At 42.3% G+C, this 72089-nt stretch overlaps 2 protein-coding genes across 2 annotated transcripts; both read left to right on the forward strand.

Moving 5' to 3' along the window:
• The first annotated feature begins 23092 nt into the window (after window positions 1-23092).
• LOC135491591 (piggyBac transposable element-derived protein 4-like) lies at window positions 23093-24085 on the forward strand. The gene has a single exon (XM_064777564.1). It carries the CDS (start codon window positions 23093-23095, stop codon window positions 24083-24085), a length of 993 nt encoding a protein of 330 aa, XP_064633634.1.
• A 46227-nt stretch (window positions 24086-70312) lies between these two features.
• LOC135491592 (uncharacterized) lies at window positions 70313-71212 on the forward strand. The gene has a single exon (XM_064777565.1). It carries the CDS (start codon window positions 70313-70315, stop codon window positions 71210-71212), a length of 900 nt encoding a protein of 299 aa, XP_064633635.1.
• The last annotated feature ends 877 nt before the right edge of the window (window positions 71213-72089 follow it).

Genomic DNA, 72089 nt, shown 5'->3' on the forward strand with positions numbered 1-72089 from the left:
TGAATTAAGGAACATAGACCCTACACAAAACTAGAGCTGGCTACTGCCAGCGAACTCTCTGCCGAATTAATATCTGGGGGTACCTGCTATGTTGACAGGAAGTTTTTGGGGCATGGTTTTGAGGGAGGTACGTGCACTTATGTACATTTGGGATAGGTGATGACCACAAAATGAGTCTAAGATGAAGATGTTTATCGAAAATGTCTATCGAAAATAGTCCGGCTGGCACTCAGTGCTGCAACGATTTAGCAGGTCACAAAAATCTAGTTTTCTGGGCGGGCGAAAGTACAATATCCGAACAAAACACAACATATAAAGGCTATTTTATTAAAAGCACAGTCTAGGCATAAAGAATATTTTGTACAGACTATTTTCATGCGAAATGTTTCGAGTATCGCGGACATTAGAGAGGTTGCGAACCGTCCCCACTCCCACTCCCACTCCGAGTTCAACTCGAGTCGTTCTCGGAACTCGTGACGTCGAAAAGTAGGTTGCGCGCACCAACGGGAACCGAGTTGGCGAGGTATGACTGCAGAATAGCCGGGACACCTGTGTATAAAAGATAGGGCAGTGTACATTTTGTACTGCGGGACAACAACACTGACTGAAAGTGACGCGTAGGAATCTTTTAACTCGTAAAAGTAGTTCGCCAGAAGTGCGCATGTCATGGGCATGCCTCTTGCAAAAAATGTGTTGTCGTCGGTCGGGCAGAGTAGGCCGAGAGTCTTATAGTAGGTTGCTGGTCACGGGTTGCGGGTAGATGGTGGATAAGCTTATGCAAGTCTGAAGTGTTGTTCGGTTGATGGTTGATGGTCGACAGTCGGTTTTAACTTGTATGCCGACTGAAAGGTAAGGTAGATGGTCTATCGTCGATACTACACTACAGTTTACTTGGAAGCATCTACTCACGGACAGCACGGTCGATGGTCGACTGGTCTACCCTATAGTCCAACGTTCGATTGTGAGGTTATTGGCGGTTGATGGTCGATCGTCAATACTTGGCTGGCTGTGCTGATTATCAGTATGCCGTAGCCTTAGTCTTAACTTTCCATTTTGATGGGGGTGCACCTACACGATAGGACCATGCATGCAGTAGACATTCCCGTTGGCGTTTCGTTGCCATGGCCGAATCCGACTTGGTGATTACGCATACTCGGGTGCATACTTAGCGTGAATTCACTGAATACCTCCATGTGTTCACCGATGGAGGTACCTCCATGGTTCACCTAATACTTGTGGATGACGTCCAAGATGTATGAATCAGTGAAATGCAGACCGCCGCCAGGAAAGTGTCAAACAGGAGAGAAGATACTTGAGAGTACCGGTGAAACATCTGTGGTTGGTTGTTCCCAATATTTCAGTGCCGTGTTTCCATACATTAGGCCTACAAAGCTAGAGAGACCACAACTTTTCAATAGGGGGAAAGACAGAAAAACGTCTTAATCTTTATTTGTCTGTTCCTAAATAAAGAGCGGAACACTCAAAACTGGAAACATTCCAAGACATTTCACCGGTACGCTGTTTAAATCTGTTAATATATATACTAGTAGATCTATACCAAAAAAGATAAACAGTCAAGACGTGATGCGACTGCTTGGGTCCGATGATAATACCGTTGTGAATGACGATCTGTCAAACTTGCGAATCTTCCGTTTGATTGTCCTATACGTCATGACGTCTGCGTGGTGTTGTGCGACGACATATTTCCCCTGCGACGACACCGTATGTTGTGATGTCGTGGCCAAGATGACGTGTGGTTGTCAGGGGTTCTTTTGCGCTTATTAATTAATTCATGATGATCTGGTTATAATTTATAATGATCAGGCTATAATGATGCGTATAGCGTACAGAATGATCCACCCAAAGATTGCTGTGTTGCCCACTAACTATGTTGTAGCCTATATTTAAAAATGGGTGACTCATTTTCATACTACTTCAATTTTCGTCACAGGATGTCCTTTTACAAGGTTAAGCTAACAGAATGAAAATCAGGTGAATTAGCGTGCCATAGTTAGGAATGAGTATATTTACCATCGCTATCAGACCTGTACATTTCATTTATAAGGGCACTTGCTTCATCATTGAGTTCGTCGAAGATCTGTTGACCTTGTCTATCAAGAGTGTACGTCACACCTTCTTTGTTGACGTGATATATCTCCTTGAATGTCGCGATGAAGTTTGAGACCCCCGAGTCCTTGAGTTTTCTCTGGTTACGTTTTATGTCGCATGATTTGTATCTCTTTGGTTTGCACACCATAAATAAAAACCTATCGAGGAAGCCATCGTTGCATGACGACATCTGCAATAGGTCGTTGAGGAATGGGACAGGTTGGATAGGAATAAAAACACACATGCTTGTGTTAGAAAACCCCCTCTCTCCTGACACGAGGTTAGTGCAATCTCCTTTGCCTCCCCACATTTTGCAGAAGAGTCCCCGTTCACCTTCACCTTTTGATTCTTTAAACCGAATTGCACTCATGATGTTTGTGCCTTCATCGGCAGTGATGATCCCGTACCCTTTGGCAAGCTTTTGGTGTGCTTGTAACCCGGCACTGGTGTATGTTTCCAGTTTTACGTTCAATGGTTCCTCGTCATCTTCTTTAAACGAGTCCAGTACAGATTCCAGGACCTTCCCAAAAACCATTGATTTACCACCGGAGGGGTCGCACACGTTGAAGATGTACGTGTTCAGCGTTGACGTCAGCCCATCTTCCATTAGGCGCACTCGTGACCTTGGTCCTGCAAAGGTTCCTGTCAGGGTTAACAATGCAGGCATGACCATATTGATGTTACAGCACTCGTCTATATCAAAGACTTCCAGCCAGTCTAGCACCTCCTTCATGGGCATCTCATTCCATGGTATCTTCTTCGCCCATGTTTGATTATACACTCTTTTGACTTCTTCTCGTCGAATCGTTTTTTTGGAGGCCATCTGGAATAACATGAAATAAAAGTTGGTAAAAACCAGAAAACACTTAAACGTTGAGTAAAACAGAAAATGGATGTACCGCATTTGCGAATAATATATGTGAACCATTAAAATAAAATTGAAAGAAAACCGAAAAATCGAAGTCATATTTTTCTTAAATTCAAATCAATCAAGGCATGTAGGTACACAGGTGGAGTACAGTTCGACTTACCTTGATTGTTGCTCATTAAATGAATGAAACGTCCAGCTTTCCCGTCTCTTTATATACCCTGTGGTATGTTGGGCTTAAATGCGCGTTGAGTTGACGCCCCAGATTTAAATTCATAAATCCCGCTTATAGTCCACTCCAATTTCCATTTATTTTGGCGCTGTGAAAATACTTCTGTCTCTGTGATAACATTACTGTAAGAACATGTGCTGTGTGAAAAAGAGATGAGCGCATAAAAAATATTGTGTATATATATGTTCTTGGAAGAGGCATTAACTTTTGGGCATGGCCATAAATGTCAAGTATATACTGGGTAACCTTTAAAAAAGTTTCGGGAAGTAAATAAGCGAACAAGTGGAACCGAAATCAGATCAGAGTGTTTCCGTATTTAGGGTAGATTAAAGTTTGGTTTGGAGTTTGGGCCGATTCGAGTTAAGCAGCGATTGTCCAATGAATAAATTATGAGGACTATAAATTAAATAATGACTTGCATGCTTTGGGAACAATTTTGTGGTGTATTGAATCGAAATTATTGGGAGAGCACCCTCCCATTTGTTGTGTGTGCAGCAACGCAATGTCTCTCGTAAAGGCAAAATGTTCCGACGGGTGGGAATGGTCATGCCAAAGGCGAATCAATAAGAAAAAACATCATAGAACTCAGTCTATCACAAAAGGAAGCTGGTTTGAAAAGTCCAACCTAACAATTGCCGAAATTTTACGTTTAACGTATGCCTTCGCCCACAATTGGCCACAAAGTAACATGGCTCACGAATTCGGCTTTGCTGATCACACAACTACGGATTGGAGTAACTTTTTCCGGGAATTACTGACTGAGGTAACCATGAAGAACTGTTCTAAGATAGGGGGTGTAGGAGTAACCGTGGAGATAGATGAAAGTTTGTTTGGCCAAAGGAAATACCACCGAGGTCGCGTTGTAGAAGGACAGTGGGTGTTTGGGGGCGTAGAAAGGGGTAATAGAGGAAATATGTTCATGGTAAAAGTCGACAGACGAGATGCTGCAACTCTGATCCCTATTATCCAGCACTGGATTCAACCTGGGACAACGATCATGAGTGACTGTTGGAGGGCATACATGTCACTCAATCAAAAGGACTTTCATCATTTGACTGTAAATCACTCGGTCAACTTTGTGGACCCTGACAGTGGCGTTTGTACAAACACAATAGAAGGGTCATGGTTTCATGCTAAGAGAAGCTTACCGACATACGGCACCAGAAAGCATTTTTTGGAGTCTTATCTTGGTGCACACATGTGGCGGGTAAAAGTAAAAACCAGGAACTGTGATCCGTTCATCGAATTGTGTAAAGCTATTGGGCGGGAATACAGCTTTAGCACATGGGCTCTTCCGGCATTATAGAGTAATTACAGATAAATGGTATCTAATTGGGGATGTTTGAGCTATCAATCTCCGCGTTAAAGTAATAGCTAGTATACCCCCCCCCCCCCCCAATTTCGTGCTCTTAGTATAGGCCTAGTGGATGAGGTCAAGTCCCAGTGTTAGCTTGGTGTTACACAAAGAAAGTGTTGAAAATTTGAGACTCTTCTGCTGGTTATATACCGTACCATCTAACACCAGGACTAAATGTGAATTCATAGTGTTAGGATGCTGCTCTATCACGCTTTTGTGATACTAGTACTGGCCCCGTACCTCAACCCTAGCACCGAGTACATGATACAAGTTTCACACTAACACCAAGCTTAACACTGAGACTTGACCTCAGCCAATGTAGCCAAGTCGTTTTCATGGGACCACGTTCTATGGTACCAGGTGTGGTGGACAATGGTCCGTGTAGCCGAAATATTTAATTATGAAACATCATTTTGAAAATGCTATTGACTAAAGAAGTGAAAAATGTTAGAGATTTATCCTGTGTACTATAATATAATACATTATGTATAACCAAATGACTACATCTTTGAATAAATAAACATGATATATAGATTTAAATGTTAAAAAAATAATGAGTGGCAATGATCATGAGTCATCCTGAGGTTCAGCACTGACGACCGAACGTGTGCGAGGGAAGGAGGATACGACTGACTCTTGGTGGATTTTGGAGGATGGCCCTGAGTGTACTATCGACGATCGACCATCAACGCATACATGTACTATCAATGAAACGTTTGTTAACGATGACTCTCGATATTTGAGGGTGTACAATCGACGATCGACCATCAACCCATACTATCAATCAACCGTTTGTTAACGATCGACCCTCGACCCCGTTTCCTAGAAATGGAAACCTCGTCCCCAGGCTTGTCAAACGAGGTTTGAACCGAATTACTTCTGGAATTGGGCTTATCCTTCCACCCCGCACTATGTTTGTATAATCGACGATCGACCATCAACTATTTAGTTGATGATCAGCTAATGCTGTCCCGGCTATAATGCAGTTAAGCCCTGAGTTGGGAGACGTCATTCAGCCAGCCTGCGAGTCACACGGCCAAACTAGAAATCAAACAAATCAACGACGTATGAGAAAAAAAGTAAATAAAGCAGACGAAATATTCTACAATTTTGGTGATTTACAGCTAGTAAAAAGCCGTTTCCTCTGTAGCATGTGCGTATTTCTATTGTAAAACTACAAATTACTTCAGTCCTAAGATAACTAGATCCAAAAAGTACAGAGGGGAACAGAGTTTCAAACAAACCAACACGTAATGTACATGTGTACAATACACGCACAGTCAGTACACGGCCGTTCTACACAATTTTGAACACTTCAAAAACAACAAGTTTTCTACGTCTTTTACACAAAAAATCTTGTTACAACTTAGGTGACGTGCTAGAACAGTGTGTAAGTAGCATTACCACATCGCGCCCGCATTCAGTCTTATCGCGACGTCACCAATCTAACACTGTATCATTGGATAGTGACGGATCTTTTCATCTATGTCTATCACTAAAATCGCCTGCACTATCTTGAACTCCACGGGAAAAAATAGGAAGTTTCATGTTTATTAAGCTGAGAAAGAGACCTTTCCAGTGATGCAAGACATGTCATAGAAAATTGTACAATAATCCATAGTAAAACCATTATTAAAACACGATACTCCTCAAAGAGCCGCGCAAATGACGCAATTTTCAAAAAGCGCCGTCAACGTTGCGTTTGCGGCTTTCTTCATTGTCGCACAAAAAATCCGACGTCTTCGGGGCTCCCCTGCTCCACTGGAACTTAAATAACCACGGAATTCCATGAGATACGTCATAGGCTCTTCTTAACCGATTAGAGGGGGGAAAATCCGCAAGATGCCGCAATAAGCGCGATGAAAATAGCTTCAGGGAATGCCGAGCTACGATTGTCCGGACCTAAATAATGTTTCAAATTTTGCAAAATGCGTCCTGCGGTTGAAAAATAAACACAGTAAGTACATTTTTGAAATCATAAAGAACATGCACATTTAATTCGTTTTGAGGTGAAATAAACATTTTGAAGCGTATTTTGATCGTGAAGTTGGGATACCACCTTGAATTTTCATCGCATCCTGGATGACGCCGTTGTGCGGGCGAGTCTATTTTTGTATGAGCCGTGTCTCCCGTGACGTCATTTTAGTCCATGACGTGGCATCGTTTCTTTCTTCTCATTGGACAGCATGTGGCAGGATCGTAGGGAATCTCCAGTAGGGAGGGGTGATGGCTGTTTATTCGAATCAATCAGCTGGAGGGGATTTCCCAGGATTTCTTTGTTGATAGTGATGGATTTCTGGGTTTTCCCCAGTACTTACTCTATTTATGCACAGGATACTTCGTTTTCATGCGGTTCTGTGCCTTTTGGCACACTAGCTAGGGTTTATCAAGGTGTTTCTTTGCAATGAAGACAGACTAGGCCTACTTTTTATGCTATTCCTTACTGCCTTCACTATGTTTGTTTACACTTTGTCTTTTTTGGGTATTTTCCAGCACTTACTTCCTCGTGATCCATTATTCAATAGCAGCATGACCTGTCCTGGCCTTGGCAATGATACCGACACAGGCTACTGCATAGCTAGCAAAGGTAAGCCTCTCTTATCCTATGCCTACTAGGCCTAGTGATGTAATGTTGTCTACAAGGTGAATATCACTTTCTGATTTTCTGCTGTGTTACTATCAGTTATAACATAGCCAACGCATGAGATCTAAACTCTCAATTGAGTTAAAGTGTTTTCTACATTTCTTCTAGGATGATCAATGAGATGAATGGTCCAACCCCAACAGTCACACTCCACGATGAGCAAAAAACGACCTGGTAAACGAGGGGCCTCCTATCTTGGTGAATATGCAAGGGCCGCTGGGATCACATTGGACAACCTGGAAAACGATGTAGTTCCCTTTGTCAAGGCTGCCACTAACGGGCTTATTCTAGACATTCACAGGAAAGTTCTTGAGCGACAGAGATATGATAGGCCCTTTCCACATAGTTGTTCGAAGTGGTATCGTAGTGTTGCAGGCATTCATCCTGACGTTAGTGATGATGACATTTCTCGAGCCATTAATACGTTGCACTCTACTAGGGATGAACTCCGGAGGAAACGTTTGGATAATGACAAGCACATACTAGATGCTACCATGTTTAGCGTGGATGATTGTCTGACATCTTTTCGGACAAGGCCTACTCGGAAACGGGATAATGAGACTTTAGACCAGGATATTCAAGATAGATTAAGCCAGCTGAAGAAATTACGGCTGAAATACCTATCATTCAGGAAACAACTCTTGAATGAGAAAGTTTTTTACAAGCCTAGGAATGTGAGGGAGCGTGACAATAGAAAAAACAAGGCAATCAAATATCTTAAATCCAAGTCTGATCTGCTGCAAACCAGGCTAGAAGATCTTGAAATTCTTGTTCTGAAGTTAAGGTCAAAGTTGACTTATTGGAAAGGGAAAGCTAAGGATCGATCAGATGTTACTCGCAAGCAGAAAATCAAGGACTTAGAATCTGAGATTGTGTCGTTGAATCAGAAGGCAGCCATGATGGATGATTGTGCTGATGTGAAAACCATGACTGTGCCAACACTTGTGTCAAATGGTACCTTTACAGATGACACACGCCAGTGTATCATGGAACTTGTCAGTTTTGAGGTGGCAACTGACAAAGTAGGCCCAGTCATCAACAGTATTTCTACTCACATCTTTCACCATAGCTTGAAAAAGAGAGAAATTCCCCAGCGACAGACAGTTCTAAACATCACAGATGAAGGGCAGTACCTAGTGAAACAGATGTATGGTGATTTCATAAAGGAAGCATCTCATTTTGGTTTGCACAAGGATGGCACATCGAGACAGAAACGGTCTATCCTAGGCAACTCTCTTACTCTGCCAACAATGATTTGTCCGCTTGGATTCCGCCCAGTTGCTACAGAGACTGCTGCCAATATAACATCCACGGCTAAATCGGAGCTTATGCAGGTAGCAGAATGCAGCCACACTGTTGTTACTGAAATTGTCAAGAAATTGACTTATTTGATGACAGACCGTGCAGCAAACGAGAAGCTTTCAAATCAACAAATCGGTGCATGGAAAGACGAGCTGATGGCAGACTTTGACAACCCCGAGGAGCACACCACTGTCCAGGCCTTTTACTGCATGATCCATGTTCTTCTTGGATTCCACTCCTATGGTGTCAAGAAGCTTGATGCTTTACAGAAGGAATGTGAGACTGCTGGTTCAAAGTTAGGGAGGGATAGCAAGATCCCATACAGTCGTGAAGTTGCAGGAAAAAGAACAGTTCAATGGATAGCTAGTCTTCTTGGTCCTGTCCCAGATGAAAAGAGTGGTCAACGTGCCAGATGGTTGGCTTACTGTAGGACAAAACGAATAAAGTCAGTCATTGGCAGCTACAAGGATAACCGTTTTAACTGTTTATTTGAAACATCTGGCCAGGTCCTGGTACATCTTCAAGATCTGCTTGACTTCCTTACTCAACTCGAATCGAGCAACAGGAAAGTCAAATCTGCCTATTTGGATCTGCAAGACAACAGGATTATTGCAATCATCACAGCACTAGCAGCCATTTACCACAAGGTGACAGGCCCATACTGGGATGCCATGACCAGTGGACATTGCAATTACCTCGATCTTCATCAGTACGTGCAGCCAATGTACCGACGCATCAGTGCCTGGGTTGAAGCACCAGATTCAATCCTCATGCCAGATGATGACCCCATTTTCGCAGACTTTCCTGGAAAACGAGATTCCCAGATGTTCAAGATTGCAATGGCACCACCAGAAGACATGGACTACTTTTCAAAATGTGCCAAGGCGATCCTAGAGGGTATGAAAGATTGCTGTGAAAAGCAGTTGTCTGATTTCATCACTGGACCACTCAGCATGCCAGCAGATGATCATGCCAAAAGCCTGGTGGCAGCAGCACCATGTCACAACATTTCTAGCGAAAGGGACTTTGGGACACTTGATGCTAGCCAACAGAGAAGGCGTAATGCCACGCTTCATTACCACACCAGCCTGCTTCTCCTGAAGTCAAATCGTAGTCGTTTCAAGGAGTGGATTGATGGAAAGTCGCCTGCTGAACGGCAAAATCTCTTCAGAAGGGCACGCAAAGGAGGGATTGACATTCGGAAGTCAGCTCGTCAGTTTGAAGCCAATACCTGCAAAGAGATTGAAAATAACACACAGGATGAATTTGCCAAGAAACGTAAACGTGATGAAAAGAAGGGGTCAAAAAAGAAGCAGAAGATCAATAGAGCCAAAGGTGTGACGGAAATCCCAGAGGTTGATGCTGACATAACTGATAATGAGAGCGAGGAGGAAGATGATGGTCCTCCACTCCCCGATGGTCTTGTAGACAAAGATAATTGGGTTGCTGTTGCATTTGATAATGACTGGTACCCAGGTAAGACATTCCTACTATATTATAAGCCTCTAAAACTTACAATGCTAAGATGAAGTTTTAAAATAAACTTGGACTAGTCAACCAGTGTCCCTTTCTCTTGTTTGCAGAGAAGCCCTATGAAATCGATATGTAATATATTTGTATCTTCATATCTTCCAGGTCTGGTGACACAAGTTATCAGTGAGGACCTAGTCAAGGTAGATTTCCTGCACCCAACCAGTCTTCCAGGCCAATACCGTCATCCTGCTGGTTCCAAAGACGAGGAAGAAGTCCAGAAGATCTATGTTTTTGGCGGACCCCTGCTTCCTCCGGTTCCAACTAGTGGCGGGCGTCTCTATTCTCTGCCACAGGCAATGCAGTGTGAGAGTGCGTACAAGACCTTCAAGGAGCGGTTAGTAAAGTTATTCAGTTATTACTACTTGTAGGCCTTAGAGATAGTACATAGTAATAAATGTATTTAACACTGTGACATTTATTTCATCATCTATTTTCAGGTACTGGTAATGCGAAGGGTGTCAAAAAACATGAAAAAGAAGACGACAAATAGTGCCAAAGGTGCCGTCCAACTGTTCATGTCGGTCATATCCTTATTCTAAAATGATATTTTTGACAAAATTGTTTTCCTGTTAAGAATAAACCTTTATTGATGATCATGAAAGCATTGTTCTCTTCCATACCTTTATTTTGATACCTTACAACCTATACTTCTGAATACCATGGCGTGGAAGTCGCAAATTCCTTTGTCGGCCATCTTTGATTAAAAATGGCCACCAATGACCTTGTTTTGTCCTAGAACTACCTTGCTGAATTGATAATTAGGACATAACTAATGATGATACTCCTTATTTGCTCATCAAGATGTTACTTACCATAGTTGGCGTGTAGTTGTTCTCATGGTCTGAAAATCCAAGATGGCCGCTTCAAAAGCGCTCGAATGACATCGACGATGAAAAATTTGGATTTGGCAAAAAATTTTAGAATAGATAGGTAAACAGCAACATTTTTGGTGAGTCAAGGCCAAAGTTGTCTGACAGTGAAATAAATAGCTGTTTTGCCTTAAGTAGGCCAATTTGAATGACGTGTTGCACCTACACTATTTCCCTCTAGGATAATAAGAAAAGAGGGGCCGGCGGCCAACGTTGTTTCCCCTATTACTCAACAAGTTGTGGACCGATTTTCAAAATTCAAAAACTTTTTTCTCTTTTGCACCTCCCTCTTTCATGAAAAAGTTGAACAAACAACATTTAGGGTATTCTAAATTTTGATGTGGTAATGCTAGTGTAAGGGATATTGCTTCTTCATTGTCACTTGATTTAGATGTCTAAAAGCTAAGATAATGCAAGTGGGAGAACACTTACGAGTTCGCGGTCTCCAACTCGTAAATCGTCCGAGTTCATGGAGCAAGACGGGGAAATCCCTCGTGAAGTGATGACGTAATACGCCAAAACGGAATCACCTCGGAGTGGGAGTGGGAGTGGGGACGGTCCGCAACCTCTCTCCTACGAACTGGCGCTACACAAGATAACTGGGTTGTTTCACCCATGCTTTTTTGCCCTATTTTGGTAACATTCGTACACCATTGGTCGTTACATCAATTCATCTTCATTTTACCAACTTTACGGCATATTCCTTGGGCATATTCAACCAAACCTGCATTGCTAAACAATAAATCTACTGAGGGCGAAACAACCACGCTGCAACGGCATTCGAGCGAAACTAAATCGCTGAGGGCGAAACGACCACGCTACAACGGCATGAGGCCGAAACGATCGTGAAGCATGTACATGTGCGAAACTAAAAATAGCATTTTTTAATTACTATGCGGTACGAAGATTTATATTCAGATTTTTATTTTTCGAAAGTCCGTAAATTCTGGGTAACACAGATGGACGCCGATTCAGAGTTATTAATATTCAGCATGCAATACAGTTAATAAATACGCCAGTGGAACTTGTGAAGTGAACACTCTGGGGAACAACATGATGGAGGTGCGCTGTTCGGTCCGGCACAATGTTTACGACTTCACAGACTAACAGACGTCATTCTGTACCACCATATAAACTCTCTGCTATACGCAGAGAGTTAAAAATAGCCCTGGAGATTAGGAGCCCATAAATATCCCAAATTTGCATGTTCTCTGCAAATTTTGTTTTACACTCTTTTTAATAGATGATATAAGCTGTTTAAATGCAAAAGAAAACACCCTTTGTTTGTTTTTCTTCCAACGGGTAGTTTTCCATGCTGTTCATTTTCAGCTCTTTATTTGTCGGAGACCAGGCTATCCAAGAAACCAGATTAAGAAACATTGTACATGTATAGTATATAGGTCAAACCAAAGTCGATATGACATGTGATGTATCGTTGCTTGGAGTAAGTACCATAAGAATATCATCAAAAACAAGTCACTAATAAACGAGATATTGCACTTTTTACCTATTTTAGTTTTGGCCTCCTGGTGGCCGAGTTGAGTACCAGATCAGATCGAAATTCGGTGTCCGAGGTTACATGACGTAGGGAGTCATGTGTATCAAATTTCAATTTCAAAGCTTTAGTGGTTAAGAAACGTGCCATAGTTACAATCAAATGACGAATTTACGCCATTTGACCTCTGTGACCTTGAAAAGCAGGTCAGATCAAAAACTCATATGATATGTGATGTATCCTTGCTAGGAGAACCTACCATAAAAATGCTATTGAAAACGAATCACTAAAAATAAGCAAGATATTGCACTTCTTACTTTTTCCATTATGGCCCCCTGGTGGCTGAATAAAGAATCAGATCGGGCCAAAATTCAGCACCAGAGGCTATGTGATATAGGGGGTTATATGTACCAAGTTATAGTTCATAGCTTTAGTGGTTAAGAAACGTGCCATAGTTAACACTCTAACGACCAATTTATGCCATATGACCTCTGTGACCATGAAAAGTAGGTCAAATTAAAAACCCGTATGATATAAGATGTACATTTGCTATGAGTACCTACAACAAAAGTTTCATCGAAAACAAGTCACTAATAAGCGAGATATCACACTTTTTAGATATCAACATTTGGCCCCCCTGGTGGCCAAGTTGATAATCAGATCGGACCGAAATTTAGTGTCAGAGGTCACCTGACCTAGGGGGTGCTGTGTACAAAGTTTCAAGCTCATAGCCCTAGCGGTTAAGAAACGTGCCACACAGGATACGGACGACGGACGACGGACGACGACGACGACGACACAGGGCTATGGTATAGAGTCCCCTGACGGTGAGCCAAAAAGCCACAAAGAGCCATATTGAAGTAATTGTAATTGAAATTATAATTGTAATTGTAACCTTCTTTAACATCACAAAAACAGTACCTGAGTTTTCACCACTAGAGTAGGATGAAGTCAGTTAAAGATTTGTGGTACTGTTCTGCCTTCTTGTGACAAGTTTCTCATTTTACCTTCCAATCACAGTCAAAATTTTCTAAAACAACCGGCAATGAGGACAAACTTTTTTAACCTTGACCTACTTATACCTGAATAGTAGGTCACACTGACCTAAATCTGTGTCAACATGTAGAGATGCCCAATAGGTGTCTACATATCAAATTTAGAGAATCTTTGACCAATAGCAAAAAACGTGCCATGATCAAAGAAAATTTAGAGTTCGACCTCTGTGACCTTGAAATGAAGGTCAAATCAAAAACCCATGTGATATGTGATGTACATTTATTAGATACACCCACCATAAAATTTTCATCGCTCTAGCTTTAACCATAAGCTTCAAAACGACAAAAAGAGGTTTTCAAATAGCACCCCCTATATGGCAGACCAGCAGTCAAATTGCACTGATTTTCATTCTGAAGGAAGGTCTTGCCTAGGGGTACCCACACACCAAGTATGAACTTTCTGGGTCAAGCGGTTAAGAAACGTGCCACGATTTTGTCAAAAGTTAACGACGGACGACGACGACGACGGACGCCAGACGCCGCGGTATCGTATTAGCTCACCTGACAGGTGAGCTAAAAATTAACATATTACAGCCATTTCCTTTCTTATCAAATCAACCCCTAAATCAACTCGCCAGTTATCTATATCATTCACTGTGTTCTCAAGCCACAGAAAACAAGTCATATTAGTAACCTAGATATTAATGCTGTGTGTTGAGAAACATTGTGTTGTCAATCATAGTGTACACCTGGTGTTTTGTCTTCAGCATTACAAGAGCTAGAGGGTTGATTCATGTACATGTCTAATCATCATAAGAAACATTGTGTTAACAATCATAGTGTACACCTAGTGTTTCGTCTTCAGTACTGGTAGTATAGGAGCTGAATGGTTGATTCATGTCCATCTCTGATCATCACGCTGTGTGTTAAGAATCATTGTGTTGACAATCATAGTATACACCTAGTGTTTCATCTTCACTAGTATAGGAGCTGAATGGTTGATTCATGTACATGTCTGATCATCATGCTGTGTGTTAAGAATCATTGAGTTAACAATCATAGTATACACCTACTGTTTCGTCTTCAGCATTACAAGAACTAGAGGGTTGATTCTTGTACATGTCTGATCATCATGCTGTGTCTTAAGAATAATTGTGTTAACAATCATAGTATACACCTACTCTTTCGTCTTCAGTATTATAAGAGCTGAAGGGTTGATTCATGTACATGTTTGTTTGTGATCATCATGCTGTGTGTTAAGAATCATTCTGTTAACAATCAAAGTATACACCTAGTGTTTCGTCTCAGTATTATCGCGCATCGCAGAAGATAAACCAAACTATCAACAATGACCACAATCATCCTCCAGGTGTCAAAAGTGGCGAATGACATGGTGGCCTACCAATGTCATTGCAAGGCAATTATATTATCATTCTTCTAACTGCAGACTGTTTTAATTAAAATTCAATGTTTTGGTTCAAACTTCAAAGTTTATGGACAAATTAAAGCAGGTTTAAAAGAAGGGTGATCTCAGCCAGGAACCTGCAATTCCAACAAGTACAATTGCGAAGCACGAGGGATAGTTTGAAAGGTTTAAGCCCCATACATTAATCAACCCTACCATGTAGAATTTCTCAAATCCTATCCAGCTTAGCCTTCGGAATTCATTTTGCCTATTTCTAGGGAGTTCAGCATCACCACAGATTACGTCATGGACGGCAGCGAATGTCTCACACAATCAGCTGTTTTCATAAGTTTTCAAATTATTAGTATCAACAGGAAATCATTGATAATAAAGAACAAACTTTTGAGGTTGGCAAAAAACCGGACCGATTTTTCTCAATATTTCCCTATTTTCGATGTTTCTAAGGTTTAGTAGCCCATATTACATAATCATATGTTTGTCCTGCATAAAACTTTCTATAAGTGATATTTGTGACAGTATCCCTCTACAGTACCTAACCTGCTTTACAGTAATTGCAACATTGTATAGTGGTACCATCTGCGTTAAGCTAATGTAACTAGCACGAGAGATGCGGGAAGCAAGATGGCTGATGTAAACATGTATTCATAACCTTTATCAAAAATATAGAACTGTATCTATATTTGTATCCTTACGTTTATACCAACGATGCACAAGAGTTGGATGAATAAAGTAGTTATTGTTGGTATCGTAAACAGTTTTAAAAACAACAGTTTGACAGCTCCCGCGGAACAAACAATTTTAAAGTCCAAATTAGTTTCAGTTGTATTTTTCTTCAACTCCTCTCTCTTTCTTATCCTATTTTCGATACTGGTCTTGGCTACCTATGGTGAAGCGTAAAGATTTAGGAGAGTTGGAACTCCTCTGGTGACAGACAAAGTCCAAATTGTTATATAATGCTTGTGTCGCTCTTTACTGAGGTGTATCCTCAATTTAAATCGTACTGCACCGAAGACTCCAAATCAAGACTCCTCAACTAAAATACAGAAAGTAGAATATGAATATCGCACGAAAATAAACAAGAAGAACAAGGATGAGTTCTTTGCGAGATTGATTGATATCCCTGTTGCCAGAAGCATTGAACCTACGGCTTCTGTAGTGTAAGTAGGCCTGCAGGTACGGATGCAAATAGTGTTTTACGCATTCGTTACTGACAGAAAGCTATTCAGGTTAGGGGGTTTGAAACTAAATTGAAAGAAATGGAACAAGATCAATCTGTGAAAGAATTATTAGTCATCTGACTTGAAACTGCTCGTGATCAGGTGCTAGCAGATAGGGAGAACTTGTCATCGAATTTAATGCATTGACAGTTCATCACACTGAAGTGAAAGCGAAAAATTTTGAAATTCTGAACGAAAATAAAACCGTCCTATCCTTGAAATACCAGAGTGCCAAAAACAAAGAATCAAACGATAAATATTTGTCAGAAAAAGCCCTTACCTCCTAAAAAGCTGGCCTGCCGCATTCTTTCTCTTGATAATTGTTCTGTATCGTATCTACATTGAATCGTCACAACCAGAGACACTTTTCGTGGTCTGTCAGGTGGTGCCCTCTAGGCGAAATTGTAGAACCAGTTTTTCCCTAGAGGGGGGTTAATCAATAGCTCATAAAAACATTGCGCACATTTTATAGTTTTTCCCGCTGTCATCGGAGAAAACATCCGATAATTCATGTAATTCATGAATTATTCACCATCAACTTTCGTGAGTCGAAAGTGAATAGTCTCCCAGAAGAGATAAAGACAATGCCGGCCATGGTAAACTTACAGGCTTAAAGTTGAGCACCAGACTATACCACCAGACACGCCACTCGTTGCTATGCTTTGTACAATACGCACATGTACATGATGTACACACAGTAGCCTGGAAAGGCAGTAGCCTGGAAAGGCAGAAATGGCATGGACTATGGAGCATCTCATTTGAGTGACTGTGTGCATCTTACTATCAATTGATTATCACGAATTGTCGCCTGCTGATATCATATGGAACTGGTAGATTCTTCCAGGCATTGCAGAGTGTAGACATTACCTACGTTGAAATTTCTACGAATCGAATCGGAGTGTGAGACTTTTATGAGGACAGTTTTGCTAGCCAAATAAGTAGCAGCTTTACCCACTCATTGCTGACACTGTCAGGACGTAGTAGCCACTTTACTCGATTGTTGCTGACGCTGTTCGAAAGTTGGGCCATGGTATTAAAAGAACCCCACCCACCATAATTCACATGATCATCAATGTACAGCTGTAAGATCTATTGCATGCCTATAGTATACTACATTCTATATTCTATTTTGTAAATTTTGGGTTTGTCTACTTTACGAAGGTATTTTCTTGTTTTCTCTTTTCAGGACTTATAAGGTGAAATGCACTTGCGGTTTCCTCCTCACAGGTGACCGGAAAAATGACTGCCTTGTAATCACAAAAGCGGATTGGGTCCACAATCACACAACAGAAAGAAAAGATTTTCTGATGAATCCCGAAATGCGGCGGCTCAACAAGGAGCACGAAGATCTTGAAAAGTTGATGGTAAAGATGTTTGTGCCACCGAAGGTGTTTAGCGAGACACTTATGCAGGTTTCGGGGAAAATGTTAACCCTCTTAGACATCAACAATCTGAAGATACGCATCAACAAGGAAAATACGAAGGGCGCATCTCATCTTTCTTAGTTAGTGGATGTACTAGACAGGATTTTACAGGAGGAACCGGACGTGTACATTGAGCTCACTTTGGACGATGAGGGGAAAATAACGAATTTGTTTCTGCAGTACGACCATTAACCCTTTTCTTATGCATTATCTATTAGAAAATACCCCCAAACTAGACCTATTGCAGCTAATTTTTGGCACCAGTTCCCGAATTCTTTTTGAATACTATTGATGTGGAATTGAAAGATGGGGCCTTAAGCCATATTTTCCATAATTTTTATTTCCCCAAAATATTCTTATAGGAGGGTAAGGGGTGTCCCAAAAATGCTCTACACCCCATTTTTGAAAAAAGTGCCATATTTGAGACAAGATTCCTCAGCCATTGCAGGTCTTTGGCAAGTGACCTTTACATGGATAAAGCTTACTATATTGCTTTTCAATTTAAAAAAAAAAAATCCAGGGAAATCTTCTGGTTTCTTCAGCGGGCCCGACTGCGCGTTCCTCCGGGGTCCCCAACCGGAGACCATATAAAGCATATATCTCTGGATCCCATTATGAATCCCTCCCAAAATATTATTTGAGTATTAGTGAGACCTTTAGGATATGAAATTTACCATTTCCCCCGCCCACCCCTTGATTTTAATCCCTTTGGGGCCGAGTAGCCCTTTCGAGAGATAAGGGATCACGTCCAAAGTCCGCACGCAAATATTCGCTGGGCGAATCGGGGCGAAAATTCGCCTGGTCGAATATCGCCACACTCATTCGCCTCCAAATTGCTGCCTGCTTCGGCGATTCTATTTTTCCAGGCGAAAATTCAGACTGAATAAAAATCACAGGCGATATTTTATTTTCTCCTAAATCAATAAAATCGCGCCTGATTCGCTATCGCCGGCCATCGGAACAGAGTGAATATCATGCATGTCATGCGAATTTCGCCATCAATTCGCCATCAATTCTTTCCCGCTCAATCAACTAACGATTCTCGGCCGTAGTTTGTATTTCTAGTTTTAAATATTGAAAAATCATTTTCAATTTATTTAAAATCAAACAAGACTTGCTTTGCTTCGTACTCTGTACATTCCTTTGTTTTATATACATTGAGTATATAATTAAGGACGTGTACTGAACTATCAGATGCTTTTATCCCCGGGAAATCGAAGACTACGAATTACCGGCCACTGCTTGAAACGAAAATGGCGTCTAACGAGGATGAAAACAACATTGGTGAGTCATTTTTGTTAGGTTTTGAAGAACTTCAAAGTCTTTTTTGCAAGAATTTTAGACTTGATCGGATTATCAGATAATGCGGTCTTTTGTTGATCATGCCGTCATTGGCTGCATCATACTGACAAACATGCAATGTAAGCTGTTGATGAACTGCCAAAGACAAAGTCACAGCTCGTCTATCACTCAGTGATTCACTGCATGCATGCATGCTTGTGTATGCACATAGGCCAACACTCAACACCTAGACATCAATTATGACTTTCACATAAATTGTCGTCTGCTCAAGAAAATTCATAGATAATTGCTGCGCACTGGGTAAATTTTAAATGTGACCACCGTGAAAACTCGTAGGCCATGGTCACACACAGTCATCGCCAATAGGCTAGACCCTTTTTATACACCAGGCGCCCCGGCAGAAGAAGTCATTGCGGGCTCAAACAAACCTAAATGTAGGCACAAAGAACCAAATATCATTTGTTGTTCGGTCATGCAGTCTTTTGTTTGCTGCTTGTTTGTTGTTGCCTTCAGTTCAGTGACTTCTTCTTCTAAACTACTCGACAGTGTCTTCCTCCGCCTGGTTTGTTGGCTTCTTATTACTTCTGACGTGTTCTGATCGTCACATTTCACTTGTTTTGGCTCTGATTACTCTTCGTCGAAAAGGCCTATTTGATATCATTAGTATTGCTAGTTCGTCATCATTGCTGAATTGGTTTGAACTGTTTTACCGACCTGTATGATACACAAAGAAGGAATCGCAGTTGAATATTGAATCACATGAAAGTTGCTGGGCATCAAGATCAGCCTCTGGCTTTCCTGCTTTGAAGCAGGCATGCACTGATGGCAGTGATGCAATAGTATGTTCACAGAATTTATAATTGGTATTTTGTACCAAGGCCCCTTGAGAGTTGTGGTCTTTAACAATTCTGACCCGGCAGTGTTAGTATTCTTAGCTACTTTCTGTTATTATTTATCTTACAGTAAAACCCCTCTAAAAGTTACTCACTCATTGCCAAATTGTAAAATCTTTAAATGAAGTTTTATGTAAAACTTATAACAGAGGATGTCACTCCAATCGGTTCATTTTTGCCTTGCACCTTTTTTCCTCTTCCTCAATGACGGAAAGGGTATGGCAACTGTTATTATTAAAAAAATGATATTGTCCTGTCAATTTGTATCAAGTTTTACCCATGCATTATTTAACTGTGAAGTGCTTTGGTTAATTGAAACCAATCAGTTGCACCTATACAGCGCTTAGGGCTAACATTCATATTTTGCCATCTCTGGCAGCATCAACCCATTTAGAAAACCAATTATGAATTAGGGCAAAGTGCCTTTTTCAAGAAAATATGAATCAGCTAATCAAACCCAGTTCTTCCTGATTATGTGCCCGGCACTCGACCACTATGCCATTGATCTCCCTATGACAACTTTATTATCTATCTATCACTGATAGGACCTGACTCTGGTCTACACATGAACATATTGATACTAATGATAGGACAACAAACATGAAATAATAAAAACCATTATATTCAAATTTATGTTATTGTTGATGTTTGCATTTGCATATTTTTCGTTCTTATCATTTTCTTTATATCGTTATTTCACATTCACAAGTTGTCCCTGACTGATAGGCAGAGCAGCGGGTTAAATTGGCCATCTTCGAGTGACTAGTATGCACAGGAAGGGCACTGGGTCATGTAAGATTCCTAAATTCATTGTAAAAGCATGAATAATTATCTAATTAGGGCTAGTGATTCCTAATTTTGCCATATCCCTTTGTTCAATCATGTATGTATTTTTTTTTACTTCAATAAAGTCTGATATATATATTTCAGTTGGATCGAAGCAGCTAATAAAATGGCTAAGGGGGTTTGACACAGCAGCTGCAGATGATTGGAGATGCGCCCATCTTCGAAGATGCTGAATTCCCATAATGTCCACAGAATTATTTTTGTTCTTTTCAGCATTATTAAAGAAAAAACCAGCAAGTTTGAAGTCGTTTCTTTTTGACGTGAATTGGGCCTACGAAGAGGAGAGTAGGCAATATTTGACAAACATGAATTGCAGTTAGCACATTTCACATGAACTTTTCTTTAACATATTTTTTTTTCCCTAAAATTTACTGCTGTTACTTTATCGTTAAGCTCCCTGCATTCCCTTCCTTTCCCTCGCCTCCATTTAGCGACAATACTAGTCGTTACACCGACTCATCCCTCGAACGTGGCTGTCGCAGTCAGCTTCAGAGGTTGATATAAATGTAAACTAAGAATCAATTGTGGAGGCCAAGGTGAGTTCATTTGCTTTAAAAGGCTAACTATTTTCAAGTTAAGAGACATTCATTATTGGTTCATACTTATATACACTATGTTTTTGGTTTTTTTCTGTAATTTTTAGATTGCTGAAACAACTGATCAACTTCAAGAAAGTGCCATTGACTGTGAATGTAAGTACTATTTATAACTATTTTGAAATCATATAATTGAATTGATTTATACAATCCATTGAACAGGGCTCTTAACAATTACAAGCTGAATATATTAAAGTGAAGATAAAGAAGAGACTGAAGCATTACTAGTAAATTATCAATCTATTGATTTTTTTTATTTACAAATATTCCTTATTACAGTTCTCGGCGACCCTAACGAAGAAAAATCAAATGTGAGTATATCTTTTTTTTTAAAAAACATTCGTTTCACCCAATCGTCCCTCGAACGTGGCTGTCGCAGTCAGACTCAGAGGTTGATATAAATATAAACAAGGAATCAATTGTGGAGGCAAAGGTGAGTCCATTTGCTTTAAAAGGCTAACTATTTTCCAGTTAAGAGACATTCATTATTGGTTCATACTTATATACACACTATATTTTTGTTTTTTTTCTGTAATTTTTAGATTGCTGAAACAACTGATCAACTTCAAGAAAGTGCCATTGACTGTGAATGTAAGTATTATTTATGACTATTTTGAAATCATATAATTGAATTGATTACAATCCATTGAACAGGGCTCTTAACAATTACAAGCTGAATATATTAAAGTGAAGATAAAGAAAAGACTGAAGCATTACTAGTAAATTATCAATCTAATTAATTTTTTTATTTACAAATATTCCTTCTTACAGTTCTCGGCGACCCTAACGAAGAAAAATCAAATGTGAGTATATCTTTTTCTTTAAAAAACATTCGTTTCACCCAATCGTCCCTCGAACGTGGCTGTCGCAGTCAGACTCAGAGGTTGATATATATGTAAACGAGGAATCAATTGTGGAGGCCAAGGTGAGTCCATTTGCTTTAACCCTTTCGGGCCAGATCGTGCCGCACGGCACGATGAAAAAACCTCCCTCACGGCCGGATCGCGCCGCACGGCACGATATGAGCTGTCTCATAGAATGCTTCGTTTCGCTAAGTTATGAGCAGAGTCTTCCATTTATAGACACCCTAGTGTGAATCGACGGCTTCTGGGGATTCCCCTTTCTTTTCATAGTGAATTGATCGGATTGGAGGCAAAGCGGCAAACTTTGTGTAAAAAACATCGAATTTTCGCATTGTTTTTGATGGATTTTTTTCAAAATGGCGCATCTGATGACTGTAGAAGAAGTCTAAGATGAGATTATTGAAGACAATGATTCAGATGACGAGGACTTTGTGGAAGAACCAGACGGTAATTTCGTTGCAAATAATTCAGTATCGGACCATGTAGATCCAGTGTACATGCATGCACAGTCAGATGGGGACAGTGGTGATGAGGGTGATGGGTCTGATTTGACCCCTGAAAGTGATGTGGAGTTGGCCGATAGTCACTTCCCCCATCATTACTAAGCCTATGAACCTGGTAATGAATCCCCTGAACAGGATACAGATGATGATGATGTCCCTGGCCCTGCCCCTCGCCCTATCATCATGCCTGCTGTGAACCCTGCTGCCCCCCTCCCCCCAGCTCACGTTTTGTCCTCAGATTCTGATGATGATGATAATGATGTCCCTGTTGCTCCTGCTGCGCAGGTCGAGGACGTGGTGGGGCCGGCGCAAGAACTAGAGGTGCAGGTGCCAGAACTAGAGGTGGGGGTCGTGGCCAAAATCCCCTGCAGCTCCAGCTCAGCCCCAAGGTCAAGTACCAGCCCAGGGAGGACGGGGGAGGGGGCGAGGACGAGGACGAGGGAGGGGGCGAGGACGTGGAGGTCCCCAACCAGCCCAACAAGGACCCAATTGGCAAGATGACGCACATGAGGTTCCTGATTGGCTCCCAAATCTGGCCTGCCCAACACCTGGAAATCCCAGCATAGACTGTGCTAACTTCAAACCAGTGGACTTTTTTTATCAGCTTTCCCTATCGAAATGATCCGCCACATCAAAGATGAGACTAATCGGTACTTTCATCAGTGGTGGCGAGGAAAGGAGGCTGAAGCAGCAAGAACTGGTGCTGATGTTCCTGATAAAAGAACAAAAGCTGAATGGGTGGATACAACAGATGCAGAAATAAAAGCATTTATTGCTGTGATGATTGTAATTGGAAATAACAAGAGACCACGGTTCAAATATTACTGGTCATTGGAATGGCTCATAGATATGGTAGGATATGGTAGCACCGTTATGCGGCGTGATCGCTTCATGGTGATTCTCAGGTTTTTGCATGTAGCTGATAATACTAGAGCAATTCCCAGAGGGAATCCTGGGCATGACCGCTGTTTCAAGATTAGACCTATGCTCAGGATTCTAGTCCCTCAATGGCAAGCAGTGTTTTTCATCGATAAGTGTACCAGTATTGACGAGGGCATGATTGGATTCAAGGGCCGAGTTTACATGAGACAATATATGCCCAAAAAGCCCACCAAGTGGGGGTTGAAGGCCTGGATCCTAGCTGGATCAAAGACTGGGTTCGTCTATAAGTGGCAGTTGTACACTGGTAAAGAAGGAGACCAAGTTGAGGTGAATCTGGGCCAGAGAGTTGTTCTTGAACTTTCTCAGATTTTGCTCAGGGGTCATGAAGTCTACTGTGACAAATTTTTTACTTGCTATGAGCTGCTGGAGACCCTACAGGGCAGGGGCATTGCATGCTGTGGAACAGTTAGGTCAAACAGGGTATCCAACCCTCAGGAACAGAAGGACTTCACTGTCAAGAGGCAAGGAAAAGCTAACCTTCAGAGACTGTCGCCTATCTTCAAGCGCTGCGGGGATATCTTGGCAGTATCATGGTATGACAAAAGGCCGGTGACAAAGTTGTCACGCAATCATACTTCTGAAATGGTTACCAAAAGGCTAAGGGATAGGGAAGCAGAAGGAGGATACAGACGAATCGAGAAGCCTCAAGCAGTGGTGCAATACAATTAGTACAGGGGTGGAGTCGATCTCAATGATCAGCTGAACTTGTATAGCAATAGCAACATGGTGAGGAAATCCATGAAATGGTGGAAGAAAATTTTCTTCCACCTCCTTGTGACTACAATATCAAATGCCTACATAATGTACAGACTTACAGTTCCAGTGGACAGGCAGAAAGAGGGACATTTATTCAGATTAGAAGTGGCCAAGGGATTACTTGAAGGGTAGGAGCGCGTACACATCGTTGCCTGACCGTCCATCCTTAGGACCAAACCCTATGAGAATGTCAGGGCTTCACTTCATTGAAAGAACTGAGAAGGGACGACAGGACTGTGTGGTATGCACAAAAAGGGAGAATGCAAAGTATGTGAGGAGATCCCAATCCATATATAGGTGCTATATATATAGTTCAAAAGCAGAATTAGGATACTTTTGAAATAGAAATAAGCAAAGAAAGCAAGTTTAGAAGGTAGGACACATTTATTTTCCACAAAACAAGTTACTTGCAAAGAAAAAAAAATTGAAACAGGATGATGATGACAAAATCCTTTTTTTATGACAAAATCCTTTCTTTTCTTTTTTTTTGAAATTTTTACCTCGAGGGATCACACCATCTAGGGTCAAAATTTCAGGGGTCCTTCCTTTTTTCTTTGCAGGTACCTGTCCATACATGCCTTCTGACTGTATTTCTTTGGTTACATGTTATCACATTCAAAAAAGAAGCAGTTTTGCAATGAAACAAAAAAAATGCGAATTTTGCATTTTTCTGCATTTTTCTGCATTTTTCGACTTTTTTTGCGCAAATTTGGGGGGGGTCCCTTCAACCCCCCCAATTTTTTTGTGAGGGGATCAATGTGCAAACAAATTACATTTTCAGAAAGTTCAGACAAAATGCTAAAGAAAGTTCTATACATGTTTGGGGTTTCCATCACTGCTTCTGCTCTCAAATTTAATTTGAAAATTTCATGTAGCTTTTCAGTAAAATTATCAAAATTAATTCAGGCTGGGAGCGTGCATTAATTTTAATAAATTCAGGCCCGAAAGGGTTAAAAGGCTAACTATTTTCCAGTTAAGAGACATTCATTATTGGTTCATACTTATATACACTATGTTTTTGGGTTTTTTCTGTAATTTTTAGATTGTTGAAACAACTGATCAACTTAGTATTATTTATAACTATTTTGAAATCATATAATTGAATTGATTACAATCTATTGAACAGGGCTCTTAAAAATGACAAGCTGAATATATTAAAGTGAAGATAAAGAAAAGACTGAAGCATTACTAGTAAATTATCAATCTAATGATTTTTTTTAATTTACAAATATTCCTAATTACAGTTCTCGGCAACCCTAACGAAGAAAAATCAAATGTGAGTTTATCTTTTTCTTTAAAAAACATTCGTTTCACCCAATCGTCCCTCGAACGTGGCTGTCGCAGTCAGACTCAGAGGGTGATAAATATGTAAACGAGGAATCAATTGTGGAGGCCAAGGTGAGTCCATTTGCTTTAAAAGGCTAACTATTTTCCAGTTAAGAGACATTCATTATTGGTTCATACTTATATACACTATGTTTTTGGGTTTTTTCTGTAATTTTTAGATTGCTGAAACAACTGATCAACTTGAACTTCAAGAAAGTGCCATTGACTGTGAATGTAAGTATTATTTATAACTATTTTGAAATCATATAATTGAATTGAAAGAAACGTCCAATGTGAGTATATCTTTTTCTTTAAAAAACATTCCAACATCAGGTATTACAACTTTTGCAATTACAAAATTGAAGTTGTTGCCACATGAATGAAAAAATTCTGCATAATTTCCATTTACAGTTACATGTGATGCAAGAAAATCGCTTCTCGGCCTATTGGCTAAGTATCAGTAGTGTCGGAAGCCGTGCGAATATCACTGATTTGGACGACGAGGGTGTGATTAGAGCGATGGAGGAAGTAGGACCGATCGGAGATGAATACATCAGCAAAGTAATAGCAGACTGTACTGTAAGAATACAGTGTCATTTTACCGCGTACAGGAATGACATCAAAAATATACTAAAGGAAAACGGATTAGAACAACAGCATGGGATAAAATCGATTTATCAGAGAGATGCAAACAGAGATTACTTCGTGGTATTCAAACAGAAATCCGTGGCAGATCATTTTGTGTGTTTAGGACAAATAGTGTCCAAGTGTAAAGCCAAGAAAGTGGTAATATTTTCATCGGTAGGACAAGAACTAGTTAAGTTGAGAGTACACTGGCTACCGACTTATGTATCTCATAGTTACCTGGAAAAAGTATTCAGTAGAATTGGTAAAGTGGTTGAAATCAATTCAGAGGTGGTGCAAGTACAGGAGTATGCAGTGGAAACTGGGATTAGGAGTGTATCAATAAGAATACATGAAAGAAACAAGGGATCTATAACGCATCGAATAAAAACAGCAGATGGATATTCGATGCTGATTACGTGTAGGGGCCGGTTACCCTTGTTTTTGAAGTGCGACCGCTTGGGTCATAAGAGGCAAGATTGCCCTGAGAATGACAGACCGAGGTCTTACGCAAGCGCGGCAAAGACACGATCCACTCATGAGATGAGGATAGAAGAACAATTGATTCCGGCAAAAAGAGCAGCCGCGAGTACCCATGCGAATCCCATCTTTGAAGAGAATTTTAAGAAAGATCATGAGATGGAATATGAAGGATCCCTTGTTTCTGAGGACGAAGACGACGAGATGCTGTCTGTATCGGAAGAGGAAAGTGAGAAGGAAGATGACACGGTCGAGCCCTTGAAAAAAATGGATAATGATGAAACACCCCTACTGCAAACCGAGAGAGAGGAACTAACGAATTCAACCACCACGCCCTTAGAACAAAGGATTCCACCCGGCCAAGAATCACCGTCACACAAGAAAACAAAGATCGATGAAGGAAGTATTTTTGACACTGACGAGGAGGAAAAAGGAACGTAGGACTGTTTATTAGCTTGTCCGGACTTTTCAAAAAAGGACTATTCTTTTGATTACTGGACTGTTGGACTGATTACGACCACCTCGGCTTGCCCACGGACTACGATATTGTTTCTCCCTTGGGAGTTATTAGTAAGTATGTGTTACCCGTTACACTTTGACATGTGGATTGAAGTCTCCTGAGGCAAGCACCTCTCTAAATGACACCCTCTATAAAGGACACTGCAACAATGACGCTGCGCCGTAACGACGTCGCGATGGCGTCATCATTTTTTCAGCGCTGTGCTAGCCCAGGGTACAGAAATCTCGCCCCTCGCGGCTCCTTGTGTATATGTTGCCATGTAAATGCACCTGGAGACGAGCTTGATATATTTCCAATATGGATACCGTTTGTCCGGTTCAAATCTGTCAAGATTTGTAGAAGTTGGAAAAATCGGAGGATAAAGGTGAGTTTTGCCCACTAAGTACACCAAAAGCGAAGCATCAGAAATCGTTCTTAACTATCCAGTATGCAAGTATGCATATTAAACTATCATTTTATTAAGTTTTATGGCGATCCAAGCTTCCGTTCACCATTTCATGGTAGCCGCCATTGACCCTACCACAGCTGACGAACATGGAAGCGTCAGGAAAATCGCCTTCGTGACCTCATTTTCTGAGCTTCAAACTTCGTTAATTTGGGTGTTATCGCCGAAATATCGGCAAAATATTGAAATATGATTGCTATATTACATAAAAGATGATGTTTGAAAGAATAGTTTTGAATGGATGGAGAGGATTGAGAGGGATTTTGATCTGATATGTTCACCTATTTATTGATACCTGATTGGCCGCGCTCGGGTCATCCCCATATTTTCGTGACGTCATTGGGATTCCAGTCTTCTGATTGGTCAGTGATGACGTTGCGCGCTATTTTTAGTAACAAAAACAAGCCAGTGATGACGTTGCGTGCTATTTTTAGTAACAAAACAAGCCAAAGTGACTGACACGTGGGAATCCTGGTGCATGTAAACAAAAGGCTTTTGAATAAATGTTAACTCTTTTCTTTGCAGTTGGCTGTGATTTTTTAATGGACCTGTCTGCTCATGGGTAAACAGTATGGATGAAGAGAGTTATTCAGGTGAGTAGACTAATCCTAAGGGGTAAATTTGATTTTCGGTGTTAGATTTAGACTAGCCGTACCTGGTACACTGGTACTGTTCCCAAGCATTAATCGGATAATGATTTTATTTCTTGGTATTCAGTTTACAATGTCTCTTTGCAGGTTTACTGCCCATTCCGATGGATCAGCAGCTGAAGAATGCAGAGGATCTTCGTCACTACATTTCATCTTTCAAGACCCAAATGGCTGATGATGACACGTTACTTACATCAAAGATTCAAAATGGATTCGTTATTTATTTGCATTCTTTGAACAATTCCGACATGCATGGGAAGGACTTCACCAACACGGCAAAAAGGCTAGTTCAGATAGCAGGGAAAAATGTTTCAATCAATTGGCCTAGTGACATTAAAGCTGACACTGGTAAAGGTTCTGTGACATCCTTATTGAACTGACTGAAAAAAAAGAAGAACTTTACTCGTGACAGTGCTCATATCTTTGAAATATTGCATGGTGAATTCCCAATTCCGTCTACCGCTCCGGCTGCTACCGACATCAGTCCTGCATCCCCATTGCCACAAGCTACACGGTCTAATGTTGGTGAGCCATCGCCTAAGAAGTTAAAAACAGACAGTGGGAAGTGTGTTCAAAAGCGAGTTAAAATAAAACAGTTAGTGTCTCTAAACCGAAAAAGAAAGCGAGAACTTGATGATTCCTTAATTTTGAATGCAGATGTGACAAATTTACGTTACTCTTTTGCTCGGAAAAAGGAAATTGAAGCAACACTGCGTGCCGATCGTCGGAAATTGAAGAGAAGGCTAGCCAGAAGTCTGAGAGCGGTGTCGCGACTTTCAAAGGGTCTACGTTCATTAACCAGTAGGCCTACACGCAAAAAGAAGAAAAGGCATGGGTGCAAATGTTCAAAAAAACTCTTAGGTGTTGACTAAATTCAAAAAAATGTGTTGGCAACTCAAACTTGAAAATGAAATGGCCAGGGCCATTGTGCTCACCTCATGTGGAGGAAAGATGGATAAAGAGGATGGTATTGTGTCATGTAGTGTTAGGTTTGATGTAGGTCCAAGCAATTACAATTTCCCCAAAATGGCCAATTTACAGTACATTCGACCTCTGTGACCTTGAAAAGTTGGTCAAATCAAAGAAGACCCGGGTGATACATTGAATGGTTGTTAGAATTAGATGTACCTATGATATAAAATTGGTGCCAATCGGGTACTAGGAATAATGGCATTTTGATGAATTTAGGATTTGGCCCCCTCCCTGGAGGCCAAACGGCAAATCAGATCGCACCAAACTTCGGTACCTGAGATCACCTGACCAAAGGGTACATGTGTACTTAATTTGTGATCAATAGTCATTGCAGTTAAGAAACGTGCCATAGTTACGTCCTGACGGCGAATTTACGTCATTTGACCTCTGTGACCTGGACAAGAAGGTCAAATTAAAAACCTGTGTGACATATACTGTATGGTGGTTAGATGTACCCATGATATCAAATTGGTGGCAATCGGGCAAGAAGTTAAGGAATTATCACATTTTTAAGGTTTTTGGATTTTGCCCCCTGGTGGTCAAGTGGTGAATCATATTGGACCAAACTTCGGTCCCTGAGATCACCTGACTAAGGGGTAAATGTGTACCAAATTTGGTATCAATAGTCATTGCAGTTTAGAAACGTGCCATCGTTACATCCTAACGGCCAATTTACACCATTTGACCTCTGTGACCTTGAAAAGGAGGTCAAATCAAAAACCCGGAGGATATATGATGCACCTTTGCTAGAAGTACCTACCATATTTTTTTCAAAATTTCCCGACTACTATTAAGGGAGATATTGCATATTTTCACTTTTAACGTTTGGCCCCCTGGTGGCCAAACCATGAAACGAATCGGACCAAAACTTGGTCTCCAAGGTGTCATTACATAAGGGTACATGTGTACCAAGTTTCAACTCAATAGCTCTAACAGTTACGAAACGTGCCCTGCTAACGGACGACGGACGACGACGACGACGACGACGACGACGGACGACGGACGCCACGGTATGGGATAAGCTCACCTCTGCTAAGAGGTGAGCTAATGATAGACTCCAAGCTGTATTAAAGGATGAAGAAACTTCAGAATCCAAGGCAGAAATTCAAGTTAGAAAAGATGGAAAAACCTACAGTTCAGGATATCGAAAGGCTGCATATTCATGTCTATTACACCAGGTTCCGGTGCAGGAGGCATCAACTGTCATGGCTGAAGTTGTCCACGACATCACAGGTGCTGTACTGTCTGCAAAGGCAGATACCTCCACAATTGCTCAGATGGCATATGAAGTAGGAATTCTCAGTGATATTCAGGTGGGGGAAGCTATTGTATTAGCAGAAAATCTCACCATTGGTTGGGATGCCACCTCACTAAGTACGGAACATGTCAACGAGGTGCACCTCATGTTCCCAGGGGCAAATGGCAGTGATCCTTACGGTCTTGAATTGCAGGTCAGCTCATTGGCAGGTGGAACAACTGATGACTACGCAAAACATATAACAGAAGCCCTACACGATGTCGCTGATTCGTATTCAGAGTTTCATGGAAAAGACCAACTTCAAACAAGATCAAAAATTGCTAGTAAAATGAAAAATACTATCTCTGATCGGGTGTCTGTGAACCACTGCGCAAGAAAGCAAATCACAGCTGTTTCAGCTAAGCCTAAACATGACATCGAAATAAACCATTCTGCCTACTAGCCTGCTGCCCAACGATTGGTCCATGCGAAAAGCCTGTTAACCGCTATGTAAACATTGTCGCCAATACAAATCTCACACATTATCGCAATACCCATTCAGCCAAAGGGTTAATGCATTGGCATCGTTCAAACATCAGCGCGCTTCTGTACACGTGCTTGAATAAGATACGACGGTTTTCATTGGCTCATAAGTTGTGTCACATGACCATTCACCCGGCTTGAAAATTTCATGAAATTTGGACCAAAATTAACGAAACAGTGGCGATTTCCATGTTTTTTATAGATTTTTCGACAAGTTACAGATTTCGGAATTCTTCAAGACTAGATAGCCGGGTAGGCATAATATCATATATCATAAATACCCCGGCTGTTTTGCATAACTCATTTCAGTTTCGTACAGAATCGTGCGTATATTCTGAAATTTCTCAAACTTTGATCTGCTCAAATTCAAAATGGCCGACTTGCAGACGGAGATTGAGATGGGGTGCCAAGTTCATCGTACAAGATCGAATTCCCTTGATCGTTATTTAGCAAAACGAGTTACTTCCAGTATTCATTTAAATCTTTACTTTTAAAATATATATCTATTTTATGTTAGTTTGCTGTCTATTCATGCAGAAAATGCATTTGAAAAACAAATGTCTAAAAATAGTTGAGTTTTGAAGTTCGATGGTCGGGTCTATTTTGGTGAAAGGGGTACAGCATGGGTAATAGTACAATAATAAGTCATGATCGTGCTTATGAACAAGCCATGAGTTAGCATATACCATAGTTTATGTTGAAAATATCTTTACAGATGTAATTGATAAATACAGTCTTAAGAATTCGCCAAATATAGAAAAGTTCTTGGTATATTATCCACCTGTTAGCAAAATGAACTCGCCCATTGACCCACATTCCAGTTTGTTGTGGTATTTTTGTACAGGGTGATGCCAAAACAGTGCCTTTTGTTGACTGGTAAACATTCCTTCAGTTACTAAAATGCCTTTTTCTTTAATTTCAGCTGGTTGCATGGTGTGTACTGCAGATAACTTCTCGACTTAATCCGGCTGATGTGATGCTTTAGTTGATTCGAGAGGCTACATGTATATAGGCCCAGTACGTCGACATCATTGATTCGGCAGTGAACAAGATAAGTGGTAAGTTAAGGGATGTTTCCCTTCATCTATGTATTCACAAACAAATAATTGAAATCATTATACTGTATTCCCATAGGCTTTGTATGCATGTATTGATTAAAAGAAAGTTAAAGTTGAAACTTCTATAGCAAGGAATATGAAGATGTGAACTTTGTATTATTATTTTTTGAATGTATGAGTCTATTGAATGTAAATTAAATGCATATTGTGAATAATTAATAATAATAATATTGTGTACATTGAAATCATGACTTTTAATTTTTGTGTACTGGTACTGCCTTGATATGTTGTCCTCTGTGACTGTTGTCTCATCTCTCGGAATAACAAGACCCCAAGCTGGATGAGACACCTACATCCCCTGCATATAAAAGATAGGTTGTGACATAATGTCCTCTGTGACTGTTGTCTCATCTCTCTTAATAACAAGGCCTCAAGCGGGATGAGACAACTACATCCCTTGCCTATGATAATAAAGGTTGTAACATATAATGTCCTCTGTGACTGTTGTCTCATCTCTCGGAATAACAAGGCCTCAAGCTGGATGAGACAACTACATCCCTTGCCTATGATAATAAAGGTTGTGACATGTCCTTGGTGACTGTTGTCTCAACTTCATTCCCGGAATTACAAGACCCCAAGCTGGATGAGACACCCGTTGTCCTGCCTATGATATCATAGGTTGTGACCTGTCGATTTTTGCAACTAACTGTCTCATCTTGGTAGGCCTACAATAGGACACATTTGTCCTGCCTATATATACTATAGGTTAAGACCTGTTCTTTGCGACTATATGTCTCATTTGTGTACAACAGGGCACCAATCTTTCATACCACAACATAAGTAATGGGCATGGCATTTTCAAATGACGACCATTCTTCACAACGAATAACGAAGTAGGCCCTTTTAAAATGCCTTTTATTTGTCTTTGCCTGAGTGCAAACCTAATCTAATCACAGCCATACAAAGCTATGTTATATGCAGAATATTAAAATGCTTTTTACAGAAGAATTGGTATCTGGGCTGAAACATAATAGAGGTGCAAACAATCATCAATATTTTTACAGAAAAACTCCATCAAAGTCATCTTTTATACACTACACAGTGCAGGCCCAAGCCTATCCAAGATGGCAGCCGGAATATAATACACAAAGCTTGGTTCAGGTCAAGTTGGTTCTAATAAACGCATGCAATCTTAATTACTACTAACACAATTAAGGGGCATACATGGGTGGATTCAGGCCTTTTATGTAATCCTTAAGCGGTTGGGGTGAGGAACTGGGTTGTTTATTGGGGTAGCAATTAACACCTTCATGCCAGCACCTCCCTAAAAAGCGGCGTCTGGTGCCGTCTGATTAAACTTGCATTTCTATTCTAGCTGAAACAGCTGTGAAATAGAACAGGACCTTGAAATCAGCTTGTTGGAACTTAAATGCAACGTCCATCCATTGGATGGAATAGCTGGGGCATCAAGGAGCACATTGCGAAAATTTGACAGTGAAAATGGTGTCAAAGGAGACTGTTATGGCAAATCATGTGCAGCGGATAATCTCATATATGCGATCTCAAAGATGCGTTACAAGAATGGAGTGGGGGACCCTAAAGGTTTTAAAACTTATGTTGCTAGAGAGGGCATCAAGTCCAATCTAATAATTAGGTACGTTGGTAACCGCCTTCATGTGATTTTCCATCTGGCAGGTGTCCTGGTCCACCTTCAGCCACAGCTCATGGTATATTTCACAAAGGTGTGTAACAGTACAAACAGTTTGAGGACCGCAATCGGGAAAGATTATGCCAATCCTTGTATCATGTTGGATCTGAGAGCACTCGGACTTCTGGGGAAAATATTGACCGGGCCATGGATGACCCTTTTCTATGGCAATGCAGAAAAAAAGTCCAATCTAGAAGTTGTGCCCGAGTTGAAACTTTGTGTCTCAAACTTGAGAGAATTGGGTACTAACCCAGAGAGTGTTCTTCATCGGACCACTGATGTCTTTGATCGTGAACTTTCTGCTGATGACGAAGTCTTGAAGAGCCTCCAGGCAGAGGTTGATCCTGAAAACCTGGACAAGTTTGTGTCCATTAGGGGACTGTTGATTGACTCCACACTCAAAGTGCTTGAGCGCCAACTTGCAGATTACCTCTCCGGAGAGCTGTCAAACCCTACTCCATCCATGGTGGCTCAAACAAAGTCTGCCCCTATCCATAATATCTTTTCAGAAAGAGTGTTGGGAATTACTGATGCCCAGTGTAGACGTGCCCCCAATGCCACAAGCGGTTTTATTGACGGCAAAGTCAAGGGTTCTAAAAACAAAACTCTTCAGTGGCTGAATGAGAAATCAAGAGAAGAACAGGAACAGTTGGTGTCTTATGGTGTGAGACAAGGTAGAAGAATGCGTTGTATTCGAAGACAACGCGAAGAAATGAAGAAAAAGGAGTACATGAGAAGACAATCAAATCTTTCACTGACTTTTGCATTCTCCTCCTTGATGCCTCATCCCTGTCATGTTTTTTTTTGTCCTGAGTGTCAGCCCAGTAAAATTCCAGACCATCTCACTAAACTGAATGTACCCGAGGAGCAATGGGATATTTTGTCAAATATAGTTCTGGACAAAAACAGTTTAGTTGGACGATACATTGACCATCTATGGTATCAGGATGAAGACAATGTCCTCTACCATGGCAAAGTTTTGCTGTTGAAACTTCCGAAGGCTGGACATTATACAAGGTGTCATACTGGGGGCAGGATGAGTCGGAGGAGGATGGAGAGAATTTTCGGATCCCAGTGGTCCAATTCCTGACTGACCTTATCCTTGAAGACCTATTTTTGGTCTAGAAATGAAGAATGGTTAGTTTAAACCATAAATCACTTTCAGATCTTTCTTCTCTAGCTCAAGGCATTGCATTTTGATATACAACATGATGGGGTTCGAGCAAATTTCTGTGCCGGTCTCCAAATTCCAAGATGGCCGCCAGGGCTACAATATGGCCGCCTGTGATATTATTAAACTCTTTTCTTCTCCTCACTATGGCTACTTACCTTTGAAATGGTAGTTATTGAGTGTTTTCTATGCTAGTTTCCTCATTTTTATGGTAAAATGCTCTTAAATAGTCTGATTTATTGGAAATTTTTTGTCTGCGTTTGACCTTGACCTTGAGGTCATCAAGGTCACGCATCATTGAAAGGTGACAACTCTCCGATCCCTCCCCATTCAAGGAACACATCCTCAAAGGTGCATGAAGCTAGGCCTAGTGGTTTAGAAGTACCAAGCTGCTCAACACATTTAAATTGCCCAACTGCACCTTAAATACCGCCTGCACTTGAAATCCCAATGAACACCTTTGAGTGAGTATTGCAGTAGAGCAAGGCAGCAAAGAAGGTCTGATTTTTTAACAGTGTTATGCACTGAGCCGTTGATATCTTGGAGTTGCTTCATTAGGAGGTTTAGTTGCTGACAAAGGTTTGGACAGGGGCCAATGTACATCATCCATGGAAATCAAGACCATAACAGAGTATTATTTATAACAAGAGGCCCAAGGGCCTGGCGCTCAGCTGAGTTGTTGCTGCGTTGTTCGTATATATTACATTACTCGTCAAACTCTACTAAACTAAGGACTCAAAGCCTAAGGATATTAGCTTCTTGATGTGTAACAGTGAATTACGGTAGATTGGCGCAATCTACTTCAAGCAAGCTCCACCCTTGCAATGTGTGCGCAAACAGATAACCAACCTATATTGGACCATCAATTCTACACACAGCAACATGATTCATCCTCAGCTGTTGCCATGATGATGATGATGATGATCCTTTTCGCAAATTGGTCGTCTTCTGTCTTTCTTCCATACTTTTGTGCCACCGGATGTAGTCTGCCCTTGTGGAGGGAGCCTTTCAGCACAGGACACAAGAATCCATGCGAATTGAATCACATGGAGAGACTAGCCCAATCACCCGCTATTGGCTGGGTAGAAATGGGTAAATCTCGCAGACTGGACCTTAAACTCTACTGCCGACGTGTGAGGCCGGTCTGACAGATGAGCAAGTAGGGTCCACCTAATGCAGAAGGCACCAGTTTCCCTAACTAAAAGGGTAACATTAACAAAATGCTCTACCCAACTCTATTATTGCCTAAAGGCCTGTGTACACTAGTAAAATATCAGCAACATTTTTACAACATTTCCAGTTGCAACAAATGTTGCAAAAATGTTGCGTAGTGTGTATAGAGCAAAACGCGTCTTACATTTACAACATGTTGTAAAATTGTTGTAAAATTGTTGCAAATTAAATGCAATGCAATTCTTTGTTGCATGTTGTAAAAATGTTGCAAACTCTTCAGCCAATCAGAAATAGGATTTGCGTCATGTGATCTACCTGAGGTCATGTGACTTGAACAAGAAGCAGGTATAGCAACTCTCAAGTGAGTGTCTTGCTTCGTAGGGTGATAAAACCTTTTCTAGAAGTTTCATCCATTTGCAGGAAGTTTTTGTATGACGGCTTGTCAGTCAGCCGCAACTCCTTTAACAGGCAGTGGTATGCCCCATGATCCACCCTCATTTTGATCCAGGGCCTGGTCCATATTCTCTTTGGTTATTTATTGTACCCAGAGATATTTACTTGATTTGAGCGAAAGATTGCTCCTATAGCGCCACTAAGATCGTCAGTGTCATACACTGTGTATACTAAAATGATCAAGAGGACTGGTTCCCATGCCATCATATTTACAATATCTTGAAGTATTGAACTGTGAGAATTTTGAAAGAGATCAGTCCACCAACAGCTATACCCGTGGAACTTTGGGACATTTTTTTTGGGACACCCGATATATATGCATTGAGCTGCCTCAAATTAATTGTTCCATCATTTGACCGTATATCTATATATACAGATGGATGATGAGATTTATACTTAAATTAACTCTCAATATATACCGTGCTTTGCGTGAATTTATTGCAAAAGCTGAGTTTGTCGATTTATTTCTTTATTTTTATTACTTGCTTAGAAATATCTGTAGGCCATGCATATTTGTCTCTTTTACATTTTTGAGGGCCCTGAAAAGGGCCGTATATTAATGCTGCACCAAAGGCCTAGCGCCTCCTAAGGATACCGCCCCGGATTTCTCGTGCCAGTCTATGTTGTCCGTCGTCGTTGAGATGCACACCATCACTCTTCATCTGCGACTGCCGGTGGATAGACTTAAGTTCGATTAAGTCGATTCTCTTATCTTTTCTCAATAACGCATTGATCTTGGCGACACATTTGTTGTACTTCTCGGGGACTCTATAGCGACTCTTGCTTGTGTTGAATCTTTCCATAAGCGAAGTTATGCTTGCTCGTGGCCCCTGCTTCTGGCACTTGCCGACCAGGTTCTTCAGTCGCTTGAAGACTTGTATCGGCTGGGGGGCACATAGATAAATCGTTCCCGCCGATCGCAATATGCGAAAGTCCATCGCCACCTATGCGGGAGATTTCCGCCGCCGCCTCACCTGACCCCACCGCCAACGTCAGTATGTACCTATTCCGGGACATAACTCCACCATCGCCAACGCATGCCTCCACACTGCTCGAAGACGAGACTTTACCACGCGGAGATCAGACATACATTGTTCGACCTGACGTACAAATTCCGGAGATAAATGAATCATCCATTGAGGAACCTAATTCAATTTCGCCGGCCGCGGAAGACTTCAAATTGACGTTTCAAATCGTTGACGACGGGACTCTCTGCTTAGGGTCACGTGGTCAACAAGATATTGTTATGCTTCCATCAAAGAGGGGTTTTGTCCCTGAAAGAGTAGGGCTTAGCCAACCGTTAGTTGCCCATAGGTTATGGTTTGTGTAATGTTACAACAGGAATTTTTGCATTTCCAGCAGACCAAGAATCAGCGAGATCCCAGCATGAACATGGATGCTATCGAATCAAGAATATCATATCTCGACAGCGTGTGGAGTAATTCGAATAAGAAAAAGCGACAAGATAGCATTCACAATAGCTTGCAGTCGTTTCTGTCTAAATTGACCCACCAACCGTCCATATCATCATGTGATCCTGGAGATCTTCGTAGATTCTTGGTCTGGAAGGATTCTCTTGGAAAGACTAAAGTACATCACATTACTTGCCCGTATTTAGGAGATAAGTTGAGAATAGATTGTTCGTGCCCAATGCGTTTGGCTGCGGCTACAGTGAGTGGTTTAGTTCAGAAATTGGTAGATATTTTTGAGCAGGCAGGGAGGGGGCGCATATGGGATATTAAGCGGAATAGTGGGAACCCAGCATGTGCTCTCTCAATAAAGAATTATTGTAAGCAGATAGCTTTGGAGCAGGCTAAATCTCACGTGCTTCCTAATCAGGCTAAACCAGTGTTTATCGGTAAACTCCGCAGTATCTTTAACTACATTGATAATCAACTCACTAGGCCTGATTTATTTCCTAGACAGATGTTTGTTCTCATGCGGGACCAGGCCTTCCTTAAAATCCAGTTTTTTGCGGGTGATCGGGCATCCGATCTGTCCATTGTACCTACACAGGAGGCTAAGCGTTTGGAAGATGATTCAGGCAGGAGTTTTTGTCATACCATTACTAAAACCATAAGGGGTGTAAAAGGCAATGCAAACCGATTTGTGATAAAACGTTGTGATGATCTAGATATTTGCCCAATTTTCGGTTTAGAATGATATGTCAAATGGTGTTCACAGTGGGGGGGTGAATCTTTCTTGCGGATACCTCTTCAGAATTGTGGATGAATCTGGGAGAGTGTTAGATAACAATGTCACTTATCAAACAATGTATCTTCGTTTTAAGGAATACTTAGTAACTCTTGGAATATATGAGGGTGAAACACCTCACAGCCTGCGCGCTGGTTGTTCAATTCTCCTGGGTATGACAGAGGCTGTTCAATCGGAAAAACAGATAATGGCACATGTTGGTTGGAGTACTGCCGAATCGGCTAGGTATTATACCCGAGTAAACGCAATGACTGATGCTGCAGGAGTTGCGGGGCGCTTGGCAGAGTCAGTGCAGAGGTCAGATCATGTTGAGGCTCTATTTACGAAGTACAGCGATTGTAATCGATATTGGTGTAATATCCTTGTAAACTCAGGTCGAATAAAAGAGTGTGTTGTTATTTCTAGTTTCGGGTTCATATATTTTCGTCAAGCATATATAGTATTGGGGAAAGTATTGGGAGTATTGGGAATGAGGAAAGTGTTGGGAAAGGGCAATGAGAGGTGCATTTATGGATTTTGGCATGCCTGATTTCCCCAATACTATAATATGTTGAAGGAGCAATGGAAGCAAGTAGTGTCAGTTGTGATAAGCAAACATCACAAGTGACGCATGCGCAACAAAACCATTGCTCGATCATTCGGTGTTAGACGATAAGGTGGAACAGATACAAGAAGAGGAAGCGGATGTTACCCCAGGTATGGTGGGCGCTATCATGAGAATGCCCACCCCACCCCACCCGTTGCACCAGAGTTGCCCTCAAGGTGCTCTGCTTGCGCTCTTTTGACATATGCCTGATTTCCCCAATACTATAATATGTTGAAGGAGCAATGGAAGCAAGTACTGTCAGTTGTGATAAGCAAAGATCACCCAACACCAGGAGGTGACAGACATCGCCATACACCTGGTACTGGCAGCCGAATTCCGACACCGGGAACTGACAGTGATCATCCGACACCAGGAACTGACAGCCATCACACAACTCCTGGACCTGCATTTATTGGACTTGTAAATGATGCAAACACATGCTACTGCATTTCTGTTGTACAAGCTCTGAAACACGTTGATGTCAACAACCACATACAAGCTGGAAATGTTTTTCTACGCAATCTGTTTCAAAACATGCGTGCACAGATGCCAAGTGCAGGTCCGTTCTCAGTAATTCCTCTGGTTGAAGCAGTCAACGAATCAATGGTTGGACAAGGTTAGGGATCACGTCCAAAGTCCGCACGCGAATATTCGCTGCGCGAATCGGGGCGAAAATTCGCCTGGTCGAATATCGCCACACTCATTCGCCTCCAAATCGCTCCCTGCTTCGGCGATTCTATTATGATCAGGCGAAAATTCAGACTGAATAAAAATCGCAGGCGAAAATAATAATCGCGCCAAATTCGCTCTCACCAACCATCGGAACGAAGCGAATATTAGAGGCCTATATGTGTTGTAGTAGTGCCTATTCCGACATCAGCTGATAGCAGACCGAACAAAAACACAAACTGGAATTCCCGGTCAACCTGACTGCAGTAATCATATACATCACATCTATTCACGAGGAGCTACACAAATTTGGCACAGAGGTTTGAGGTTCTTAGTATTATGGTATGTATTCCGAAGGATTGTGGCGGAATGTACCGAATCATACAGCTAATCATAGTTAGGCTTATGTTTCCGAGTCTCAGCCAACCAATCAAGATCGATGTAGTATCCGGTTATCCTAAACAGCGTCCACCAGCGCCCACCAGCGTTCACCAGGTTTAAAGTCGGGTATAAAGTCATCAAAATAAAATTTTGTGGCCAAAACGTAATACGTACACCATAACAAATACATTTCCTAATGAAATGGCCAGGGCCATTGTGCTCACCTCTTGTGAAGGGATTAGCATGGTTGGGGTACATTCGTACCAAGTTAGGGATCTGTAGCTAAAGCAGTGACAAAACGTGCCGTCATTGTAAAATGGCGGTGCCATAGGAAAACTTTGACCTCTGTGACCTTGAGAAGTAGGTCAAATCAAAAACCCACATTTATGAAATGTATCCTTGCTAGGAGCACCTACCATAAAAATGTTATGAAAATCAGACCACTATTAAACGAGCAATCAAACATTTTAACTTTGGACATTAAATTTGGCCCCCGGTTGGCCAAACTAAGAATTTTTCAAGATGCCCGCCTGGCACCCATATTGGCTATCACATTTGATAAAAATCAAGGATTTAGTAGAGAGTACATAGATATACATTCAGATCAAATTTGGTTGCAATCCGATCATTAGTTTCGGAGTAATAGTACTGTGTTTATTTTTCAAGATGGCTGCCTGGCGGCCATATTTGATGTCCGAACGGCCGAAATTTTAGGGGTGGAATAGAGAATCCCCAGATACATGTCCACACTGGTTTAAAAACTTCTAGCTAAAATAGATAGGAAACATGCTACTGTTCAGTGAATCAGAAAACTTTGACCTCTGTGACCTTGAAAAGGAGGTCAAATCAAAAACCCGGAGGATATATGATGCACCTTTGCTAGAAGTACCTACCATATTTTTTTCAAAATTTCCCGACTACTATTAAGGGAGATATTGCATATTTTCACTTTTAACGTTTGGCCCCCTGGTGGCCAAACCATGAAACGAATCAGACCGAAACTTGGTCTCCAAGGTGTCATGACATAAGGGTACATGTGTACTAAGTTTCAACTCAATAGCTCTAACAGTTACGAAACGTGCCCTGCTAATGGACGACGGACGACGACGAGGACGACGACGACGGACGACGGACGACGGACGCCACGGTATGGGATAAGCTCACCTCTGCTAAGAGGTGAGCTAAAAATGTCATGCTTATTTCGTTTAAGACCATTAGATTTTACTTTGATGGCTTTAATGTATGTATGTGTTTAAACCTGGTGGACGCTGTTTAGAATGACCCGATTTGTTTACGTGACTGCACTTTTCCGCCAATAAAACAAGAGGAAAGTCGTTGCAAAATCGTTCCGAATATCGGACAAGCATGCAAGAGCCACCAATTTCGTAAAATCGCTCCATTATCGCCTGGAGCGATTTTTGGGGCGAAATCGAAGAATTGGCGCGATTGTTGGCGAATTTCGCATATGACATTCCGGCGATTTCATATTATCGCCTCACATTCGCCGGTCGATTTTCGGACAGATTTCGCAGGCGAAATACTGTAGGGTGAATTTCGCGGCGAATATCGCGTGCGGACTTTGGACGTGATCCCTTATACAATGCCTAACTTCCACGATGCAGGGGATTTCTTGTTAACACTTATTGATAAGTTGTCCATTGAAGATGGCTACCTTACAACTTGGCCAGCAGAGATGACATGTCCAGCAGGTCATGAAACCCGACAGTTGGTTGGTGTCAATGGCTCCATCCTGCAATTGACTATTCCAGTGGCAGATGAGTGTTCTGTTAATGAGATGTATGCGCAACATTTTCAAAGCTTAGACTTTATTCCCCTTGTCTGCCAATATATGAACAGAAACCGCCCTTGCGGTAGAGAGGGGATTGGTCTGCAGACATGCTTGGGGTTTCAAGTTACCGAAGTAGAACTGAATCGTTCTCGTCACATTCATGCAGGGAATGTCAGAAAGATAATGACAAAGATTCAAGAACCCCATGATTTAGAATGACCCGGATGTTGTTGCTGTAATTTGTCATGCAGGATATAGATGTGATGCAGGACATTGGTTTGCTTATCTGAAGGATGATAACCGTGTGTGGTGGAAACTTGACGATGATCACCCCGTGATACAAAGATCTCCGTGGGTTGATCAGGGGGGACATATCACTGTGAACATTCTTTTTTTATGGCAAGCAGTGACTGACCATAAATTGTTAATTGCATGGAACTCTACCTCAGATGCACTGCGAGACATTCTAAAAAGGTGATTGCCATTTCTTTACATCGATGTTCCACGGAATCATGGCTGTTGCAACATAGAGATACTACATATTAGCTTCTAAAAATCTTTCGTGGATACTAGTTTCACACAAAATTGTTGTTAAGCTGATTTCCATTCCCCTATCGCAAATCATATGGATGGAGCGCTAACGCCACGCCATTACTTAGTCATCAAGAAAACAGCGACCTTACTTGAGATTTCAATTTCCGTCTTGTCGACAAGAGACTGTTTTGGGAATTTTCCAGCACTGCTTCGATTTACCTTGTGGTTAGTTAGATCTTGACCCACGGTGCCCCCTGCCTGGATTTGGTGGTTGGATAGTTACTGACCCCAGATGATCGATATTGGATGATGAATATGGAAATCAAATATGATCAAATATGGAACTAGGAATGGGGAACACCCTTGTGCGTATGGCACTGGACCACTGGATATGATTCAAATATGGAAGTACGAATGGGGAACACCCTTGTGCATATGACACTGGACCACTGGATATGATTCAAATATGGAAGTACGAATGGGGAACACCCTTGTGCATATGACACTAGACCACTGGATATGATTCAAATATGGAAGTACGAATGGGGAACACCCTTGTGCATATGACACTAGACCACTGGATATGATTCAAGATCAAGATTGGTAAGAAAAGCAATTCATTTTTAAACACACTGCACATACTCATTTTCCAACACGTTTATCCAGTGCAACGGCAGCATCAGGACAAGATTTTTGATGCTATCGCAACCCTAATAAATGCATGTATGTTGCAACAAGAATCATCAAGGGTAAAGTCAATTTCATACAATTATTGCTAATGTTGAACTTGGGAGGTCATTATTGATCAGATTGATGCAAAAACCTTGGTGGTCAAGATGACCTGATGGCCAATTTATGCCATTTTACCTCTGTGACGCTTAAAAGTAGTTCAAATTGAATACCTCCATGACGTATTATGTATAGTCATAAATGTACATGTAATCATGATATAAAATTGATGGAAATCAGGCCAGTTGTCATGGAATAATAGCACTTTTTGAAACAAAAAGAATGAACTGGGCGTTACCAATCCAAATCAATACTGTTCACTTCAGTGAAAGGGAACCAATCTGTCAACAAAATGTAAATTCACCCATTCCATAATTTTTGTATTTTGAATTGCTTCTGGTGCTAAACACATCATTGTCTTCATTTGTGTTTGTGTAGAATGCCAGTGTGTCAACAAGTCAGTTTCTATTCATTGTCCATAGTCAGTGAAACAAGCCATCCATGTATACTTATGTATAGTAGGCCTAAGCACATCTGTGTAGATACTGCAGTGAGTGTCCTCTGCCACTGGCCCAACTACACCCCCTTTACTGACAATGGAATAGCCCAAAAGGCTCAATTCCACAGCCTAGTCACACTTGGCTGATTCCAATAACGAGTTTGCAGATTTTGAACATATTTACAGTTTTTGTAACTGCTTTTTAAGTACTTTCTTATCAATATTTTGGATTTTTTTCTTTTTTATCTTGAACTTAACTGTCTTGCCAATAAAAATACCAGGTTACATGTTTTTAATTCCAATTATTTCTGCATTTTCTGAGGATTTAAAGTTCCATTGTTTTAACTAATTAGTTCCAAAAAAAATCTTTTTTATGCCATCATTAATCTTTCATACTAAGGTATCATCCCTGCAAGTTTCAGGATTGGAAGTATAACCGTTTTCCTACAGATCACAAATCACAGGAATGTTCCTTAACAGAACAGCCCCTTTGTTTATTATCTTCGCTCTTCTAAAGTCTCTTTTAAAGTCATTGGGTAATATGAGAATAAAGACTAGCAAATGCTTTAATCGCCAGTTCATACAGCCAAAAAAATATGATGAAGTGGGGTTGCGCTGCCATGTGCCGCGAAACTGCCACCATGGCTCCTTGACGCGGGCGGCTGTTCAGGGAGTCTACCAAAAATTGACTTTTGTGAAAGTAACGATTAACGCCTTTTAAAAAATATTTCAGATCTCTCATGATTCACCAACTGCAGCTGCAGTACAGGCAAGTCATTATATTTCACGAAGAGAACTTTGTTGTGATTTTTTATCTTAGAGCTGGATAGTGATGACAGAAATCAGCTTCAATGTGTTCATTTCCCTAATGTTGCCACCGGTTTGGCATTGAGATTTTTTCACTTGGTATTTGAAGGAGGTGAAGTTCTCTATTGTTTTATTTTTTGGTCTTTTCATAAACAAAAAAAAAGAAACAATCATGTCAATAATGGCTCCATCACCAAACTTTTATCAATGTCAAAGGGACATGTTATGATGATACATGTGTTTAAATGTATTGACATATCACAGACGTTTCTAATCGTTTGCACCCCAAGTCATCATCATCATTTTATTCTTTTATTTCAGTTAGTAGCCGCTCCATCTTCCCAAAGACCTGAACTTGGTACGGCTCGATTTGCACATGATTATGCTGCATGCTGCCAGCAGCCAACTGAAGGTAATTACTAAAACTAAGGTCATATTTAAAGTCTTGATTTCTGGGGGTTTTATAACACTGACTGCAATTGTCAGGCTCCCAAACATTAATGCCGGCAGTTAACAAAATGGCTGGAAGAGGTACTGTAGTTGTGATCACACTTTTAGCTAAATAGCACTAATAAAGTTGAAATTGGTTGTATTCCAAGTAAGGTTATATAACCTGAGATGTGACAAAGAATATTTCCATCAAGATATTTGCACCGTTTATCTGCTGTGGTGTATATTCACATCTGACAGCTAACAGTAAAGTACAGTTTTTATGTAGGGGGACCGGGGCACAGTGAATCATGGGGCACAGTGAATCAGGGGACTTTCTGTCAAAATTGGCTAGAGGAATTTCGATATGACATCATCACTTTTTGTGTTTGGGTAATCCCCATTCATGAAAGTTCACCAAGTGGCTTAAAAAATCCGTGGAGAAAACAGCAAGGTAAAGTTTGTTTTTAGGCATCAAAAGTAAAATTCTCTGACTCATGTTTGTGTGCCATATCTTGTAGATCACCCAGAAGTATAAAATTAAATAGTATGCAGTAGCTAGAGTGTTTATTTGTCACATTACTGAACATGTGTTTCTTTCAAGAATGAAATGGCCAGGGCCATTGTGCTCACCTCATGTGGAGGAAAGATGGATAAAGAGCATGGTATTGTGTCATGTAGTGTTAGGTTTGATGGAGGTCCAAGCAATTACAATTTCCCCAAAATGGCCAATTTACAGTACATTCGACCTCTGTGACCTTGAAAAGTAGGTCAAATCAAAGAAGACCCGGGTGACACATTGAATGGTTGTTAGAATTAGATGTACCTATGATATAAAATTGGTGACAATCGGGGAAGTCATTACTAGGAATAATGGCATTTTGAAGAATTTAGGATTTGGCCCCCTCCCTGGAGGCCAAACGGCAAATCAGATCGCACCAAACTTCAGTACCTGAGATCACCTGACCAAGGGGTACATGTGTACTTAATTTGTGATCAATAGTCATTGCAGTTAAGAAACGTGCCATAGTTACGGCCTGACGGCGAATTTACGCCATTTGACCTCTGTGACCTTGACAAGAAGGTCAAATTAAAAACCTGTGTGACATATACTGTATGGTGGTTAGATGTACCCATGATATCAAATTGGTGGCAATCGGGCAAGAAGTTAAGGAATAATCACATTTTTAAGGTTTTTGGATTTTTGCCCCCTGGTGGTCAAGTGGTGAATCATATTGGACCAAACTTCGGTCCCTGAGATCACCTGACTAAGGGGTAAATGTGTACCAAATTTGGTATCAATAGTCATTGCAGTTTAGAAACGTGCCATCGCTACATCCTAACGGCCAATTTACACCATTTGACCTCTGTGACCTTGAAAAGGAGGTCAAAACCCGGAGGATATATGATGCACCTTTGCTAGAAGTACCTACCATATTTTTTTCAAAATTTCCCGACTACTATTAAGGGAGATATTGCATATTTTCACTTTTAACGTTTGGCCCCCTGGTGGCCAAACCATGAAACGAATCGGACCGAAACTTGGTCTCCAAGGTGTCATTACATAAGGGTACATGTGTACCAAGTTTCAACTCAATAGCTCAAACAGTTACGAAACGTGCCCTGCTAACGGACGACAGACGACGACGACGGACGACAGACGCCACGGTATGGGATAAGCTCACCTCTGCTAAGAGGTGAGCTAAAAAGCAGCATGTGACATTTGGGGGCAGATTAGGTCATTAAGTGAACATGGGGCACAGTGAATCGGGTCACAGTTAATCACTGTATACGTGATTCACTGTGCCCCAACCGGGTGATTCACTGTGCCCCGGAGGTAATATTTAACAGACCTGGTGGTCATGCTCCTTCTGAATGCAGAAAACAAGAGAATTTGCTGATATTGTTATGAATAAAAATGAAAATTGGCAAGACAGATGAACAAACGATGAAGGAAGCTGTGCAAAACGTGGTTGTTGATGGAATGAGTATCCGAACGGCTGCAAATGCCTTTGATATAAAGAACTCGACGTTGCGTCGCTATGTGGATAAGTTCAAAAAGACTGCAGATGAAAAGATGGCTTATGCACCGAATTACAGCTGCAGGAAGGTGTTTAGTGCCGATGAGGAATTGGTTTTTAAGGACTTTCTTGTGAAAGCTGCAGAAATTCAATATGGGCTGACTTGTAGACAAGTTAGGGAGTTAGCCTATCAGCTTGCTGTTCGGAATAAACATAACTATCCTCTGTCCCGGGACAAAAACAAGAGTGCTGGCGAGGACTGGTTTTCCGGTTATATGAAACGATTTCCTGATTTATCATTGCGCCGCCCTGAAGCAACCAGTCTTTCCCGAGCTACCAGCTTCAATAAAACGAACGTCGGAGTGTTCTTCACCAACTTGGAGAAGATCCTGCAGAAAAACGACTTTACTGCAAATGATATCCACAACGCTGATAAGACGGGGTGTTCCACTGTTTAAAGAGTTACTGGGAACAGAGTGGTTGCACTGAAGAAGATGAAATAAGTGGGAAAGATTACATCGGGGGAGAGGGGCACTTTGGTCACTGCATTGTGCACCATCAATGCAGCAGGGAACTCCATCCCCCCATTTATGATTTTTCCACGAGTGCACTTCAAGGAACGAATGTTGAGTGGTGCCCCGCCAGGAACCACTGGCGCTGCTCATCAAAGTGGATGGATGACAACCGAGAACTTTGTTTTGTACATGAGGCATTTCATCAGGTTCACGAAGAGTTCAAAGGCGCAACCGACGCTACTGATCCTTGATAACCATGACACACACATGTCGCTTGATTGTATCGACCTGGCTAAGGATCATGGTGTAGTTATGCTTACTTTGCCCCCACACTGTAGTCATAAACTACAGCCGCTCGACCGCACAGTTTATGGACCACTGAAGTCTGCCTTCAATAGGGCAGCTGACGCGTTCATGGTAAATCACCCAGCACAACCCATCACAATTTATGATATCGATGATCTTCTAGGCTCTGCATATCCCTTGGTATTCACCCCGAATAATATAATATCTGGCTTCAAGTTTACTGGCATCCATCCATACAACCCGAATATCTTTTCAGACGAAGATTTTCTCTGTTCGTATGTCACTGACCGCGACATTGAGGAAGGCGCAGATGAAGATGTACAAGTCCAAAGACCCCCTCCAACCCCAGCATGTGTGCCTATGCCAGGCGTCCCAGAGAATCATCAAGTTGTAACAACACCGAGTGTATCTGAAGAGCAACCAGTTGCAACAACAGTAGGTGTCGATGAAGTTGCCCCCCTAAGCCCACCATTCATCCCAGCGCGACCAGAGGATATCATCCCATTTCCCAAAGCAGGACCACGTAAAAGAAAGGGTGGGAGGAAGAAAGGGAAGTCGCTCATTCTCACTGATACCCCGGTAAAGGAGCAGATGAGAGAAGCTGAAGAAGCTAGGAAGCAAAAGAAGGGCAAGGCAAAGAAAAAGACTGGCAGAGGACCAAAAAGACTGAAACTGAATTCTGAAGATGGCACAAAAAATACTGGAGATGGTGACAGCGAAAAAAGGAAGAAGAGGAATGGGTAGCATCTGATCATGATGATACTTCAGATGACGATGAGCATGTTGAGCAACCAATGGAGGATCTTAAGTTGCCAGGTGCTGGCGATCTTGATACAGGCGACTATGTCTTAGTAAATTCAATGCTGGAAAAACTCAGGTCTTGTATGCTGGTCAGATCCAACGCATCTATGCCGGGGAAGATGAAGACGAAGAGGACTCATCATTTGATGTTAAATTCCTGAGACGCAAAACACCAAAGACATTTACATTTGTGTTCCCCACAGTCGATGACATATCAGATGTCCCTTATGAGGATATCATCGGGAAACTGCCTAAGCGGATTGTACATGGTGGTACTGCTAGGGTTGCTCGACAGCTGATCTTCCCAGTGGACCTCGATTGTTACTCTGATGCCATGCGTAAAGGTCCTCTGGTAGGCCTGGCACAATTGCAAACATAATCATTGCGTTTGCCGCTGTTCACTTTTTTAAATAATGTGCGTTGCCATGCCTCTTCGGCAAACTGATTTTCATCAGTGATTAGGCCCTACATGTTGTTATTGATTTTAATTTGGTGATAAGAAAGACATTGCAGGTCTGAGGGCCATGACTTTTCGGCAGACTGATTTTCAGTTAGTGATTAGATGTTGTTTCTTACCATGACTTTTCAGGAGACTTTAATTTTCATTAGTGATTATATGCTATTGTTGCGTGCCATGACTTTTCGGCAGAGTGAGTTTCATTTTGCTTTTACATTATAGTAATTAGACATTTTTTTTAGAAAGACAGTGCAATTCTGAGAGCCATGTTTTGTTCTGAGGCCATGTTTTTGTTTTCAAAGTTCAAATAAATACTATAAATCAAATTAAAAGGAATTTCATTCACGTTAATGAGGGTGATTCACTGTGCCCTGACACTTGGTTCACCGTACCCCGGTACCGGGGCACACTGAATCACTCGGAACATTTTTTTCAAATTGCCCTCACCTAAAATGTGAGGTTGCTAGCAACGACATGCTACCTTGTGATTATAAACATTATCCCCTTCTTCATATACAACAGTGAATGGAAACTTCTTTACAACCAGGAAGGAGAAAATCAACCAAACATTTTATCCGATTCACTGTGCCCTGGTCTCCCCTACATCTATATTATAAGAGAGAAGGCCGTTTTATTGACACACTCCTTCTGGAGATTGGCCCCATCTGCACTGTTGAAATCTTAGTGAATACGTAGTTTGTACACATGTGTGTTTACGGTGCGTAAAATGGGTTGAAAGTGCAAGAGAAAGATGTTTTGAAGGCAGTTTTCCTTCTGATGTTACCCCATTTAAATATAGATTTTTGAGGGAATCCCCAGGGAAGGGGATTCCCCCAAGGGACATCGTTTGGGTTGTATTTCGCCGGTTGCATTTCACCAATTCCGTCTTAGCATTGGCTGACATATGGTTTCACACATGTCAAATGTGTGCCACACTGTCCATTGTCTTTAGATCAGATGTTTGTGTCTCACTTTTCTTTGCTGACCAAGGTGAGTTAATTGCATGAAAATGTGTTCATGAGCATTAGTGAGCATCCTAGCACTGATGATGGTGATGATGATGATGATGATGAGATGATGTGATGAATATGAGTAGAAGCCCTAACTAGCCCTATCGTCATCGACCATGTTGGCATGTATTGTATGTAGGCCAACAATGCAATTGGCCTATAGCATGATAGGCTATTGTACGTATGATCCTGATGTAGGCTACGCACATGAGATGAGGACGTAGGCTTACTGATTGCTACTACCATTGCACTGTCAACTGGAGTGTACACAAAGTTTTCTCAGCCATATTGGGCCTTTTTTAGGCCTTCTCAGCCACTGCCATGTTTGAGATGAAATGGAGTTTGTAGTAGGCCTACTGTCATGAAGTAGTATAGTGATGCTAACACACTATCCATTTTGCAAATTGTCGGCCATTTTGGATTGGGGTCGTGTACTATAGTACTTGGTTGTTTTGTGGGGTGGTCGGCCATTTTGTGTTTCCATGGTCACGTTGAAAGTCCTTGAGAAATCCTTAACTAAACATTCTTGTTTGATGGCACTTTTGAAGGGGTTAAAGAATGTTTAGTTTGTTGCGTGTAAGCTTAAACTTACTTACAAGCACGTGCATTGCAACTAATAGTCTCTTTTTTTGTCACACTCCTTCTGGACTTCTGGGCGAGTTCGGACAATATGAGGTGCAAATGTACGAAGGTTATTAATGAGTCTGTGTTGTGGGCTAAGAAAATACGAAGTAAATTGGCCGGAAATGTGTTTTAGGACCCTTTTGCGGTAGCAGCTTTACTATCTATTTTCGTACTGAGAATCCCCATTATGACGTCACTCGATCACCACCAAAGGCAGTATGGTAGACTATTCGAAGATATGCACATTCGCAACACTTGCAACACTTGCAACACACGTGTTTACGGCCTGTTCTGGAACAAACAAACAGGTAATTCCATTCCATCGGTCATATTCATCACTATGACTCTGAAACTTCCTTTAGAAGACAAAGGTCAGCACGGCCTAAATAAATTCACACCGGCCGGCCAAGGCTGAATAGGCCTATGTGTAAACAACTGTCCGACAATAGGTTTAAATTTGGCCTACATGAAGGCAGGCCAAGAACTGCATGTACTGCAATTCATTAAACTAAACAAAGAACGTCTTCCTCTGCGATCGTAGTCATGCTGCATACGATCGTTGCAACGATCATCTGAATTGACTGATGGAGGCCCAACTGGTCGTGTGTGCCATGTAGGCCTAGCGCAACTACCGTCCGACAATCGAACACACATTACGGACAGGGCCGAAGCTTTGCTCTTGCAAAATTCACACTGCCCGTAAAATGTATCACTTTATTGAGGGGTGAAAATTAAAGTTTGTCATCCCTGCCCACCATTGACGTTGTGTCAGTTGTTGTCGCGATAGGCTATAGGTCTAGGCCTACTCAATCGACCCGGCACAGTGCCTGAACAGTAGACCCTATATAAGAAATATGATACCTTACATTTTTCCTTTCACTTTTCGAGATAACTGTCCTACCTGCCACTTCGAATTGTCATCAGCCAGGCTTTTATCTAAATAAAAGGTCGCCTTATGACAAGGCATTGATGTTGGCTTCCTCCGCCTTAAGTTCAGAAATTTCAATTTCCACCACAACACTACACAAAACAAATCAATCGAGCATAAGTTCAGGGCTAAGGTTAAGACCCAATGGCTGCAAGTGTCAATTACATTATTACATAGCCTACCCTCTCAACATTTTCATCACTTATTACTTCCAGATGTCACAATAGGAATAAATTACTGTTACTGTCACTTCTGCCTACCATCCACTCAACTCGACCCACAATTGTTGGTCAACTACCATGCTCATTCTCTTGCCAAACCAAGGTGTGAAATCATCCTCCACCCACACAACATCCATGTCCTCATTCTTCGTTTTTAATACATACGGTACCATACTGCTTAGTATGTGGATGGCATACTACAGCAGTTACCGTAAGATGATCAACCACTGACCACTAGGCCTCTTACTTAGGACGACCTCTGCATACAACTGATGCCACTACATGTGTTCAACTACTTACAATGATACTGCTGAGAGCACATACACCATTGCGTCCTTTGTTATCTGAATTTGTTAGCACGGCACGTTTCGTGGCCATTATCATATGTATTTCAACCACAACAATACTGCTGTAGAGCACCTGTCTTTTTCGTAATAAACCACTCATCATACAATATCTCTTAATGTCCTCTTTCTTCATCCCCTTCAGAACTTATGATTATTCGTTACGGTACTGACGTAACAATGGAGATCACCATGCTCCAATGGTCCGTTTTGTCGGGAATTACAGGGATATGATCACTGCTGATACGTTTTTAAGTACACGTGCATATCAAACAATAATAAAAACAACAAGCGGCTTTAAAATATTCAATTTATTAATGCCCATGCTGAAAACCTCATTTGACCAGATTATCCAAGAACCACCCACTTCAGTGACGACGAGGCTGACTAAAGAGACTTGTGTTTTTTTTTCATAATGCTGATGAAAATAAATGGGTTAACATACCTGGATTAGTGTTAACCAATAGACTGTTTTTCTACTAAGTACAATAGTAGAATAATGATAGCGGATATAGTTATTGAAGAGACTTACTCTTTTTAATACGTGGATAATCTAAACAGACTATTGGTGAGACACTCTAGTGTTAAAAAGAGTGTACCAGTACTTGAACATTCCTGACTTTTTCAAGAGAGATGGTATCGAGTGGAGTAAAGTGACTTTTCCGAGTATCGAGTCGGTGTCAATATTCCTAAACTTTGACAACAGCACCCGCTGACTCGTAGAACATGGATTCAGAAGCAAGGATCTAATAGTGCAAAACTGTGTTTCAAATCATTTGGCAAAGTTTTGAGCAAGCTCAAGGTTTAAATTGGTTGTGTTTTTTTTTTGCAGTCATCAAAAGATTGTGTGTGGGTTTTTTTATGGGCCATTAGAGCCTGAATAGTTTTTCCTCTGCATGTATCAGTACAAATTTGGGGTTTTTTTTGCAGAGCTTGCTGGAACGATGCAAAATGTGTTGAGACAATTTTCATTGGACTTTAATAAGCTGCAGTTATAGACTGCTGCGCTTTATTGGAATACCAGATTGCCCTGAACCTTTTTGGACTTGCCAGTATTTCAGGAAGTGAAGTGTTTAGCATAAAGTTGCATTTAGTAACAGTTTACCATTCGAGGCGGATGTCTAATTTTTAATTCAGTTATTGTTGCTTTTTATATTCGTTCTTTTGAAGTACATTCAAGATATCTGCTCCTGGGTAATGGACTGATGATAGTTAAATAGTACGTGTTTGAGTTGGAATTGGGACTCCTAAGGAGGGGAGGATGTTCTGAAGACAAATGTCACAACCTTGCATGCCATGGCTACACCACTGTATGGTGCTGACATCTGGAGTGTTGTCGCGAGATAAGTTCGAACCCAGGTTGTCGTCGTTGTATTAAAATATTCTGAAGTTTATCGAATCGTCTCTTCAAATTCTTCGTAAAATATTAGTCAAGCAGAAGACAAGGACGAATAAGAAGAGGATCCCTTCGGAACGGGAGCCCTCAGGAACACTACTAGCCAAAGTTCGCTCTACAGGAGCCATCGCCATCCCAACAGCATCAAGCGGAATAGCTGCCAATCTGCTATCAGGAGGATGCACACTACACTCTGTGTTCAAAGTCCCTTTAGACGCCCCCCAAATGGATACACCCACATGCGCAATCAAAAAGGGCACCTCCTTATCCAAAATCATCAATCAATGCCAACTTCTAATCATGGATGAAGCACCAATGGCACATCGCACTGTCTATGAAGCTATTGACAGAACAGTGCAAGATATAAGGGACAACCATCTACCCTTCGGCAGAATCCCTACAGTACTCTGTGGTGATTTTCGGCATATTCTCCCGGTCGTCAAAAATGGCACCAGAGCAAACGTCGTCGATGCTACCCTGAGGAAATCCCACCTTTGGCCACATGTCCGCGTACTACACCTGACAACTTATATGCGCGCTGCTCTCACCAACAATTCTGCATCACAAGCCTTCTCTGACCTCCTCATCACCATTGGTGATGGCCAACAGCCAATCACAGCTACGCCCGACACGATTGCCATACCAGACGTCATACAGACTACAGAATCTGCCGCAGATCTGATCACAGCCATCTACGGAGACCTCAACACAAGAGCACAGGAACCCAAATAGCTACTGTCCCACACCATACTAGTGCCACTCAATGAGACTGTCAATACCATTAATGCCCAAATAATCCAAACCTATCCAGGCACACCAGTCCAATATTCGTCGATACACACCACCCTCACACCAGAAGAGGCCGTCCACTTCCCAATTGAATTCCTTCATTCGCTGGACATATCAGGGCCCGGTTGTTCAAAATTGCCTGACTTAACATGCCGTTACCTTAACATTTAACGTTAAACCTAAAAATGTCATGTTAACTAACATAATGTTAAAATTGAGTTGTTCAAAGTCACGTTAGCCATCATGTTAGCTAACATGATGTTAAATATTTTTCATGTTAGTTGCCAAGGACATTACCCAAAATGCCACACCCTAATTGGCCACATCCTGTTCAAAATGGCAGAAATGGCAGCAGAGAAAAGTGATGAGAAGAAAGTTAGAGGGAGTAATTGGTCGTATAGTGAGCAGCATTTGTTGGTTGATCTTGTTTTGTCTGAGTTGGGGGTTATCAGGGGCAAATTTAAGGGGGGTGACGTTACAAATAATCTGAAGAATTCTGTTTGGGAGGACATTACAGTCAAGATTAATGCACTGGGGGTAGCTGTCAGAAAGACTGCTGCAGTGAAAGATAAATGGAGGCAGTTCCTTTCCAAGGCCAGGAAGGAGTTTGCCGAGCGGCGGTTTCATGCAGGTGGAACTGGAGGAGGAGGGAGACGCCGCCCTGCAGACCCGGTCACTGAACGCATCATGGCCCGGTTTGAGCAGGACACCAGTTTCCGCGGGATTGACGGTGGTTTTGAGTCAGCCATGGGCCAGCCACCTTCTTCTATCAGTGTCATCAAAACACCAGAGCTATCTTCATTTACCCAACAAGAGGACACTTTTCATCAAGATTTAGGTAGGTAAATCCCATGTGAGTTGTATTTCTCATGTTTTTTCACTTTGGCCAATGAAAATTTGATGTGAGAGAGGGTGCAAAAAGCATCGTCTGCTAGCTTTAAAATTCTTTCGTCGGCCATTATACTTATTTGTATAATTGGCCAAATGCCAATGTACATGCAACACATGTCATGTCATGTGCGCACTGATCTGAGAATCTTTGCCACCAGAAAATTGTATTCTCCTCATTTCCAAGATGATGACAGCACACATCTTTATGATATACCACACCTTGAAATAATAAGGAGAGTCACTAACCAAAAAATCCTGGGTGTGCAACAATACTTTCCTGAAAAATCGAAGTTAAAAAAGAGTCACTGAATTTGTTCAGTGATGCTAGGAAGCTGCCATGTTGAATTTGTGTTGAGCATGCTCAGTGACCTCTGACTCATCAATCTATGGAATGCCAATCAAGCCAAAAAATTGAAGTGGGAGGGAAATCTGGAAAAGGGAATTTATCCCAATAATGCTGTTGAATCCAATGATACATTTTTTGCCAGAATGAACTATTCTAGAACAAAGAATAAAACATACCAAATAATGTATCATTCTAAATATGAAGTATATTTAAAGCATAAATTGATGAGATATGTATATATGCACATCACAACATAATAATGACTAGTAGACAACCCCATAGTAAATAGGCTAATAAGATGAAAACACTTTTAGTGTTGGGTATCTTTTGATCACAACTAATATAAACTATGTACACTGGCTTTTACCTCTTCAATAATTAGCAATTAACAGTTAATTAACAATGTGAAGTTTATGTAAGGTGTATAGGCCTATAATACACTGTCTAAAAAAGTGAATCATTCTTCCACCAAACAGTAACAAATGTGTTCATTCCATTTTCAGGAACTATTGACTTCACAGACTTCCAGTCCGGGTTCCAGTCAAGTCAAGTTATCCCCAGTGTCAGTGATCAGAAACCAACATTCAGTTTCTTCAATGAGTCAATGGGTGGCATGCCATACAACACTAGTCAGTCTTGCTGTACAGTGACCACAGCAACAATTAAAGGTACATACTTTTCTCCTTTCCAATGCAGTGAGAGGGATCTTTATCACAGATCACTTCTGAAAAAAGTTTTCGAAATGTTTGAAAAAGCGCCCCGCCCCCCCCCCCCCCCCAATTTTATGGCGGAGACTTCTCTAAATCTTACATCAAATAATATGAGTCACCTGCTATTGTATTGTATATTTCAGTTGCTGTATACGCCATGTATAGTATTTCAAATGCATAGAATGAATACTAGATAGTAAATCCACTTATTTTTCAGATACTGCAGTGAGAAGGCCTAACCACCACCCAAAGTCAGACAGCATCATAGTTCCAGCTAAGAAGCCCAGGCTGTCCAAGATAACAGGTGTGTATAATAGGCCTCAATTCACAATGAATTATTCACAATGAATTCAATAATACTTCAATATATAGTACAATTGAGGTAAGATGGTACAATTATAACCTCAGTACAGATTATAGCCTATGCGTGCATTAAATGTAATGAGTTATCACAACCCCCCCCCCTGATAGATGTGTACTAATCACAGTAGCTATATATACTGTAGAAGCTAAAATTATACTGAGGCTATTATTGTACCACTTTACCTTACTAAAAATGGCCAAGCATACATGCAACATGAAATATGTAATTCTCTAGAAAGGTAAAGACAATGGTGTTCTAAAGTAACATATTATGTAGCGTGAAAAACTTGTTGGCTTCCAACCCCTCTTTATTAAAAATTAAGCAAGATTGATGAAAGAAATTGTGTTATCTGAATTGATTTATTGCAAGATACTTGGTTTCTCTGACTAAATGATCAAACTTCTGAAAGTAAGAGTAATAGTAATAGAATATTCTTTTCATATAATTTAGGTTCGAGTAAAGCAACTGCTAAGGCATTGTTAAAGGATGCAGCACAAGACTGCAAGAAGGCAGACATAACTGACCTGCAGAGGGAGGTTCTTGTCGCAACCCTGGAGACACAGAAGGCGACCAGCACAACTCAATTACTTCTTCAAACGGAGGCAACACTCCGTATTGAAAAGCTGCAACTTGAAATCGAACTTCTCAGGGAGAAGGCACTGCTCTGCAAGGTGTCTGTCAGTGACTTGGTTGAAATTTAAATTTGTTATCAATGTAAATAAATGTGCACAGGAAAAGATTTTCACTCCTCTTATAGTCACTATTAATAGCAAAGACAATCTTTTAAAGAGAAACCTGAAGGGGGTCCTTCTAGGGTTTACCCCTTGAAATAGTGGCGGCCACTATCTCTCGTTTATTTCCCTCCTTATAGGACAAAAACAAACGCTCTCTCCCCTGGCGGATACCGAGAGGTTTTGTCCTATTTATGTAGAACTTTAGGGCCCTGACGGGACATAAAGTTCTGTCAGGAAGATCATAAGAGATCGTTCCTGACAGAGAGGGAATAGTAACCGGGGGCCGAGAGGCGGCCGGTCCCTGGTTCTACGCCAGAAATCCTGGTATGAAAGCCAGGATAACCTCCCCTCCCTCTCTAAAAGCCAGCTTCTTAAAAGAAAGTGCATGGAGCTCTGATCTCCGTTGGGCGGTAGCCAAGGCTACTAGAAAGACCGTTTTGAGTGTCAGATATTTCATGGATGAAATAGACATGGGTTCAAAAGGATGCCTCATGAGCACCTTAAGGACAACAGAAAGGTCCCATTTAGGGGTGTTGTGAACCGGTCTAGGACGCTCTAATAACATTCCTCTGAAAAGAGGGGTTATTTGGTCCTCCCAACGAAGATCCCAGGTGCTTAAAACACGGAGGGTAGAAGCGATGGCGGACTTGTACCCTTTTATAGCCGTGACAGATAGTTGTCTTTCCGTGAATAATTCAATAAAGAAATCAACTAATCTGTATATAGAGGGAGAGATCGGATTAACTCCGTTCTCCCTGCACCAGGAAGTGAAGGTAGAACACTTTCCTTGATACACATCAAGGGTAGACCCCCTTTGAGGTGTGGACATGCGTTTGACAGCGATGTCCGAAAAGCCTCTCTGGTGGAGATGCAACTGGATAAGTTCCAGGCGTGAAACTTGAAAAATCCAGGGTTCTGGTGGTAGCATCTCCCCAGGGGGTGCCACAGGAGGTGCTTCCAAGTAGGAAGACTCCTGGGGTGGTCTATCAGGAGCTCCAGCAAGGCTGGGAACCAGGCCTGATTTGGCCAGCAAGGTGCGATGAGAGTTACTCTCACCGGGTGGCTGGTCAAGATCTTGTTCAGGACTGGTTGGATGAGAGGGAGGGGTGGAAACGCATATGCGTTCAGCCCGACCCAAGAGGCTGTAAGGCTGTCGACTTCCAGGGCCTCTTCGTCCGGAAGTGGAGAGTAATAGATGGGAAGGCGATTGTTCAGCCTGGTGGCGAACAGATCTACCTTCGGAGATTGCCAAAGGCGACAAAGGTCGTCTACAATCTCCTGATGGAGTGTCCACTCTGTCTGAACTAGTTTGTCCTGACGGGACAGGGCGTCGGCAAGGATGTTGCGTTTGCCCGGTATGTGTCTGGCACATATCGATACTCCAAGGTCGGCACAAAGATGGTAAAGCTCCCAAGTTAGCTGGCAAAGAATGCCGGACTTTGTGCCTCCCTGTCTCCTGACATATGCTACTACTGTAGAATTGTCGGAGAACAGGGTTACTCTCTGATTCTTCAGGTGAAGGGAAAGAGCCCTCACGGCAAGAAGGACAGCCTTCATTTCCAATATATTTATTGAAAGAATGGTCTCCTCCCTTGTCCATAGACCCCTTATGGACATGTCCCCGTTGTTCAGATGTGCTCCCCACCCTAGTAGAGAAGCATCTGTGAACAGGGACACTTCTGGGGGCGGTGGAGCAAGATCTACACCGCTTTGGAGACGAGTCTCCGACTCCCAGAAGTTCCAGACGTTCTTGAGTAGGTATTGAGGTATCAATACCAACTTGTCTAATGGGTCCCTGTGGGGTTTCCATAGAGACATTAGAAACATCTGGATGGGACGCATATATAGACGGCCAAGAGGGATTTAGTCTGCTGCCGAATTCAGAAGTCCCAAAAGGCTCAAGCATCGCCTTGCGGGAGCTTGAGTCCTTCCTCTGAATTCTGCGACGAGATGAAGAATTTTCTTTATCCTGTCTAGGGGGGGGCAGCATTTTCCCTATGGCCGTAAGGAACCGAACTCCAACGTAAATGAAGTCTTGGGATGGTATGAATTCTGACTTTGTTTCGTTGATAATCCAACCTGCGGAAACTACTTTTTGCTTTAGAACCTGAAGTTGTTGCAGTAGTAGTTCCCGCGATTTGCAACGGATTAGCCAATCGTCTAGGTAGTGATGGAGCTTGAACCCCATCACGTGAAAGGGAGCGACGAAGGCTGTGACTATCATCGTAAAAATTAGGGGTGCCGATGCCAGACCGAATGGCAGGGCCCTGAATTGATACGTCTTTCCTTCGTAATGGAATCGAAGGAAGTGTTGATAGTCTGGATGGATCGGTACATGTAAGTACGCATCCGTTAAATCCATCGATACCGCCCAATCGTTGGGCTGTATCGCCGTTGCTATAGACCTGGTGGTTTCCATCTTGAAATGAGGAACATTCAAGAAGGTGTTTAACCTGGAAAGGTCTGTGATCAGCCTCCATGTCCCTGCTTTCTTGGGAACCAAGAAAACGTGGCTGTAAAAGCCGGGGGAACATGGATTTTGAAGGACCTGGATAGCTCGCTTCCCCAGTAATGTCGCAACCTCTGCTTGGAGGGCAGAGGCCTTGACTGGGTCCTTCGGTGGCTGAACTGGGGTTGGATATATGGTAGTCGGGGGGGGGGGGGGGGGGTACGGTTGAAATCTAGTTTCACTCCGTACCTCATCATGTTTGGGACTGGGGACCCCTTTGGGCACCAATCGTCCCAAATGTCTGCAATTTTTTGCAGATGGCCCCCGACTACCGGAGTCGGCTCCTTTTTGCGTCCGGGAGGAGAAAGGAGGGGGGAGTCACTTCTTCCGGCCTGCACCCCTTGGACGAAAGGAGTGCTTAGTCGGACCGGATCCACCCTGGTTAGAGGAAGTATTTTTCCTCTTTCGAGTCCGGCGACCCTCCGCTTCCCGTCGGAAGGATCCAGCAGGAGCAGGCTGACTAGGCGGGGTAGGCCTAGGCAGGACCTGCCTGGCGTACGGGATTGAACCCGATGCCTGCTGGGGCCTCTCTATCTTTCTAGCGTTAGGTAGAGAGGTCTTGGCCCTCTGTGTCGCAGTGGGGGCATGTAATTTGTCCAAATCTTTCTGTGCTTGAGCCGCCTCTTGTACAGAATCTGCGAACAGGAAAGAACCGTCCATAGGAGCGGTTCTTAAGGCCCCTTCCAGCTGGAGGGATCTGATGACATTGAGAGAGCCCAGTGCGGCGTCTCTACGGGGTAGGACGCTATTTGCTGCGGTCTTGGCGGACAGAGCAATAGCGTGCCTAATCGAATGTGACAAGGATGTCACAAGCGATTTTGTGTCATCAGATAGTGACTCATTATCCTTAAGGGATCTGGGTAGGGCCAGGTTAGTGTGCTCTGCGTAGGAGAGCACCGCTAACGTGTTTTTGGCCAGACCCTCTTGTGCTCTAAGGTCTCGGTAAGCCGAGGAGGAGGTCACCCTAGGCACAAGTTGGTCCAGCTGTACATCGACCTTTAATATGGAAGTCGATGCTGCAGCTGGACAGCCGGCCGAGCTGACTCGATAATAGTCAGCGCGGTACTGCCTAACGGGAGGAAGTTGTGCCGTGAACAACTTCCCCGGTTTACACCAAGCTTCCCGTCCGACTGCCGGAAGGACAGGAATGGAAGTACGTTGGTGGGCGCCTTGGGAGTCTCTGATTGTACGCTCCAAAAGTTCAGAGACTGCTACCACCGACGGGGAGGGAGGAAGGAATTCAAGTGCCCGAGTGGAGCCCTGAGAAACCTGTGGATTGGGATCCACTTCCTGTCCCCAAAGTGAAAAGGTCGGTGTTGATAAGGCTGGCAGTTCCGGCGGGGTAGGGCACAGATCCTGCGGGAGGTACGCTCTGATCAAGGATCTGAGTGTCCTCATATCCGACAAGATACTGGCCTCCTGACAGCTCCTCCTGATTGGGGGAGCGGTAGCCTGGCTGAGAACTCTCGTTCTCAGAAAATTCCTCTAATATAGAGGAGTCGGATGGTGGGTACCCGATGGGACTAGGCACACCAGAGGAACCGGAACCCTGCTCCAGATGGCTGAGTCTATCAGTAAGACCAGCTACCATCTGGATGAGCTGGGACAGTTGCTGTCCAGACTCGGGTTCCGGACCCCACGTGCGGCTTCTCTCAACGACGGGCGGTTGAGGCGAGGGTGAGTGCATAAGCGAACCCTCGAAGCCGTATGTACGGGCGAATGGGTCTTCCGGAAGCGGAAGATGCCCATATTCTGAACCAGAGTTCAGATGTCCCCTCTGCGTAGCTCGTTCCATGGGAACGACGCCTCTGCTATGAGGAGGGGGTGGCACTTCCGGTTGGCTCCACCTAAGAGGTTGGCCAACGTAGGGAGGTGCCTGCATTTCCGGCAGGACGAAGTCCGAAACCGGAAATGCCCGTAACTCCTTCGCCGGTATGGAGCTACCGGTTGCCCTATTAGAAGGAGGTACGGAGGGCGGAAACGCTGTTACTGAAGACGCATGGCGTTTCGGAGGTGGCGTTATAAAGTCCGTCCCTACTCTACTGTGTCTGTGAGGACTGGGGTTATTTCGCAGTAAAGACTGAGAAAAACCCCCAGTAGAGTCTTCGGTAACTGATAAACGGGAACCCGCGTCAGCAACCGGAACTGCAATCGGCGGACCGGAAGCAGGGTGCTCCCGCGGGTACAAAGGGCTTGTACTCGGGGGAGCGGACGACAGAGGAACTGGAAAGATCCCTGAGGTCCGGGGTATATTAAACCCTTGGAGACTTACTGGATGTAAGTCTCCCTTGGGACCACAGACATTGATAATGTCTGATCCCGCATCCTTCGCAGCCGCGGCCGGAACCGGAACTCGGCTGACGGAAGGGGTGGTGGTGGGAGGTTTGGTAGACCTCCGGGTTATATGCCCGGAAACGGAACCGGAAGAGGGTTTAGGCGTCTTCGCGGCCCGATCCCCACCACCAGACGCAGTCCTTTGTGGTGAGACAAAGGATGCCGTTGGAGGGGTACGCCATATAAAAAATGGTACCAATGACAATAAAAACACTGGGAACCCCAAGTAGGCCAGAAAGGACGCAATTATTAATGGAAAGGAAAACATGCCTACTTGAATTAAACACTATTGCAATGGATCTGAGTCTTGTTCATTACAATAGAGAGGAGAATAGCCTATATAAATCTACCCTACCAAGATCAAAATAATGGAGCCGGGTCGACTAAGCTAGCTAAGAAAGGTCTATAATTAAATAGACTGGACAATACTAATGCCAAGATTAGTTTGGCGGTCTACTCCGTAGGTGAATGAACCCAAAAATCGTCTAGACTTGGCTGGTTGAATTTGGTTTTAAATCGAATTCACGGCAGCTTTGAAATGAAATGGCCAGGGCCATTGTGCTCACCTCATGTGGAGGAAAGATGGATAAAGAGCATTGTATTGTGTCATGTAGTGTTAGGTTTGATGTAGGTCCAAGCAATTACAATTTCCCCAAAATGGCCAATTTACAGTACATTCGACCTCTGTGACCTTGCAAAGTAGGTCAAATCAAAGAAGACCCGGGTGACACATCGAATGGTTGTTAGAATTAGATGTACCTATGATATAAAATTGGTGCCAATCGGGCAAGTCATTACTAGGAATAATGGCATTTTGAAGAATTTAGGATTTGGCCGCCTCCCTGGAGGCCAAACGGCAAATCAGATTGCACCAAACTTCGATACCTGAGATCACCTGACCAAGGGGTACATGTGTACTTAATTTGTGATCAATAGTCATTGCAGTTAAGAAACGTGCCATAGTTACGGCCTGACGGCGAATTTACGCCATTTGACCTCTGTGACCTTGACAAGAAGGTCAAATTAAAAACCTGTGTGACATATACTGTATGGTGGTTAGATGTACCCATGATATCAAATTGGTGGCAATCGGGCAAGAAGTTAAGGAATAATCACATTTTTAAGGTTTTTGGATTTTGCCCCCTGGTGGTCAAGTGGTGAATCATATTGGACCAAACTTCAGTCCCTGAGATCACCTGACTAAGAGGTAAATGTGTACCAAATTTGGTATGAATAGTCATTGCAGTTTAGAAACGTGCCATCGTTACATCCTAACGGCCAATTTACACCATTTGACCTCTGTGACCTTGAAAAGGAGGTCAAATCAAAAACCCGGAGGATATATGATGCACCTTTGCTAGAAGTACCTACCATATTTTTTTCAAAATTTCCCGACTACTATTAAGGGAGATATTGCATATTTTCACTTTTAACGTTTGGCCCCCTGGTGGCCAAACCATGAAACGAATCGGACCAAAACTTGGTCTCCAAGGTGTCATTACATAAGGGTACATGTGTACCAAGTTTCAACTCAATAGCTCTAACAGTTACGAAACGTGCCCTGCTAACGGACGACGGACGACGACGGACGACGACGACGACGACGACGACGACGACGACGACGGACGACGGACGCCACGGTATGGGATAAGCTCACCTCTGCTAAGAGGTGAGCTAAAAACGATGTGCTTCGTAGAAGCACAAGAGTAAAGACTGAATATGGCGGCATGAGATCGGCGCGATCTCGCTGGATCGGTCAGGGCGCCGCCTGGCGGCCGAGCTGTTAACTCAGTTCTCCCTTTAGAAAATTAAAGGGATACATTTGTGTTTGAGCCCAAATGGAGTAACATGCAAAAGTGTTCCATAGGTAAGTTTGAATGACACAAAATGGCCCATCAGCTGGGAAGAACGCTTTCATACCACGGATACCCCTCATTCCCTCGGACAGTGACCTCCCCTTCAAATTCAAACGCCTACAATTCCCTATAAGACCCTTTTTTCTTTGACAATCAATAAATCACAAGGGCAGACCTTTCAGCACATCGGGATAGACTTAATCACACCAGTATTCTCTCACGGAATGCTCTATGTCGCTATGTCCCGTATTGGCACACCATCCAACTTGCTCATCCACGCACCTGCACATTGCACAAGAAATGTCGTCTACCCCGAAGTTCTCCATTAACTCCTACCATGGAACGGACATCCAACAACAGGCCAAGAGAAAGGACCAACAACCGCTCCTCCAAACGATGCCCCACAATGGGTACTTTTGCTAGTTACCATATAACACCATGGGACATGTGTCCGAGTACAGTCTATGCATATCCAACACAGCATAGCAATATTGAACGAGAATTCTGACTCTGTGACTGAAAATGTCCATTTGCGACTGATTATCCAGCCCCACCAATTCCCACCATTTGTGGCAGTCTAAGAAACAATATAAACATGATGATGAATTAGACATGCCCATGTAGTCGGCTAGTTGTCATTCTGAACTGGCTGCAGGCAAATAAAAGTTGAAGTCTTTCATTCATTTATTTTGGTGAATTCTAAAGACTAAATCAGCATGTTTGAATAAATAAATTTATAATTGTTTTCATTGCCTTTTGTAAATTCCTTCTTAATTTTATTTAGCTTACCCTGAAATTCTAGACAGGGTTGGAAGAGCAACGGACCTCGTCTATTGCATGGAGGAGTGTTTGTTCGATGATGGTGTTGTTGCCCAGGACCGTACATCCCTCATAGAATTGGACAAAGATCTTCTGGAAATTGGGGCATACGCCAATGTAACACAGGGTGTGTACTATACACCGAGAGTGGAAAATGGTGGGAGACAGCTTGTTCGATTTTTTGAAAGTGGCAGCTTCAGTGGTTTTTTCCACCATAGACATAATCATTTCGGTGAGTAAATTATCCACTCTTTCAAAGTTTCAGTGTCGGTTTTTAACGCATATCAAAAGGGGTTTAATAAAAGTGTTTTTGGTCATTTGTGGCCATTGACTGCTATTGTATCATAAATCATCATCACTAAACTGTTGTTACACCAATGACAACCAACTTTCATGTGACATGTACACTCAACGATAACCCTTAACTTCATAAACAATATGGCCGGCAGGTTGCCATCTTGAAAATTTGTATAATTCTAATTTCTATTGTCCCTACATCTGTATGCTGCATTACCACTAGTATCCCCTTTCTCAGTCACAATATAAATTCTCAGCAATAGCTGCACTATCAGACAGCTTCCTCTCTAAGATGACAAAATTGGTATCAATGACCAAAACTATTCTCCCCATATCCACTACATTACCCAAATAAAATTGAGCCAGGGATCCACCACTGCTGGTCGGCACTGGTCGGGCACGACCGGCACACTGAAGCATGCGACCATCACTCAGCCAAAAAGTGCATTTTCCGACCACCACTTAATTTATCACAAACACCATGAATAAATCTTTTTAACAATATTCTGTCTCAAGTAACATAATCTTGGCCTACATTTCATCTCTACCAACGAAAACAAGGTCGCACTTATTGCTATCCATAAAACAATGACATACGATCCTGTAAACAGTTAATTCCATGGCCATGTGGTGAGAAGATCTTAGTCAAAACCCGATAACCAGGAATCCATAATATACACAAATGCTTGCCATCAACTCCAACATTAGTTCCCGTTGGTTTCGAGGTTGGAGTATGAAAGGCGAGCTCATTATGCAGACCTACGTCATCTCTTGTCTGACAGATAATCGATAAATTAAACCTCACTACCACATGACCGCATGACTGTAGTGGAAGCATTGCCTCGGTCGCTGATTGCTTGTTGGGGAACCAGAGTTGTCTCCAATGACTGGAGAGCCATTTTAGTTCCAGAGATGACCGGCTAATACCTACAATAGAAATTTGGGGCGCTGCAGTAGCTGTCATCAAAGATGAAGCGTGCAAGATCGGCTGCCGGCCTCGGGCCACTTGACAAATTTTTAAGGTGAATGATCATTCTATTTACTGTTGCAAATTAAGAATAGTGTTGTGTTGATAAGTAATGACCTTGTTTTGATAACAAGGCTAAACATGGGTGGTCAAACCATAGAATGTCAAGTTGTAAAAGTATCGTCTGCTCATTGGATCGTCTGCTACAGTCGTCTGCTACAGTCGGACTATTGTTCATGTGTTGCTGTCTGGGCCAGCGGCCTATTCACAAGTTACAGAGATGTTTAGGCCTAGCCTAAATGTTTAGGCCTAGCCTAGTGCATGTTATGTAGTTCTATTACTAGTACTTCAAGCCTCCTGTGATGTTGTGCCGCTGTAAAGTTTCAAATAAAAGTCTCGCGTCCATACTTTCACTTTCATTTTACTATCTTGCCAATGGTGGTGAATACTGCATTTACCTTGGTTCTGTTTGGTTCATTCATTGGGTTGCTCTGCTAGGCATTGGCCCAGGCCTTGATCTATAGGCCATGCTTTAGGTAATTTATGTCAATAGGTAACGCCATGCCCCAATAGGCTACTTACATTGAATAATTAATTTCAGACCTGAACCAGTCTCCAACCAGCCACCAGCCACAACAGTTACAGTAGCTCAGCCACCAGCTACAACAGTTACCGCAACTCAGCCACCAGCCACCAGCCACAACAGTTACAGCAACTCAGCCACCAGCCACAACAGTTATAGCAGCTCAGCCACCAGCCACAACAGTTATAGCAGCTCGGCCACCAGCCACAACAGTTACAGCAGCTTAGCCAACAGCCACAGCAGCTCAGCCAACAGCCTCAAAATGAAATGGCCAGGGCCATTGTGCTCACCTCATGTGGAGGAAAGATGGATAAAGAGCATGGTATTGTGTCATGTAGTGTTAGGTTTGATGTAGGTACAAGCAATTACAATTTCCTCAAAATGGCCAATTTACAGTACAGTCGACCTCTGTGACCTTGAAAAGTAGGTCAAATCAAAGAAGACCCGGGTGAAACATTGAATGGTTGTTATAAAAAATAATAATAATAAATAATAATAGAATTAGATGTACCAATGATATAAAATTGGTGCCAATCGGGCAAGTAATTACCAGGAATAATGGCATTTTGAAGAATTTAGGATTTGGTCCCCTCCCTGGATTAGTGGTCTCTCCGACCGGATATAGTGAACATTCGTTAGGATTATCTCCAGTTTGAACATTCGTTATAGGATTAATCCGTAAATTCGTTAGGATTAATACTCGGACTAGCTTGTGATCGACAACTTCGAAAAGGATAGATTCCTAAGAATAAGGATATTTATAGTGACAGTGATATAGTGTTCTGATTTCATATACAAAATGACGTCGGGTAAGGAAACAAACCCAGGAGTCGATGAACCGGAACCTGAAAAGGCAGCCGCAACGGGAGGTGACCCAGGAGCGGTTGTGGGACTCAAAAAGCGAAAGAAAGTGTTGAAAGCAAAGCTGACGAGGGCGCGGTTTGAAATAACCAAACTCCTGACGGAAGAGAATCGAGTAAGTGACATTCAACAAATATTAAAGTGTGTCAATCTAATTAGTGAAGAACTTTCAGAAGTTTTGGACGAGCTCCAAGACATTGATCATGCCAAGGCAGAGAAGTACGAACATGAGAATGATCAAATCAAGGAAACGTGCAACAACATACTGGAAACATCAACGAAGTATGTTGTCGCTCAATCGGGACACTGTGAGTCAAAATCACCAGCCAAATCCAAATCCCCGGCCAAATCTAAGCCGGATTTGGAATCGGATGACGAGGAGGAGGATACCATATTCTGCCATTTCTGTCATTTAATAGACAGTCAAAATCATCCGAACCGACAAAAAAGCCATTAGACAGGGATATGCTTCACCAGTTGAAGCGGGTATCCATATTGAACTTTACTGGCGTAAAAAGTGACTATCGATTGTTTAGGGACGCATTTGATGAATGTATAGACAAATCATCATCGTCAGCAGCATACAAGATGCTGCAACTAAGGCAGCATCTGAAAGGAGATGCTCTGAAGTCTGTGGAAGGATTGCCAGCTTCAGAGATAGGATACAGCACAGCCCTGAAGAAGCTGGAGAAGAAATACGGAGGTGAGAGGCGCTACCTCCTGATGCACCTAGACAGCATTAGAATGATGAAACCAATTCTGACGGAGGACCTGAAGCAGCTTGAGGACTTCAGCGACAAACTTGAACTAGCAATTGTTAGCCTTCGAGAAAATAAAAGGAGTGACGAATTCCAAAAGGCTAGCATGTTTTATTGTGTAGTGAAGTCCAAAATGTCTGTTTCTTACGTCACTCATTACAAGCGATGGATTGCGAGTGAGTCCAAAAGTGAAACTATTACTTCCTTGTTGGAGTGGTTAGAACACGAAATTGAGGTACGCACAGAGGCCCAAGAAGAAGGGCAGAAGTTCAGTATGCCTACCAAGCAGAAGTCACCGAAAACATACACCACATATGACAAAACCGAATCCTGTCAAATGTGCTGTATGCGACGGTGATCATGCTATGCGTCAGTGTGATAAATTCGCGGCAATGCCTGTCAGTCAGCGCTGGCTCGTTGTTTCCGTTGTTTAGCCCCAGGTGGTTCACATCGTGGAGCAGATTGTCGCAATAGCCGAACGTGTTCTGCGCAAGGATGCCAGAAAACACATCACAGGCTGCTCCATGATGATGGACCAACAACTCCCCCGTTAAACCCGGAGACTCCAGAGTTTACCCCTGCCAACATCGACGGTGATGCGTACACAGCAATCACATCCGAGTTTATTGCCATACGTACAGTGCCCGTAATAGTAAAAAACGCAGGTCGTGAAATTACAGTGAATGCGCTGTTAGACGTGTGCAGTCCTGACAGCTATCTTAGCGAGCGCGTGGCTGCGCATCTCGGCCTCGAAGGCCAAGTAACATCGAGAACCGTGTCAGTACTTGGTGGTGCTGGTACCGAAATAAAGGGTAAGAAGGTTGCAGTTGAATTGCTACGGACAACCGACAAGAAGCCAATGGGCAAACTCGACTCATTCACAGTTAACCGTGTGACCGGAGACATCGACATTATCAACTGGAACGACTGTAAACGTACGTGGGACCATCTCAGCAAAATTAAGTTTCCGAAGATGGTCACTCCGAAAGTTGTTGATTTACTGATAGGCCTGAACGACGTTGGCCTACAGTTACACAGCTCTTGGAATGAGATACATGGGCCAGCCGGCACACCGATTGCTCGACTTACACCGTTGGGCTGGACATGTATCGGACATGTCAGGACGGGCAACCACGTGACAAACTTGACATGCCAAACATACTTCGCCGACAATTTGACCGACGTCCTAAAGAGGACTTGGGAAATTGACAACCAAGGTCTGCAGCCAACAGACATGTCACCATTAGACAGGAAGATCGACAAGATGACAGATCAGGGGATCAAACTGGTAGACGGCCGATATCAAGTACCGATACCTTGGAAGGAAGGGGAACCACGTCTACCCAATAATTGGCAGATGGCAGCATCCCGACTCCGAACCATTGAGAAGGCTTTGAGAAAACAGCCCATAGTTGCCTCAGAATACAGACGCGTATTCCAAGAACAAGAGAACAAAGGATACATTTGAAAACTGGAGCCAAACAGTGACCATGGTGAAGATTGGTATCTACCCCATTTTCCGATTGTCAGACCAGACAAGACCACAACGAAGGTGAGAATCGTGATGGACGCCGCAGCGAAATGTGATGATAAATCCCTCAACGACTGCATCCATCAAGGGCCGAAGTTACAGAGCGATTTGCTAGATGTTTTGATAAGGACTTGAGCACGACCAGTGGCGATATCAGCAGACATTTCCGAAATGTTCCTGAGGGTAGAAATGGACCCAGCAAGCAGAAAATATCATAGATTTCTGTGGAGAGACATGGACGACACAAAACCGATCGACGTTTACGAATACAACAGACTTGTTTTTGGAAACACAGCCTCGCCATATCTCTCTCAGAAGGTTCTGAGGACCCATGCATGGCGAAATGTGGACGAATACCCACGTGGTGCAGAAGCAGTGCTCCGCTCGATGTATGTTGACGACCTATCTGACAGTGAAGACAATACAGCAAGAGCCATCGCCCTAAGAAAGGAAGTGACAGAGCTCCTAGGGACCGCAGGATTCGGCATCCAAAAATGGATCTCCAACAACATAGCAGTCCTGGCGGATGTTCCCGAAGACGAGAGGGCAACAGCGGTGAGTATTGACGACAACGAACTACCATCGGTAAAAACCCTTGGACTCATGTGGGACGCCGAAGCCAACCAATACGTGTTTATAGTAAAAGTTCCGACCATGACAACTATGACCAAACGGACAGTATTCAGCGCTTCGGCATCCCTATTTGACCCAGTCAATTTCTTAGCACCATACACAGTCCGAGCAAGGATGCTCATGCAGGAGACCTGGACCGCGGGACTGCAATGGGACGACCCTTTGCCGAAGATACTGACCCAGAAATGGCAACACTGGTTCGATGAGATGACATTGCTTTCTCACATCAAAGTTGACCGGCGCTTGCTTCTAAAAACAGATTCAAAAATAGTAGACAAAGCTATACATACATTCGTTGACGCATCACAGGATGCATATGCTGCTGCCGTCTACCTCAGGACGCAGTATGAGGACGGTGACCTTAGCGTTAACCTAGTGACCTCAAAGGCACGCGTGGCTCCTCTCAAAGCCATGTCAATACCGAGACTTCATTGTTAGCAGTTGGTTAATCCCTGCACATGTAGTAGGAACTTCAAGGAGACAGGACTGGCCAATCATTTCATTTATCAATCAGTATCACTATCAGTTTTAAGGTATAGGAAGGTTTTAGGAAATCCTGTAGGAGTTAGATATATATATGGACATAAAGTTTGGTGAGTCTCCCGCTTTATTCTTATTCTCAGTTTAGGTTATAACGGTTTAGAGTTGCCTCAGATGAACTCAGCACCTGTAAGGATTGAATGTATTCAGTTATTCTCTATTTCATGTAATTTTCTTGAGTTATGTTCGGAAACTCCTATAACTACTCTTTGTATCTTTAATACCACTTCATGTTTATTATTGTCATGTTTATTATTATCTTGTCAAGAGTATTTCTTAACTTAAATTGAAGTGGCGTATATTAGCTACCCCGGTAGTTTAAACTTTTAAGTGTATTTTCACAAGTGAGAGCCATGTGGTCCATTGTATTTGATTCTTTAATGGCCGACATGTTTAGGCAAGACCCTGGAGGAGTTAATAGTATGACAATGGTATCATTGTGGCGTGGCCCTTCCCAGAATTCACAAGCATACCCTGCACAGCTTAGCAAGGGAACAATTGGTACATGACCTTAGGCTAAGGTGACCAGGATACAGGAAACATTATATAATAATTTGACCCATTTGGGAGATTGACCCCAATGTTTGGGTGGATGGATTAGCGTAATTTGTTGTTATTGTGATATCTGTATTATGTGTGACTCAATAGGGAGTCTGTTGGTTTGTTTATATGCTATGCTACAATGCAATGCTAAAGCTTTAGCGCATGTCCCTCCATGCTTTGGGTTCTATGCATTGGTTGGTAACTTATGTGGGTTCTATGCATTGATTGGTAA

Source organism: Lineus longissimus, chromosome 7, assembly GCF_910592395.1.
Source record: "Lineus longissimus chromosome 7, tnLinLong1.2, whole genome shotgun sequence".
Classification (NCBI taxonomy): Eukaryota; Metazoa; Nemertea; class Pilidiophora; order Heteronemertea; family Lineidae; genus Lineus; species Lineus longissimus.

What these genes read in the sequence shown, in the direction of transcription:
- LOC135491591 (XM_064777564.1), top strand. Translation starts at nt 23,093, where the DNA reads ATGATCCGCCACATCAAAGATGAGACTAATCGGTACTTTCATCAGTGG.
- LOC135491592 (XM_064777565.1), top strand. Translation starts at nt 70,313, where the DNA reads ATGTTCCTGAGGGTAGAAATGGACCCAGCAAGCAGAAAATATCATAGA.